We start from the raw sequence: 72,089 nt of genomic DNA on the forward strand, positions 1-72,089 counted from the left end.
ATAGCAGGTGCTCTGGCTCATGCAGAAGTGCATTAACACACACATGGTCATGTCCTGATGTCAGGAGGACGGTAGTGGAATACTCCAAATCTTGGTGGGCCTCTTTAAGGCGATTGACCGAAATGCATTCAGCTTTACCCCTCTTATCTGTAATAAAAGTCTTTTTCCCTGTTCCAAAACACAGAACAGCTGCCCATATACCAACTCTGCCATAGATGACTGCAGGTCCTCTCTTGTGAATTGTTCTGAGCCCCAGGATCCATGGGAGATGATAATGCTAACACTCATTGTCCAGGGAAGCCCTAAGAGCAGCCTTTAAGGAACAGTGGAACTGTTTGCATAGGCCATTGGACTGCAGGTGATACACCATGGTGTGATGTAGCCTGATGCTGAGGTTCTGGGCCATCACACCCCAGAGGTCAGATATGAATTGGGGACCACAGTCAGAAGAAGTGTCAGATGGGATGCCAGACCGAGCAACCCAGGTGCTGATGAAGGCTTTGATGCCAGAGGGGTGACCTCTGGCCACCTGGTGGTACGGTTCACTACGGTAAAGAGGTGCGTGAAACCGCGCGGGTGGGGGGGGGGGTAAGAGGACCAACAATCTCCACATTGACATGGTCAAACCATCATTCTGGGACCTCAAAAGATGCCAATGGCGTCTGAACTTCATGGTTAACTTTTGTCCGCTGGCACTCCACACATGCTGCAGTTCAATCCCGCACACCCTTTCTGAGGCGGTGCTCAACAAACCTTAGTTTAACCAGTTTCTGTGAGGCCTTCTGGCTCAGATGTCCGAGGCTATGTATGGAGTCGAAAACAGTCTCCCCAGTCTGCAGGCGTGATGGGGTGAAGGCGACCAGTTGAGACATCGCACAGGAGAGAAACCCCAGCTCCCCTGAACTTAATGTCAGCCAACTGCAGGCCCGTGAGCCTGGACCTCCGGGTCAGTAACTTGGTCAGCTGCCATGCCATGCCAGCGTAGTCAATCCCATGTGTACAGCCTCAATGGCTGGTTGTGTGAGGCAATCAGCCACGGCATCACCCACTCCCCGGTGGTAAATAGCCAACACCACAGATGCCTCAGACTATGCTATGGGTGTTGTGCACGAACCGTGTGGCATGTGGCAACCACTCACCTTCTACAGCCGGCTGCTCTGCCCCCACCCTCCCACCCCAAAGGAAACCGTTTGACCGTGAGCTTCTCTGTCTCTATCTGGCTGTCTGCTATTTTTGTTTTCTTCTCAATTTCACAGTGGTCATTGACCACAAACCCCTCGTGCAAGCAATGGGCAAAATATCAGACCCTTGGTCTGTGTGGCAGCAACACCACCTGGCCTACATATCCGAGCTGACAACTGATGTACAGCATATCGAGGGGAGAAATAATGCTGTGGCAGATTGTCTCTCACAGCATGTGCAGAAACTCAAAGGCTGTTTTGGGAATGTCCTCCAATCACACAGGTACCTGATAGTAGCTGTAACTAGACTGACTTTGGAAAGAATTAACTTTCCAGCTAAACACGCTGCAAAGCTTTGGATATGTGGGACCGGGTAACAATTGGGGGTGGTAGCTTCATTAAGACGTTGGTAATCACCACATGGCCGGCAACCACCATCAGACTTAGGGACCATATGGAGGGGTCTTTCGACCGATGTTGGCAAACTCATCCTCCACACATTTTCTGGGTCCAGTCTAGACACACGGGCACGGACTGGGGATCAGCTGTGGGAATGTGGTGATTAGCCCCTCTTTTGTGACTGTAGTGGAGAACATGGGCTTGGTGAGGTCTGGGAATTCACCCAGCAGTCAAGTAAACTCATATGCATTGGTGCATGTGCTTGACAGAGTCGTTGTGGGGAACTTACTGAGGGAGCAGGTTAATGATTTAAAGTCCTTGACATCCACGAGCCAGCAGCTCTTAAGATCAACTAATAGTCCTTGGGCACACAGGAAATCTGCACCTTGCAGAGGTCTAGGCACTTTAGCCGGGATGAAATCCCATGTGTAACATCACCCACTGCAGCAGAGTGTCACTTGTCGTGTCCTGTATGTCTGGATCCTGCTGCCTCCAACAAGTTCCATTGCTCTTTACCTTCTCACCAATAGGCGATACTGGTGTCACACTCACTGGAGCACCCATGTTACACAGAAAGCGCCGCCCTGGAAGGGTGTCCATGATGAACAGTAGATGTCCCTGGCAGCTGGAACCCACGGTGATCACAGACCTCTGACGGCTTGATGCCCTGGCGCTGATAAAGCAGCAAAGCTGTCGGCTTTATCCTCAGATACTAGCATAAGGTCTATACAGCAGAAATAGTACTATTAAATAGATTTATCCTTGAACTCCCACCATTATTCAAGCTCACCAAACATATTTCTTCCTGTAGGATTTCCACCATCACCCCATTCACACTTGTGTCACTACAACCCCACTTAGTACAATGAGCATTAACATCCCCACACAATATGAGCTTTTTTTCTCAGTTCTTTTTTTTGTAACTTATTTTTTATTGAAGTTCATCATCAAACAAACACTTCCATAAGATGTATTTCAGGTACCATACATATATATCACAAATCTCCACTTAGTATTTATCTGAGGTATACACCTATAGAAAAGAGAGGAAAGAAAGATTTGACTTCTAACCATAACCTTTCACAAGGGCTATAAAAAATTATTCTCTGTAATTTACTATTACTTCCCCAAATTTCAACCACAATTGACTCATAAACAGCTACAATTTTTAAAACTCTCTGTGCTGTCCCATTTTTAACACAGTAAGCTGTCCTCCTCCATTACCCATTTTATGATTGCATCTTAAAGTACATCAATATAACTTTGTATCTTACAACATAAATAAGGTTTCAAGATTTCCTATACATATATAACATCAGGCTTATTTGGTAAATCTTCAACAAATTTTTAAAATTCCTGACCATTGGCTAACAAATTTCTAGCATGCCATTGTAAGATTAGAAAAAACATTATCAGCTCTCCTTTGAAGTCTGTTTAGTTACTTCAGAGTTAATCTTATCTCTAGATGTTTTCTACAGCTTTTAATATAATTTTATTTTTTTTCTCTGTCCTACTTTTAGTTAGTGCTGTACGATATATCACATCTGCCAAGAAAGTGAGAAACTTTGGTTTATCAATAACCAATGAATCCTTCGTTATAAAATCATGCACTTTACACACTTTTTAAAGAACCTGTATTCTGGATATTAATAGGTCCCATTGACACAGTCTTCTGTGCTTTCTTCTAAGGCTCTGCATATGAAATGCCCATTTCCATCTGAAAACACTGTACTTTCACAGCTTCCTTATACACAGGACACCCTGCATAAGCAGAGATGATCCTCTCCATAATTGCTACATTGCATAATGCCTTTTCACAATTACCATAATCACATTCTCCACCATATTTACCACACTGCTTTTTACCCCTACACACAGCTGCTATATGACCATATTTCTGGCACTGAAAACATCTCAGTGGGGGTAGCACAAAGACTCGAACAATATAACTCGTATAACCTGAATTAACTGCAATGTTTTTCCATCAAATTTGATCACCACTGATAAGCTATCCACATGAAACCCTTTGAAACGTTTAGTATCCACAACTTTTCCCCTGACTAAACTATTTTTAACTTGGTCAATGGATACATCTTGAGGCAATCCTGTTATGATTTCCCAAAGTCACTGTCATTGAATATAATTCCTACTGTTACTTTCCTTCCTCCCACAGTTTTAAGCCCTAAAGCTTTCTCACTTTGCTTACTGTCTTTACAAAATATGATGAATGCCCCATCTTTTAAGGATCTCACACCCACAATATCTTCTAACGTTTGTTTTTTGAAATCCTTGGTTAATCTAATCAGATTGATATCAGAAATAGTTTCACATTCAAAACTCTGCAAAACCTTAAACTCTACCAGCCTTCTTTTATTTAAATCCTGTCTACTACCTTCTTCACTGGACAATCCTCAACTCACAGTTGATATTTTCATTTCCTAGAGACCTACTATTTTCCCTCCTCCATAAACTCCTATCACTCAATACCACCTTCTTTTCACTACCTCTGACATCTTCGTTACATCCTACCATTTCTACCCTAACCCTGCCTGAGAGCAACTCCCAACAGTCCTTTACTCCACAAAAGCCACAAGGTATCTTTAAGGAATCCAGACTGGTTTTAAGCAGTTTTAGTTAAGCTAGTTTTTATTTTAATTAACCAGCTTTATTGGTCCCTTGGTATTATGTCCAGTGAATCCACGGCATGTCACTGGTTGTGAGAAGAAATTATTTAAATGACAAAGCAGCATGAAATTACTGTTAATGATAATTAAAATCTGAAGAAATGAGACTCCATGCTTGTAAAAGTTAATTTGCAGGTCAGAGAGGCTGCTTGGCAGTAATTAAGAATTATCACACTATTTAAATGCACTTAGACTTCAATGGACAAATCTTAACTTTTTCTGATGTACTTAGTGTATTTATAGTCAGCATATAACACAACTGAAAACTCTTCTAGCTATTTCAGAGCTGGGTCTCTCAGCAAGACACTCGCAAGACAGTTTCAACAACAGTTCCTTGATTTTTATGTAAGACTGCTCAAGTGTGCTTGTTAGAAAGGAGGTGCTGATGCCCCCGACTGGTATTTTAACCATAGAATGCTGGTATGCATAGCAGAGTAAAACATAGTAAGTGCAGCTTTAGTTAATACTAAGAAAGAACAAAAGAAGGCAGCCACTCTTGCATTTGACAGCCATCCTGCCAGTCACAACAGTGATGAAGTTGGATCATTCCAGACAAAAGCTGAGCTTTGCAAAAACTGACAGTGCCCAGAATAATTTCTAGACAGCAATTGTGAAACTTCAGGAGTTCATTTTAATGAGGAATAGTCTTCAATGTTTTTTTAAGTCAGGTAGTCACCAAAGAAGGAGATGCTATGTAGTCATGTAGAATTCACGTAATGTCATTTTTCATTAATTATCATTGATTATTTTCATGGCTGTATCAAAACTTATATTACTATGGTTTATTTTGGAATGTAGAATTTAGTAGAAAGTCTACAGGAACACACAATTTCCCAATCCCATGAAGACTGGCTCCATTCTGTTACACACAAATTGTGGAGTGAATTGTCTGGTGGAATCTTCTGCCCTCTGCAGGTCCATGGAATTGACAGGAACACTCTCAGGGGTAGTTACAGAATGAAACAGGGAAAGGATAGAGTGAAGTGTAAACACAAGAGAATCTGCAGATATGGGAAATCCAGAGAACACACACAAGTTGCTGGAGGAACTCAGCAGGTCCATTAGCCTCTGTGGAGATGAGTAAACAGTTGAGACCCTTCATCAGTGCCATTACTTCAATGAAATGTGTTAGGGATCATTCTGGAGTTATGATTACATAATCATAAGGGTTAATCACATTATGGATATCATAATTATGGATTAACTAAAATAAGTACCAGCCTTCAAGAAATAAAACTGTGCATAATCTAATGGGACATTTAGATTCTGTCCCAATGAGACTACATATGGGAAGACAATAGATGAATATTCCTACTGTTAGCACATTGTTAAAGGGGTATCCCAGCCACTTCATGCACAGTGCCAGGACAGATACGTTTTGTCTCTTAACTTTATGGGTTAGTTGTATATTCATGGAGTCATCCTTCAACATTGTGACAAAAGGGGTATATGTTGGGTGTCTGACCTTTGGAACAGACACCAGTATTGAATGTTCAAAGAGCTTCTACTGGTTGGAATGTACTACAATTTTACAAAGTATAAAGTCCAAAGTAAATTTATTATCAAAATACATATATTTCACCATATACAATACTGAGATTCATTTCTTCTTGTGGGCATACACAGTAAATCCAAGAAACACAATAGAATCAATGAAAGACCACACCCAATAGGATGGACAAACAACCAATTTGCAAAAGGCAACAAACTTGCAAATGCAAAAGAGAAAATAATAGTAATCATAAGAAATAAATAAGCAATAAATATTGAGAACATGAGATGAAGAGTCCTTGAAAGTGAGTCTATAGGTCATGGGAACAATTCAGTGATGGGATGAGTGTAGTTGAGTGAAGTTATCCTCTCTGGTTCAAGAGCCTGATGGCTGAGGGGTAATAACTGTTCCTGAACCTGGTGGATAATGAGATCAGTGTGAGAATTGCAGACTCTTCCACGGATGAGGTAGATAGTGGCCACTGGTGTAAGCTGGGAGTTGTTACGGTTCTTTTGTTGTTTATATAGAATCTCTGCATGGCCTTGAGATTTTCAAATTGTCCTGAATACTCCTTCTCTAGATTAAAGAGTCACGGGCCAGGGATTCCCTGGAATCAGTAGGAATGTTGGATTTATGGCTTTGAGCATAATCTTTTCCTCTGTTCACCTGTTAGTTTCTTCCAGAGTGTTGGGAGTTTGCTGTCAGGTTTATGATCAACATAACCTGTCTGATGCAGCCAATTGAGTGTAACTAGGACCTCATTGTTGTTAATGTTGGGAACAGTGCCAGTGGTACTTTCCCACTTCTTTGAGGTACATGTGAGGTAATTCAGGTGTCATAAGCACATAGGATGACATGCAAAATCATGAAACATTCCATATTTTCTGGGCTCCATGGTAGCATAGAGCTTAGCGCGATGCTATTATTGCTTGGGACACTCTGAAGTTTCAAAGTTCAATTCCAGTACCATTCTATAAGGCATATCTTTATGTCCTCCCCATGGAATGCAATGGGTTTTTTTTCCAGGTCCTCTGATTTCTTCCCACAATCTAAAGTCATACCTCGTAGGTTAATTGGTAATTGTAAATTGTCCCGTGATTAGGTTAGGGTTAATCAAGTTCGCCAGGATTGCTGGAACAACTTGGCTTGAACGATCAGAAGGGCCAACTCCCCACTATATTTCAAACATAAAATCATTAAATAGGAGGAGATGGAACACTGGTGTCTGTGGACTATAATGGGACCAGAGTCTGGATCTTCAAAGAGCCATTTAGTCACTTGTGCTGGAGAATAAAAGCAGGTGGTGAATGTATTATCAATGTTCATACTTGCCAGGAGGTGGCTTCTGGAATACAGTAAGTCCACTAGATGCTGATGACCTGATACCTGCCCTTGTATATTTCTGAGACCTGGATATGCTGGTATTTCAAGACACTGGACAAATGCCAGGAACATTAATGTCACAAAATTCTCCATTCACTGGAAGAAGAAGGAAACCAATGTCAATATCTTCTTCCAAGCCAACATCCACAGTCCTGGACTCTGTTATCGGATGAGGTTATGGGTAGATATGAGTCCTAGGAAACTGCTCGGTGTTATGGGATTGCACAGCGATACACTACAGAAACAAACCATCAAGACTGCGATGCCCACTCAACCATCATTTATGCTCATTTTAAATTAAGCCCATTTTTTGTTCTCCCCACATTCTCATAGGTTCCCCCCCCCCCCCCCAGATTCTGCTACTTACCTGTGCATTGTGAGCAATTTACAGTGGACAATTAACATACCAACCTGTAGGTCTTTAAGATGTGGGAAGAAACAGAAACCAAAGTCACTGGGAGAACATGCAAACTCCACACTGACAGCACCTGAACTTGGCAAGTAATCAGAATCCATAGAATAATGAGGCAACATCTTTACTGCTTGTGCCACTATGTCACCCCTGTAGAAAAGAAATACTCGGAATGGGATTACAGACCTTGAGTCCATGCATCAGAAGCACATAGATATCCTGTGAAAATGGCAGAAGAAATGCACCACCTCACAAACTACCTACCTGCCACCCCATTAGCCAACTCCTGTAACCTCATTGACGAATCCTGGTTCCTTCCTGCATTGTCCTTATCAGTTACCAAAGAACCCTCAAGCTAAAAGGTTACCCATTAAGATGTTAAAGATATGGGACAAAATGCTTAGAGCAGAGCAATGGGTTTAGAAGTAGATTGATCTAGAAGAACCAGCATCAAAAAGTCTACTTTACTGTGAAGATCCATGAGAGATCTTATGGAAACATAACATTATGAAAGGGATAGATAAGATCGAGGCTTAAAATTGTTTCCATTGGTAGGTGAGACTAGAACTAGGGGACACAGCCTCAAGGTTCGGGAAAGTAGATTTTGACAGAGGTGAGGGGGAGCTGCTTTTCCCAGAGAGTGGTGAATCTGTGGAATTCTCTGCCCAGTGAAGCAGTGGAGGCTACCTCAGTAAATATATTTAAGACAAGCTCAGATAGATTATTGCATAGTAGAGAAATTAAGGGTTATGGGGAAAAGGAAAGTAGGTGGAGATGAGTCCATGGCCAGATCAGCGATGATCTTATTGAATGGCGGAGCTTGCTTGACAAGCCAGATGGCCTACTTCTTTCTGCTCCTATTTCCCATGTTCTTATGTTTGCAATTTTGCAAAGACATTCAAATAATTGCATTATCATTTGCATTAATCTGAGAAAGATAAAAAGAAAATGTTAAAAATCAACAAAGTAAAAAGTAGCAGAAAATGCAAGTACTAGTTGAGTGTTATTCATCTAACATAATTATTATTCACTACAACATGCCAATGAATATTTATTTATGCAAATCTAATTAATAGTGTTTCATGAGTTGAATTGCAGAAATGACTATCAGGAAGAACATCCATTATTGTTTCAGTAATTTATCAATTGACCCAAGGTGTTCTTTCAAAAGGACAAATGGATTATTTCTGAATATTAAATATGTTTCTGGAGATGTTTCAATACCCTGGACATCCCACGAAAATAAGCTCCCCCATCCTCACCTATGTTACCAAGTGAAAATCAAACTTGCCCTAGTTATTGCGGAGCATTAAATTATTTTGTGTTTATTAATTTAGAGATTTACTGTAGGTGGTGTTTCCTAATTCTGCCTGTTTACTTTAACTTACCCCCTACATACAGGATGCCCTCCAAGTTAGAAGCACTGAGTTATGCACTTCCTTCCTTATCAACGGGCTCCCATAATATTATTAAATTCAAACATTTTGTTTCTATGAAAGGCAAAAGTAATTTCCTTTCTCTTTCTTCACTTTCAGTAATTGTTTTTTCTTATCAATCTTCTGTGCTTCTGATGCCATTCATGACAATACTGTGGATGTATAGTCATCATATCTAGTGATTTTCTTGTATTTTCTGACTTACAGATAACATTGACTTACGGATGTCTGTAAAGACCAGAAGATAAAGGAGCAGAATTAGGTCATTTGTCCCATCTAGTCTACTACACAATTCAATCAAAGGTGATTTTTTTTTCATATCTAGCGATACCTAACAGTGCTAATCCCTAGAGAAAATGAATTTTATTATTTCAGGGCTGTTGTGGGAACAAACCAAATAGTGTTAGTTAACATACATCTGTGTTTCACTCAATCTTTAACAACCCTGAAAAATGCAATATATATTGCATTCACTCAGTATTACAGTTTATTCTAGCAGCTTTTTCTCAGATCCACACAATACCTGAATAGCTAATACAATAAAGTAGCGTTTGGTAAATGTATTGAACTCAAGTGCCTATATGCTGACTATATTGAAGTGGAGAGAGAAATGCGGCTAGTTTAATGCTCGAATGAAGGTCATAAATGTAATTACAGTCAGAAATAAAAAAGGCCAGTTTCTGCCAGACCTGCATTACTCATTCAATTGGCAGTACATATTTCAGGATAATATATATTTCTTTACATTTTGTCCTAATCAGCTATAAAATGCATGTGATCAGTACTGTAAATACATTTTAATAACCCACCCGTACAAATATCAAGTAATAAATCAGTAGCTGGATTAACCTGAACAGGTAAAACACAAAGTTGTCATGTTCCATGTGAAATGACAATCGATAAACTAGCTTATTGATTCAAACTTTGTCATTTGTACCTATAATTAATATATAGTGTGGTAACAACCTAGCTATTGGGATTTTCAATCCATCTTATGATAGACAGATGCTGCTCAGGGAGATACAGCTTTCCTTCTATCTTCATTAATTCTAACCTTGGAGGCTCGAAGATCTGAAACTAGTCACATTGCTGATATAAGGAGAATGACAGCTTTTTTCCCCCAGAGGTAAGATCTCCAACATAAAAATAATTGTTTCGGGTGCTACCTGTAAACATCCTAGAAACTTGGTTCTGCATTTCTTATAATTGAAGCTTCAGCAACAGTAAATGTCAGATGTGAGATTTGAATCAAATGTATCATATAAATAATTCCAATTTCATCCCCTTAGTGTTGTTATTTTGTGAGCTTTATCGTGATATTATTGGTTAATTTTAAATCGCATTTTTTTAATCTGATTGCATCTTTGTCTAATTGACAGCTGAAGTTATGTTGCCAATCACTTTAGAAGACTCATCAGTTTGAAGCCACTGACCCCAAAAAAATTGCATTGGATTGAAAATTAATTTTCTTGCATTTCAATTTCTTATAAACACCAGATCAACCTGATTTGTGTAATCATGTCTGTTTTCAGAATGGTGAAAAATCTGTTATCTATAAATGTCAGGGGTCTCCGGAATTATATGATAAATGTATGAGACAAATATTTGTGTTGTGAGCACTCTGAATACTCAATTATTATTTTCCATTCCATAACTCTTCTATTTAAAGGTGAGTTAAATGCCACTGCACTAATGTATGACCATGGGGATTCCGCTGGTCCTCTATGAATTTTATGTCTGTCACTGCGATTCACACTGTCTTTGAAATTTTGCTTTTCTACTTCTTTTTTCTCGTCCAAATCAATATATCTAGGGTAGGGTATCTTGCTATTTCACCTGAACCTTATCTTTTCAGGCTTGTAAATCTCTGCATTGGATTTTTCGTATCAGACCGTGATGCAGCCAGTTAGAATGCCTCCCACAGTACATCTGTAACAGTTTATCAAAAGCTTTGCAGAATCTTTGATGTCATGCCAGATCTCATTAAACTTTTCAGAAAGTTAATGATGCTAGCACACCTTCTTCATAGTTGTGACTGGGATGTGAGAATTGACATTGATGACAATGGGCGCGAAGGAACAGGAAGCGTCAACATCTGCCTGCAACCAGAGCTCTTTGTCAGCAGCTCGTTCAGGAGCATGTCAGGTGATCAATCCTTGTTCCCCGGTATTAACTGTCCACAGTCTCTCTCAGCTCTTGTAGTGTTCAGCCAGTTACATCTGTTCAAGGAGAATCCTGCCAAATTTTCATATCCATATCCTTTCTGCAAAAATTACCTAAATGGGCAGATTGAGGGCTTGTAAGCATATTGGAGAGTTCTGTATTTGGTGAATAAACAAGTGAAAAATAGCCCTGGGATCAGAAATGTCAGCTTTAGAAATGCCAGATCAGAAACGCCAACTTTAAAGACCAGCTTAAATTTAAAAAAAAAGCTACTTTCAAGATAATTTCATCTCTGTTGTGTTGGAACAAGCAATCTTTATCGGGGTGAAGAGCAGGTTGTTCACCGGTTGTGTGTCCACTGATTTAAGATATCGGCAAGCTGCTGTCTATTGTGGGGTGCCACTCCTCTCTCTTACAGCTTTGATCAAAGGTGTAACAGGACTTGGGCCTCTCCAACAGTTCTGGCATTGAAAGATTTGAGAAAGTACATAAATTATCAAAGTATATATACTATATACAACTTTGAGAACCATCTCCTTCCAGGCAGCCATAAAACAAAGAAATACAATAGAACCCATTAAAAAAAGACCATCAAACACCCAGTGTGCAGAAAAAAGAGCCAACCATGCAGACAATAAAAAACAAATAGCCTTCAGAACTGAAGTCTACAGGAGTGAGTCCACAGCCATTAAGTCAGTCACAGCCAATCCAAGCACCCTTTAGTGCAGGCCACGGCCTCAGTTCAGCGCAGGGATCAGTAAACCTTGCCATGCAATGAGCTGAACACCAGCCTATCCCCCACCTCATCCCCAACACCCTGATCTTTTCAATCTGGCCTGATGCTTAAACCAGACAAACAGCGGGTCGTACCTCACTCTTGGACCCAGGCCCTGCCACGTCGATACACCCTCGGGCCCGGGGCCAGCTGCCTCAATTCGGCCCATACTGGACCTTTGCAATCTGACCCGGTGCTTAAATTGGTCAAAGCTGGGCTGTTCCCTGCTCTTCAGCCCAAGCCCCACTGCCTCAATTCGGCCCATACACACTGTGCCGCAACCATCCTGCACTTCTGAGACTTCAGTTCACACTGCAAGAATGCACGGTCGTCAGGTGGTTTAAAAGCTCAACTCCAAAAGGGGAATTACAGAATGGATGCTGATCCATCCTGTCTACCATTCCCTAATTAGCGAGGGTGATGAGGTGTGTGGGAAAGACAGTGGTGTATGCTCAGTAACCCGTGTTCTCTTTCAGAAGGGTGGCATGGCTCCACCCTCACTTCACCTTCAAACACAAATGCTGCCATCAAACCAGAGCTGGCGAAGCCACACCTGGCACCTCAGCTGAACATCGGCAGCCTTTCGCTGCTCAAGCTGAAGCCACGGTGAGTGCATTTGGAATGAACAGAGGTGTAGGTAAAGAGATTGATTAAGGCATACACCATAGGCTGACAAAACTTCCTGAAATACCTTGAGCTGTTTTTTTTTTCTGAGAGCCTAGTGACTCCACAATAACAACTTGGACTGCAGTGGTGGCCTTTTGATAGAAGTAACCGGCGGAACACTACAAGAGCTGAGAGAGACCGTGGACAGTTAATACCGGGGAACAAAGATTGATCATCTGACATGCTCCTGAACGAACTGCTGACAAAGAGCTCTGGTTACAGGCAGATGCTGGAGGCTTCCTGTTCCTTTTCACCCAATGTCATCAACGTTGATTCCCTCATCCCACAGATAATTGCCGCCATTGACAGCTAATTGTGTCATCCTCATCCAAGGCAACGTCAGGCTACATCCACACTAGACCGGATAGTTTTGAAAACGCCGGTTTTGCATAAAAACAATAGGCGTCCACACTATGCGTTTTAAAAAATATCTCTATCCACATTGAAACGGAGATTTCGGCGAATCTCCTCCTACTGGCCATGCGCAGGACACATCTACCGAAAACAAGCGACATGTTTGGTGTCGAATCCCGCCGTGAAAGTGCGCGTTTGTGTAGTTACAGACTAGAAAAACTTAAAACGACAGACAGCTGTTGGCTCTTGCACAGGAGAACTTATAAGTAAAAAAAACAAATACTGGAGCATACGGAGGCAACCGACAGGGAGTTCACGGACAGTATGACCCGGCTGACGACGAACATTGAAAATCTGACTAACTCTATTGCATTAATAAAGCATCTTGGTAAATGTATAAATGTTTTAATGTCTGCATCAGTGTTATCTTGTATTTCCATACAATGTTACATTAGGCTGTTAAACATCTATTGTCAGAGAAGTACTTGCATAAGTAGGTAAACCACCTTCATACGAGCAAGGACAGAAAACGGCAATGTGAGTATACTTATTTATTCAGTAAGTTATGGGTCAAAGTATTTGGTGAGTACATTTGTAACTCTTCTGACTTCAGTCTCGCTGCTGTCTGTTCTGAAATTGTTAGGTTGCGTTCAAGAAAACAATGAAATAGCGTGCTGCCGTCTGATAGAATTTTCAGAAGTCTCCGGTTACCCCATCCACACTGATCTGCCCAAGCAGCGTTTTCAAAAATACCCACCCTGGAAAGCATTTCTGAAAAGCGCCGGTTTCGTGGGATGAAAACACCGTTTTAGTGTGGACGGAGGGTAAAAACGAAGAGAAAAAGCTTCAGTTACAGATTTTCCCAGTGTAGTGCGGACGTAGCCTCAGGCAGCTTACAGAAATACACCATTATACACCACCAGATACACTGCTTTAGAAATGTTAGCGTCTGCTTCAAAAACAGCTTTCCCAGCCATGTATCTGGTATTTGGTCTTAGCAAGGTGCTGTAAGAAGTGTGGATTCATTGTGAAGGGCTGAATCATGTACACAGAGCAACTACTTCTGATGAAAAACAGAAGCACTCCAAACCCACCATCAAGCATACATTATCACTAATCCTATTTTCATTCTTCCCACGTCACATCAACTCGACCCAAATGCAACCACTCACCTACACAGGGTCAATGGGCAACCTCCACCCAGATAAAAACAGGGCGGGATTGAACCCAGGTCACACGAGCTATGAGGAACCAGCTCTGTTAGCTGTGCCACTGTATCGTCTGTCCTTCTCTCACCACAGATACCACTGGACCTGCTGAATTTTACCAGCATTTTCTGCCTGATTATGTGTGGGACAAAGAGGATGGTAGTTACAAAACTGAAGTATCAATGTAGCTGTTAGGAGTGCAGACACAGACCTGTATTGAATTGAATTGAATGGACTTCATTTCTCACATCCTTCACATACATGAGGAGTAAAAATCTCCACGTTATTCTCTGTCTAAATGTGCGATGTGCTATTTATAGTAATTTGTAATAAATAGTATGTACAACAGGACAGTCAATATAACATAGAAATACAATTGCATCAGCATGGATTAAGCAGTCTGATGGCCTGGTGGACAAAGATGTCCCAGAGCCTGTTGGTCCTGGCTTTCGTGCTGTGGTACTATTTCCCGGATGGTAGCAGCTGGAGCAGTTTGTGGTTGGGGTGACTCAATTTCCTGATGATCCTTCGAGCCCTTTTTATGCACATGTCTCTGTAAATATCCTGAATAGTAGTAAGTTCACATCTACAGATGCGCTGGGCTGTCCGTACCGCTCTCTGCAGAGTCCTGCGATTGAGGGAAGTACAGTTCCCATACCAGGCAGTGATGCAGCCAGTCAGGATGCTCTCAATTGTGCCCCTGTAGAAAGGATCTGGGGGTCCATACCAGACTTCCTCAACCATCTGAGGTGAAAGAGGTGCTGTTGTGCTTGTTTCAGCACACAGCTGATACGTACTGACCACGTGAGAGCCTCGGTGATGTGCATTCCCAAGAAACTTGAAGCTATTCACCCCCTCAGTCCCAGATGCATTGATGTCAATAGGGGTTAGCCTATTTCCATTCCTCCTGTAATCCTCTGTTTATGCGACATTGAGGGAGAGGTTGTTTTCTTGACACCACTGTGTCAGGGCGATGACTTCTCTCTAGGCTGCCTCGTTATTATTTGAGATTCGGCCAATCGATGTAGTGTCGTCAGCAAATTTAATTAGCAGATTGGAGCTGTGGTTGCAGTGCTGGGGTCACACACACCATGAGGACTTTTGGCATTCATGAAGGTAGGGGCTTTTAAAGAGACAAGCCTGTGGACTCGAAGACAGCCCACTCAGATGTGGCAGATCTGTTTCAGTCCTGCTCACCTGACCTAGAACATCTGGCGTGCAAATGTCATCCAGATTTTCCTCCAAGGAACCTCTGTGCCGTTATACTGATTGCAGTGTACGTCCCACCCTAGGCAAGCTGGCACTGGAAGAATTGAATATTGTGATTAACAAGCATGAAATAGGGCACCACAGTGCCCTTCCCCATCATCACCTGACGTGCACCTGAGCTGCCTTGAAGAAGCCTCTGCTGAACCACCACCCAGCATGACACCTGTAACACCAACATATTTGACCACTTTTGCACCACCTACAATCACACCCACTCTTTGGGAAATCTGCCTGCCTGCACACTGCACCTCCCACCTCCCACTGCTCCACCCTGTCCACTTTCCCCTAGGTTAGTGGAGGTGACGAGGAGGGCGGAAGAGACCGAGGAACGCAGCAGCAGCTGGTAGGAGCACAAAGGTATGCTTATGGAAAGGAGAAGAATGTATACAGGATTGCCTTGAATCAGTTGTGTGGACCATATTCAGGGATTCATCGGATCTGAGTAAATATGCCACAGTCATTACCAATTTGTGCTAACAAAAACAAACCAAGCCAGGAGCTCTGGATGATTCATAGTCTACCGAGGGCTAGATCCGTGACATTCAGGACTGGCAATCCAACAACCTGCAGGTAAGATCTCCAGAAGGCTATCATAGAATAAAAAGGCAATTCTGGATGAAGCTAGAGATACAAATGGATGCTAGACAGCTGTGGCAGCGTTGACACATCATCACTCCCTGTGAGGTGAGAATGACTAATACATGTGAATTGCAATGACTCACCACTCCCTGATTAGTTTAATGCCTTTTTGTGTACCTGTTGGGAGGGAGAATAATGACACACCTGTGCAGGTCCCCACACCATCTGCTGACCCTGTGATCTCAGTCTGAGAGCTTGACATTCTCCAGGAAGGTGAACGCATCAGGACTTGACAGTGTACATGGCTGAGTGCTAAAACCTGTGCTGACAAACTGGCTGATGTGTTCAGAGCAATCTTCAACCTTTCACTTCTGGGGCTTAAGTCTCTTACCTGCTTCGGGATGGCACTGATTGTGATGGGGCCCAAGAACAGCAGAGTGACCTGCCTCAATGACTACAGTCCGGTAGAAGTTACGTGCAACATAATGAATTGCTATGAGAAGTTAGTTATTGCTCAAGTCAGCTCCGGCTTCAGTAAGATCCTGCACCTGCTTCAATTAACCTATCAGCACAATAATGGTATAGCAGGTGCTTTCTCACTGGCTCTCCGCTCTGCCCTGGCCCATCTGGACAACCAGAACATTTATATATTAGTCATGTATATAAAACTGCTATTCGTTGACTATAGCTCAGTGTTCAACAACATCAGCCCCTCAAAACTTGCTCAGCTCCAAGACCTGGGCTCCTGTACCTCCCTCTGCAATTGGATCCTCAACTGTCTCACTGGGAAATGACAATACATGTGGATCAGATACATTATTTCTTCATTGTCCATCACCACAGGCTCACCTCCGGGCTTAGCCCCTTCTCTGCTATCTCTATAATGTATGCCTAAACATAGCTCGAACACTATCTCCAAATCTGCCAATGACACCACTGTTGTTGGCAGAATCATGGATGGTGTGAAGGAGGTGTACAGGAATCAGATAGGACATGTTGAATGGTAGCATAACAGCAATCTTGCACTCAATGTCAGCAAAGCCAAGGACTGATTGTGGACTTTAGCAAGGGGAATCCAGTGATCAGTGATCAGCAGTCCTCATTAAAAGGCCTGCAGTGGGAAGCAACGTCAAGTTCCTGGGAGCCAGCATCTCAGAGGATCCATTCTGGCAACAACACTTAGTCACAACTATGGAGAGGTCACATCCCACTGACGACTATTGCCATGGGTAATACATGGGTATGAATCTGGTTTTCAGCCTTATCAGGATCAGTGATCCTGGTCCAATGATCTCCACTGGTTCCTCTGGTATCTGAATTGGCTTTCCTTGGTTCTGGTCCTCTTTTGGTAATTGCAAGTCAGGCCATCTGCAAAAAACAAAAACAAAGATTTAGTGTGTGGTTGGACTGTCATCTCTGAGGAGCAGATATGGTGTGCTACGTGACAGGAAACAGGAATGAATTTTCAGAAGCAAGTGAATGTTAAAGTTCTCAGCAGGGGACTGAATTCTTTGCAGCTACTATCAGAAAAAAAAAGGCAAAATGTTCTCAGCTTCTGTCATAAATACAGAAGCAATTGAGCGCATTGGAATGCGCGGAAGAGTTAATGGATGTGCCTTTTTGTGATTGGGCAAGAAGCATTTGGAGCAGGGAGGAAATACTCACATGTTAAGTTGAGTTAGGGAACATGGGCCATAAAAACTCAGGGAAAGGAAGAGTATTATATCGGTATCTGAGTTTGGTCATTGAAGCTTTCATGCATTTATCATGTTGTGGGAGTGATGTGGAGGCGTACATATTGGCCAGCAGCTGCCTGCAGGCAAGCTGCATGTATCCTCCTACTTCTTCTGTCCCTGGGGAACAGGAACAGCTCCTATTCTCTCACCTGTTCCATAAAGATCTGCGCCATTGTTGGATTGAGTCCAAGAGCTTGTGACTGTGATATCCTACTGATGAAACCATATACATTTTGTGTAGGTTTATCAGGACAGTAAAAGGACACTTTGCTTTAATTTGTGCAAACAGGTTATAAATAAATGCTGGTCTGTCAAAGAGTTCAACTCTTATGATCACTACAGTTCTTCAAATACTGAAGAGATCTGGAAAAATCTGTTGACATTAATTAGATCAGCTAAATATAAAATGTAGCAAGTAGAAAGCGAATAGTGGAAAAGCATTGCAAATCAGTCAGTGTTTTTAAAGATACTGTAAATGGAATCTGTTTTCAATGCATACTTTTGCTATTTTTTATGTCTTCATGCACATTAAGTTTTGGGTTAAGATGGTCAGTAATCAAGGTTTTGCAAGAAGCTTAGCCTCATCAAATAGATGCAGGTTTGAGTCCTATTATTAATAATGTAGGAATGAAAAATGATTATCTGCCTTCAATCTTTGTTACACAGTCATGGATTTTTCATAACCTGGGTTTATTTCTAAGTATCAAGTAAGAACGACTGTAATTTGTTACAGTTGCATTTCAAGTAATATAGTGACCCAGCTTTTAAACCACTTGACTAGCATATAAATGGTCACTGCCTATGAAATGCATGCAAATTTGACTTTCCCCCCTATAAACATCGAGAATATGTATCTAATTTGCATTCAAATAGACTTGAATGCAATTAAATGAACAGAGGCAGTGGAATTGGGATTTTAAAAATGTATACATGAATATGTTTTGCATTATAATTTGCATATGTGTGGATTTGATTATACAATAATTTGAGCAATTATTGACAATAATTTGATTCAGAACACCCTCTACCAAAAAAAGTAATAATTAAGTGAAACATATAATTAAAAAATGGACTTTTCCAATTTATAACAAAGAATTGTAATGCATCCTGTGAGAATACTGGAAACTGTTATTATAACTTACCTATGTCGTGTGTAATGGTAATATCATTACACAAGTGAAAGTGCATTGATAATCGTTTCAGTATGACTTATACACCATTAAAAAATGTGTTGCAATTATGTATACCTTTCATGACCTCACAGTCATCCCAAGACATTGAAGTATTTTTGAAATTCAGATGTTTTAACATGGGAATTTCTCAACTAATATACATACGGTAAGATCTCACAAAAAGCAATGTGATAATAACAAATTAATCTGTTTGTTTTAGTGATGCTGTTTTGGGAGATAAATATGCTCAAGACACAAAGGATAATTTCTCTGTTGTTGAATGCAATGAAATCTTTTACATCCCATCTGAGAGAGGAGATGGTGTTCAGTTAAACATTTTCATAAGATAGCAACTTGGTATACCTCTCCCTCAGTACTGTACTGGAATATCAACCTAGTGTCAGCTCAAGTGTCTTGTGTTGATCCTTTTAAAATTACACTAAGATCACTCTAACCACTCTCACGTAGCCCTCCATTTTTCTTTCATCCATGTGCCAATTTAAGAGTCCCTTACGTGTCCCTAATGAGTTTGCCTTTACTACCACCCCTGGCAGTGCATTCCATGCACCCTCCACTCTGTATGTACTCTTATCTCTGATATCCCCACTAACATCTAATATCCTTACAATTATTCCTCCTCATATTAGCCATTTCTGCCCTGGGAAAAAAAGGTTTCTGGCTGTCCACTTCAACTATGCCTATTATCATCTTAAACACTTTATCAATCACGTTTTTAAAAAATCTTTTTTATTGATTTCCAAATAAAGAATATACAAATCGGAAGGAGTTTAACAAGTAGATAATATAAAAGACATATAAACAGCAATAGTAAAAACAGAAAGTATATAATGTCAAAATCAAATAGATAAAATATTACGCTGTTATATATACAATGGTCAAAAAACCTACAACTCCTCATAGCAATCATAAAAAAAAGATTGGAAATTTTATTGATAAGGAAAAAAAAACCCCACTAACTAAATTGGAACAAAAAAAAAGAGAAAGAGAAAAAAAAAGAAAAAGAAAGATTGGGCAGTCCAATTGAGGATAAAATTATAAAAAAAGAGAGAAAAAAAAATTTCATCCTCCTTCGCTCCAAAGAGAAAGCCCTAGCTTGTCCAACCTATCCACGTAAGACATGCACGCTAATCCAGGCAGCAGCCTGGTAAATCTCCTTTGCACCCTCTTTAAAACTTTTTCCATCCTTTCTGCAATGACGAGATCAGAAATGAACACAACTCTGAGTGTGCTTTCAGTAGCGTTTTCCAGAGGTGATAATTCCTTGGTGTTATTATTTCCGAGGACCCAGCACATAAGTGCAATTATGAAAAAAGCACAACAGCGCATCTATTTCCTTAGAAGTTTGCAAAGATTTGGCACATCTAAAACTTTGACAAACTTCTATACATGTGTGATGGACAGTATATTGATTGATTGCATCACAGCTTAGTATGGAAACACCAATGTCCTTGAATGGAAAATCCTACAGGAAGTACTCATTCCATCACGGGGCAAATCGCTCCTAACCACTGAGCACATCTGCATGGGACACTGTTGCAGCAAAGTAGCATCCATGATTAAGGATGCTCACCAAGTAGGACATGCACTCTTCTTGCTGCTGCCATCAGGAAGAAGGTACAGGAGCCTCAGAACGCACTCCACCAGGTTCAGGAACAGTTAATACCCTTCAACCATCAAGCTCTTGAACCAGAGGGGGATAAATTCACTCTGCTTCACTTGCCCCATCACTGGGCAACCTATGGCCACAACCTATGGGCTCACTTTCAAGGACTCTTCATCTCATGTTTTTTATATTTATCGCATATTTGTTATTACTTTGCTTTTGTATTTGCACAGTTTGTTGTCTTTTGCACATTGGTTGTTTGTCCGTCCTGCTGGATGCAGTCTTTCATTGATTCTATTGTGTTTCTTGGATTTACTGTGTATGCCCACAAGAAAAAAAACAAATCTCAGGGTTGTATATGGTAACATGTATGTACTTTGATAATAAACTTAATTTGAACTTTGAACCTGGACTTTGAACATTACTTTGCAACACCTGAGCACAAACCCCTGAATACTTAAGGTGGTGTAGTAGTGCAGTGGTTAGCACAACACTTTACAGTACAGACACCCCAGGTTTAATTCCCATCACTGCCTGTAAGGAGTTTCTCCTGGGTTTCCTCTGGGTGCTCCAGTTGCCTCCAACATTCCAAAGATGTACCAGTTAATAGGTTAAATTGGTCATTGTAAATTGTCCCGTGATTAGGTTAGAGTTAACTCAGGAGCTGCTGGGTAGAGTGGCTTAAAGGGTCAGAAGGGCCTATTTTGCGCTGTATCTCAATAAAAAGAATGAAGTCTAAAGGCTGATTTATACTTGTGCATTGTATCGATGTCGTAGATGTGATACCATAGGCCGTACCTATGCTGTACCCTACGCTGTAGGGTGATGTGCACCTTTCCAGAAAAGTTACTCACGCATCACGGTGACGCAGACCGCAACAACTGTGATTGGTCCGCTTTGGTAGCATCGCATTTCCTCCTACACATTTCCAGTTGCTTCTTCTCCGCCATGTCTGTAGGCTGTGCGTACACTGATGCAAAATAGATGAACCAAATTGTCAAATCTACCTGATGACATGCAAAAATGTTTGAAATGCATTTCCTCGTCCATGTTTCTCACGAAGAAACTCAACACAGTGGCATAGAAACCCCACCGCCAACTAGCGTTTTGGCGCACACCAACGCATGCTCACTATGGCATTGAGCGACACAGAAGTGAATATCAGGGTTAGATAGATAGATAGATAGATACTTTATTCATCCCCATGGGGAAATTCAACATTTTTTCCAATGTCCCATACACTTATTGTAGCAAAACTAATTACATACAATACTTAACTCAGTAAAAATATGATATGCATCTAAAATCACCCTCTCAAAAAGTATTAATAATAGCTTTTAAAAAGTTCTTAAGTAGTTTACTTAATACATTGATTCCTAACTCCGGCACTTTAACATATCTTACTCCTGGCGGTTGAACTGTAAAGCCGAATGGCATTGGGGAGTATTGATTTCTTCATCCTGTCTGAGGAGCATTGCATCGATAGCAGCCTGTCGCTGAAACTGTTTCTCTGTCTCTGGATGGTGCTATGTAGAGGGTTACGGCGCAGGCTGCGGCGTAGCCCATACGCACAAGTATAAATCAGCCTTAACGCTCCATACACCTTCTTAACCACCTCTGAACTTGTGCATGGGCTTTGAAGGATGTATGGAAGTAGACCCCATTCCTCCACGCTGCTGAGAATCCTATTGTTAACCCTGTAATTTGCTTTCAAGTGTGACCTTCCAAAGTGTACCACTTCACACTTTTTAAGAGTGAATTCCATCTGTGATTTCTTGGCTTATCTCTGCATCCTGTCAATGTCTTATTGAAATCGATGGGAAATTTCTACGCTCTCCACAACTCCACCAACCTTTGTGAAAGCTCTACCACTTCCTCTTCCTTAAGCTCTACATGTTCCAGTCTATTAGTTTGTTCTACACTAACCTCATATTTATCAAGGTCTCTCTCACAGGTGAATACTGAAGTGAATTATTCATTAAGGACCTCCCCTACTTCCTCTGACTCCAAGCATGTGTTTCCTATTGTATTCCTATTTGGTCTAGTCATTCCTCTGTTCCTCATGAACGTGTAGAACACCTTTGGGTTTTTCTTAATCCTATTCATAAAGGCCTTCTCATGCTCACTTCTAGTTCTTGTAAGTCCATTCTTCAGCTCCTTCCTGGCTAACTTGTAACTTTCTAAACCCCTGTCTGATCTTTCTTCCTAAGCCTTAAGGATGGTTCTATTAATTCATCTGTTAATCGTGTGCTTCAGCAGGGAAAATGCCTAACAGTCTCTTGAGGACCAATTCCAGCCTGTGTGTGATTTTTGATCCCTATTTGCCCCAGACCCCAGCTCTGCTTCCCTAACTGTCTCTGGAACTTTCAAATAAAACAAAAATGAAATTTTGCAATACAGACCATGATCCAAAATCAGGCAGCAATTGCCATATTATCTTGACCTTACTGTGCATCCCTGGGGTTCCTCCTTTGGGTCACTGACAAACAAAGCTGGTTTCATGGAATAAATTGAATAAAAAAAATGTAAAAAACATGTCCTTCACATATCAATGAATTGAAATTGGGTTTAATGCACTGGTTTGATTGACAGTTCTAATGTACATGCTTATGCAGAGTGTTTATAAGATAGCTCAATGTCACCGAATCAAAATGCCAGATGCTGGAAATCTGAAATAAAACAGAAAATACTGAGACTACTCAGCAGCCTGGACAGCATCTGTGAAGAAATGATTAATTAATATGATCTTTCCTCCTCATTTTAATTATTTTCTATTTTAAGTTAAAATGTTGCGGAGGTCTTAACCAAACAAGATGGAGTGTGAAGCACACGGAGAAAAGCTCTGTTTGAGACGAGGCAGTTAGCAGCAGAGAGGTGTAAAGCTTTGAGAGAGGGAGAGGTGAATGCACCACTGGCAAAAGACGAGTAATCAAATCTTAGGTTGAACAAATACGGTAGCTCTAACTGGAGGAGCCCAGATGAGTTGTGAAGCATGATCATGGAGGATATGAAAACAAGGATAAACATTTAAATTTCCTAAATGAGCTCATTAACAGAAACATTTGCACAACAATTGATGTAAATGTGTCATAAGTAGTTAAAATACAGATTTCTGAGTGAGCTTTTATAATCTGCATACCTCTTCAGCAGCTCTTCATTCTCAGGTGACTTTACTGCATGCTTGACGAATATTTTACTTAAAAGAACCATGACAACTCAAATTTGTATTTGGGAGACTGAAGGAAGGCAGCAAGGAACCGTGATGCAGAGCTCCAAACCTTCAGCTTGAGTCTGAAAAGATGAAGCATTGTTTCCTGTGTGTAGCCAGCATGTCCACTTATGTTGTTTTGAGGTAGATAGCACTGCCTCCATGAGCAAGCTCACTCAATATCAGAGTTGCAGAGAGTGTTCAATGATCTCACCAGGGCTGGGGAAGTAACATATCAAACATATCATACACTTGATTTAGGCAAGGCAAAGCCATTTTCTGACTCAGGTGACTTTACAAATTCCCCCTCAAACATTTTGGGATTGATATCATACACAGGGGTCCTACAGAATAATCAAACCTGATGTATTTATCCTCACAAAAGCATATCTTATAGTGTCAGATACATCCATCGCGATGGCTGAGTTCAGCCTGTCCCACTAGCTCACTGGTCAGGGTTGCACAAATACATAGGGGTGAGTCCTTAACATTGACTCCAGCCCCATGAAGTCTGATGACATTAAGCAAACTATAGGCAGATAAATCTCTTCCCTCCCTCTGTTAACGGGTCAGTACTCCTCATGGTGAATAATATTAGAAAGGATCACAAAAGGTAGTATAGGTCAGGATGTATTTTGGATGGGGCTTTCCATCACCAAGGCTGCTTAGTAGCACCCCCAAGCCGAGTGCGAACAGAAGGACGTAGCTGTCAGACTGGTAGGGAGCAAATCACCATGAGGAATATATAGTACCTACTTGATCTCATTCTTACCTGTCTGTCTTTTACACATGCTTCTGTCCATGATGGCATTGATAGAAGTGACCACTGCACAGCTCTTGTAGAGGCAAAGTCTCATCTTTTTCTGAGCATATGGTCCATCATGTTGTCTGGCACTTTAATCATGCTGGCTGAGACAGACTCAGAACAAAATAAAGACAGAACTGCTATGAATTCTCAACAGTGTTGTGTTTGTGCACAACTACATATCAATTAAGTAAATGCACACATGTAGAAGATGGCCTTAACTGATGTATTCGCATTGCAGCGAGAGAGAGATCGAACAATGTGCATGCAAGAGGTCACAGTACATGTGCAGGCAACAGATCAATATGTAGTGCTGGGGGGAGGGTCATTGTTCTAAAAGAAATAGATCCATAAATTATACTTTTTCCCCCTTTAGATTAATGCAACATAAAGCTGCATATGTACAAAACATTCAATTTCCCTTTCATAAATCCATATTCCAAATAAATGTGCATTCACAATAACAGTTCATAACTAAACAGTTCTAAAGGTTTAGTCTTTTGGTGGCACTCTGTTTCTTTAACGATAGTGCCTCTAGGCTTGTTGAGTGTCATCAGGCTTGGCAGGTGTCTTGTCTAAGACAACGTTCTCGGTTTCCACTGACACGTTGCTGTCAGTAACATGATCATCACTAAGAGAAAAGTCCAGTGGCTGTAAAGTGTCCGTCTTGTTGGATGCAATTGACTCAGGTGCCTTCTTCAGTTGACCATCCAGTAGCTGGCCTACATGACGTCTCCATGTCTGATCTCCAACATCCACTGTGGACATTTCTTGTAGCTATCCTACTTGGTGTCCGCTTGTCTCCTTGGTAATCACACACTAGGACTTCTGGTCCAATTCTGAAGTTCCTTGCTGGTTCACTTAGCAACTGGTTGAACTGTTTATTCTGTATTTCCTTCCAGAGGCCTGGTTTCAGGAGTTTATGCGAGGATCTCAGCTTCCCCTTCATGAGCAGCAATGCTGATCTGTGAATTGTCGTTGTGTGATGAGAGTTCCAATACACATAAAGGAAGTTGTCCATCTTGTGCTGTAGAGAAATGTTCTCCTTGTCCATTGCTTTAATTGACTTTTTGAGGTTTGGATAACCCATTCGTTTCAGCTAACTTATTTGCTGCTGGGTAGTGAGGAGCTGACTGGAAATATCTGATGCCATTTTTCTTCAAGAACAGTTGGATTTTCTTCCGACATGAACTGTGGTCCATCGTCACTCACAATTTGCTTGGGTAAGTCATTGCTGGTGAAGGTAATCCTTAGAACGGAGACAGTCTTTTCAGAGCTGGTTGACTTCATGGTATAACCTCCGGCCACTTCAAATGAGCATCCATAGCAATCCAGAACACGTAGTCCACGAATGACCCAGCAAAGTCAGTATGTACTCTTTGCAATGGTGACGATGGCCACTTCCATGGGTGTAACAATGCCTATGGGGGTGTATTTTGAACTTTTTGTCATCCTGAACAGCTTTTGGACAAGTCTTCAATCTGGTTATCTATTCCCGGCTACCACACATAGCTCTGGGTGATTAGCAGGCCATCCTTGCATGTTGATTTCATAGACTCTTGACAATATTGGGACATTCCTTGTTTCTCTTTGTATTTTAGAATTTGTTACCAAGAACTAGTCCACTAATCAAGACAAGTCGAGTCAAGTCAAGTCACTTTTATTGTCATTTTAACCATAACTGCTGGTACAGTACACAGTAAAGATGAAACAACGTTCCTCCAGGACCATGGTGCTACATGAAACAACACAAAACTACACTAGACTGCAGACCTACACGGGACTACATAAAGTGCACAAAACAGTGCAAGACAGTACAATAATTAATAAACAAGACAATAGACACAGTAAAGGGCAAATTACAATGTAATAATAAATGATGTAAATGTAAACAAAGTAAACAAGAATTGAGAAAGAAATGAGCAAAAATTGCAAAGGGAGTGGAGTGTGTGTGTGTGTGTGTGTGTGTGTGTGTGTGTGTGTGTGTGTGTGTGTGTGTGTGTGTGTGTGTGTGTGTGTGTGTGTGTGTGTGTCTACACTCTGGGAATTGAGGAGTCTAATGGCTTGGGGGTAGAAACTGTTACACAGTGCAGTGTGGAAAACTTCTGCTGGGTCACAATATGAAGACTTCTCTTCTTTAGTTGCCAGTAGTGGAAGGTGTGACAAGACATCAGCATTGCTGTTTTTGTTTGATACCCTTGAAACCTATGTTATAAGAATGGGCTCCTAGGAAGAGTGCCCAAAGTTGTAACCAGGTAGCAGTCATCACTGGAATTGCCTTCCTGGGATTGAAAAGGACACAAGGGGCTGGGGATCTGTCACTTGCATAAATTTTTGTCCATAGAGGTAGTGAAGAAGCTTCTTTATTTCCCATACTAGACTAAGGGCCTCTCAGTCGATCCGTGCAGAGTTGCATTCTGTGCTCATTAGTGATCTTGAAGCAAATCAATCAGACGTTCAGATCCATCTTTCATGACGTGTGACACAGTAGCTCCAGTGGCATAAGGGACACATCGCACACCAGTCTGATGGGCAGGGATGCGTCATAATGGGTGAGCAGTTCATCGGATGTTATTAGTCTCTGTTTCCTTGAATGCTCCTTCACATCTTTCTGACCATTCCCACTTTGCTCCTGTCTGGACAGTGCATTCACTGTAGCAAGGTTTGGGAAAAAAAGATGGTAGTAGTTTACGAGGCCCAAGAATGACCTGAGTTGTGACACATTTTCTGGTTTGGGTGGCTTTAGCATTGTTTCAACCTTCCATTGTGACTTATGTAAGCCCTGCTTGTCAATACATGTCCACAATATTAGATTTCCTTTTTGAAAAACTCACATTTTTCTCTCTTTGCACACAGACCATACTAACTCAGCCTGGTAAACAATTTATCAAGTTTCTGGAGGTGCTCTTCATCATATTTGTCAGTCAGGATGATGTCCTCAAGGTAACATTACGTTCCTGGGATATCTTGGATCACTTGGTCCATTGCTCTTTGCCAAATTGCTGGAGCTGATGTAATGCCAAAGGTAAGACTATTATACTGGAACAGTCCCTTGTGAGTGTTGATTGTGAGGAACTTCCTGCCTGACTCCTCAATCTCCATTTCCAGATAGGCTTGTGACAAGTCAGTCTTTGGAAACCTTTCCCCACCTGCCAAAGATGCAAAAATGTCTTCTTTTCGGGACAGGGGATATTGCACAGTATGTAGCACCAGGTTGATGCTCATCTTGAAATTTCTGCACATGTGAACAGCTCCAGTCTTTCCTTCCTTGATCACTGGAACAATGGACATGGCTCAATCACTCCACTCAACCTCAGAGAGAAATGCAGATGCCTCCAAGCTCTGCGCTTCAGCATCCACTTTAGGATGTAGTGCAGATGGCACTGGATGTGCTTTACGGAATCTTGGTGTTGCAATTCTAGCCTTCATGCCTCTGTTTGCCAATCCCCTTCTCAAACACATTCTCATTAAGCAGCTGCGACAGTCTTAATGTTACCATTTGGTCTGCCATTGCCTGTTGGTGCCACACTGAGAGCTTTGACTGAGTGCCGGTCTAGTTGGACTTTTCTCAACCATTCACATCTGAAAAGTGCTGGCCCTCCACTTTTCAATACACAAAGCTCTAACTGTTGTGTTTGGCCTCCCTACATCACAGTTACTTTCAGTTTGCCTTTGGGAGGCACTTTTTCTCCTGTGTAGGTCTTTAACATCACTGAGGTCTTCTCTAATGGTATCTGAGAAAATAGTCCGTAGCAGCCAGTGTATGGAATTATGGACAAAACTGACCCTGTATCCAGCTCCATTTTCAGTTTTACACCAGACACATCTATTGTGATCCAGATGATTTTGTGATCTGCTTCAGTTATAGTATGCAGTTCTAGGCATGACAGTTCAGCCTTTTCAGACTTTATGTAGTCTGATTCTGTTTTAAATTAGGTAACTTTATGCATTTGCTTAGCCTTGTGTTTGTAACTTCTCACTTGGTTGTGTGTTTCATTTGCCTTGTACACTCTCTCTCTGTGACGCTTCCTGCAGACTTTTTCTTTGAACCAACAGTCATTTGCATCATGGGAGGAGTTGCCACATCGATAATAGGCTTGGCTTTTTGTACCATTCAGGGTCAGTTTATGCATTTCACATTCTAACCTCCTTTTCTGTAGTTCTGCTGTATTCTTTGCTGCAGTCTCTAATGATATTGCAACTGTCAATGCCCGTTCTAAGGCTCCATCCACACCAGACCGGATACTTTTGAAAACACCGGTTTCGCGTAAAAATGATAGGCGTCCACACCATGTGTTGTTAAAAATATCTCTGTCCACATTGAAACAGAGATTTCGGCGAATCTCCTCCTACTGGGCATGCGCAGGACACATCTACCGAAAACAAGCGACATGTTTGGTGTCGAATCTCGCCATGAAAGTGCGCGTTTGTGTAGTTACAGACTAGAAAAACTTAAACGACGGACAGCTGTTGGCTCTCACACAGGAGGACTTAAAACTAAAAAAAATACTGCAGCGTATGGAGGCAACCAACAGGGAGTTCACGGACAGTATGACCCAGCTGATGACGAACATTGAAAAACTGACTAACTCTGTTGCATTAATAAAGCACCTTGGTAAATGTATAAATGATTTAATGTCTGCATCAGTGTTATCTTGTATTTCCATGCAATGTTACATTAGGCTGTTACACATCTACTGTCAGAAAAGTACTTGCATAAATAGGTAAACCACCTTCATACCAGCAAGGACAGAAAACAGGGCAATGTGAGTATACTTATTTATTCAGTAAGTTATGGGTCAAAGTATTTGGTGAGTACATTTCTAACTCTTCAGGCTTCAGTTTCGTTGCTGTCTGTTCTGAAATTGTTAGGTTGCCTTCAAGAAAACAATGAAATGGTGTGCTGCCGTCTGACAGCGTTTTCAGATTTCTCCAGTTACCCTGTCCACATTGATCTGCCCGAGCAGCGTTTTCAAAATTACACACTTTGGAGAGTGTTTCTGAAAAGCTCTGGTTTCAGGGGACGAAAAAGCCGTTTTAGTGTGGACGGAAGGTAAAAAAAAGAGAAAAAGCTTCAGTTACGTATTTATCCAGTGTAGTGTGGACGTAGCATAAGGTTAGGTCTCTTTTGAACAATAGCCTCTTTTGAGTTTATATGCCACATACAAGCCTGTCCCTTAATGCATCAGAAAGTCCACCTCTAAAGTCACAGTACTGGAATGTATTCTGAAATGCTTTTCTCTTTTGACTGGTTCCTTTTGTAAAATCTAAATCTCTCAGCCTTTACCAGTGGTTTAGGGATCAAGTAATTTTTGTAAAATTGTAACAATTTTGTCGAACATCTTACTTGCTGGCTTTTAAAGGGTATATGTGCATTCTTGGGCCCATTAAGCTAAGAAGTGTGGGGGCTTTCTTTTGCTCCTCCACATTGTTCATGTTACAATATCGTTCTTCTCTCTCAATAAATGACCCCCAGCCTTCATTAGGACTATCAAATTCATCAACTTTCCCAACTGAAGTCACCGCCATATTAGTTTCACTTTAACTTCAGCATGTCTTTCACTGTTACTAAGCACTGTACTCACGCCTTTGTTAGCATCCATGACAGCCTTCTCTGTACTGTTTAACTCGCGCTGTTTTGTCCCGTAATCGTACCATAAATGTCAGTGCAGTTCATGATATTTTCTGACATTCAGGTTCATACTCGTCGTCAATTTGTTGTGACTGCACAACTACATATCTATTAATAAAAGCATAGATGAGGGAGCTGGCTTTAACTGGTGTATTCACATCGCAGTGAGGGAGAGAGAGCAAACAATGAACACGTGTAGAGAACAGGGCACGCACAGACAACAAATCAATACGAAGAGCTAATGGGGTGGGAGGTCATTGCTCTAAGAGAAATAGATTCATACATTTCGAACAGGTCAGACAGCAATTGTGGAGAGAAAAGCAAGAGTTATTATTTACCTAAGAGCAGATACATCAGCTTAAAACTGAACATCTCTAATGGGCAATGGACCATCAACAGCAGCAGAAATGCACAACTTCACAATGAGTCACCTGCTGGGCGCACATTCCCCTCACTCTATCATTGCCACCAAACAAGGAAACAATTCAAGACCAGTGAGGAATGCTGAGGGACAACCTGGGAGCAACACCAGTCATACTTAAAATGAAGCACTGATGTAGTAAAGCTGCAACATGGGACTACTCCCATAGCAAGAAACAAAAATAGTGTGCAATAAACTGAGCTAATTAATCTCATGGCTAACAAAGCTGATCAAAGTCTGTCAGTGGTACCTCATCTAACTCTGAATCATAACAGCTAATGAGTGGAAGAGGTTTCAAGGATATCCTCATTCATAATAATGGCTGGGTCCAGTGTGTGAAAATGAAAGAGAAAGGTAAGTGCTTACAATCTCAATCTGCTGAATTTGCTGGGTGGATAATTCATTTGGGTTTCCTCCAATGATCCTGCTATTGCCAAAGCAAATCTTTAGTTAATATTACATGATATCATAAATGGCTGAGAGCATTGTTTACAGCAAAGACAATGGGACCAGACAATATCCCAGCTACAACAGCTATGCTTCAGAACAAGCCATAGTTCAAGTTAAGTTGTTTTGGTACTGCTACAAGGTACCTAAATGATAATGTTTAAAAATTGTGCAGGACCTTTCTGTCTGTAAAAAGCAGGACGAATCAAATTCAACTCTTCACTGTATAATCTCATTTCATTCATCAGCAAAGTGATGGGAAGTTTTATGACAGTGGCATGAGTGGTACTTTCTCACCAATAACCTGATCATCAATGTCTAGTTTGGACATTGCCAAGACAGCTCAGCTTTTGATCTTATTACAATAGAGGTCCAGACATGAACCTTGGAACTGAATTCCAGAAATGAAAGGATAATCACTGTACTCGATATCAAGTCAATTCGAATTAGTGTGGCTTCAAGGTACCATGATGTTACTAAAGTTAACGGGTATGAAAAGGGGCAACACTCTATAGTTTGAAGATATACCTTGCATCTGGGAAGTTGGTTATGGTTGCTGGATCTTAATTATCTCAGCTATCGAACATCACTGCAGAAGTTCCTCAGGTCAGTATCCTAAACCTAAACATCTTCAGCTGCTTCATCAATGACCTCCTGTCCATCATAAGATGGTAGGAGTGTCATGAGGTGAATCATTTGTTACAAATTACTTAACATCTGACCTGCCCTTGTAGACAGTGTTTATTTGATTGCTCCAACAGCTTTTCACCAGGCTATGGATGGTGAAAAGCTTGCTGATGGTAATGCCATTAAATCTGCCCCAACAGCAGGGAGCATACTTGAAGGAATTTATTAGGATGTTTTGGGGAACTTTGTTCTGCATGATGATGGGCAGGGAGATGAAGGCCATTTCATTCCTACTTTCCCATATCCTGGTTCATATTATTCTGGTTACATTCTCCCCAATGTACCAGCTTGAACCTACTTACTCTTGCTTTTACATCAGCTCATAAAGTTTCACCTAAAGCAGGACTATGTACAAAGGGAGGCATTCAAAGGCCTGGAACATAGGAAATGCTCTAGTCTCTTTCCAGTAGAGGGTGCCAAAGTGGTAAACTTTAGTTCAGAGTTAAAGGACCCATAACTTATGGGTGTGCCAGAAGTGACAAGTTGTCCATGAATTACACCACAAATAAAAATTAATTTACAATGAATTTTACAACTTAAATGCAGATTTCTAAAATTATCTGAAATAAATTTCATTCACTATTTCTTAACTAGGAAATTACTTTCAAAGGTCTATATCAGGGTTTCTCAGCTGGTGTTCAGCGGAACCCTAGGGTTCTGTGAGAAGTCACTAGGGGTTCCGTGAGAGATTGTGATTAAAAAATAAATAAATATAATCTTTTTTAACCATGCAAAGTGTGATGCTAGCTTCCAGTGGTGGGCAGTGACTGAGTAGCCCTATCAGAGGGCTCTTCAACGCTGTATGGCAGTGTGCAGTCGGATCGGGTTTAGTTGGTTGAGTTCATTCTCAGTTTTTGATGGAAAATAGGGGAGGCAGTTGATAATTGATGAGCACTGTATTGCCCGGAGGGTAGGACGATAAGCTGTTGAGGAGCATGAAGTGCGTTTTCTGAGCATTGAATGGAATTGCCCAGCTTGGGATGTGATGTCAGCCTCTTCCTCCCAAATTACCTCCCCCAACTTCCCCTTACACGCCGCTGACTCACTTATGGGAGTGAACAAACTACCAGTGTAGTAGAAACCTGAAGGGAAATTTCCATTTTAAAGACAGTGTGGCAGTTTTTGAAGAGGAAGTGTGAGATGGAAAAGGAGGATTCTAGGCCTTGGCCTGTGGACGTTTTTGGTAAGGTTAATGTACAAGAATTATGACATTCTGATGTATTTCACTGCACTAGTGTAACAACAGACACAAAAAAAATCTGTCTTTACAACAAAAGCTATTTATGAATGGGTTTTACTTGGACTGGTGATCTAAGTTGTCCTAATGGCAAACAACTTACAAATACAGCAATGGCTCCAGCAAAATTGAAAGGACAAGAATATTAACTACAAATCACAGCCATGTGATATGTGAAAGTGCGGATTATTTTAAATGAATGCTGGAGTCTCAAAACAGACTAAAACTTTTGAAAGTAAAGTCGCAGTCAGTAAAGAGATTTGGGAAGCAAGTTATTTAGTAACTTTAAGTCCATTTCAGTTGAGAATGTGTGAAAACTTGGACAAAGAGCACAACAGTCTCCTGCTACTGACAGTAATCTGGTGGCTAAGCAGAGGAAGAGTCCGCAACTGGGTGTTTGAGCCAAAAAGTGAATTGCAGGAGTACTTTCAAGCAACTAGTAGGCTAGATTTGAAGATGAAGAATGGCTGCAGAAGATAGTCTATTTAACAGATATTTTTCTTTATATGAACCAGTTGAACAAGACTCTGCAAAGCCCTGGAGAAAATGTTTTGACTTCACGTGATGAGATTCTTGGATTTAAAAGGAAACTGAACCTTTGGAAAAATCATTTTGCAAAAGGATATCTTGAAATGTTTCCACTGCTGCTTGGTCTTGAGAATGAGGAAGGATATCAGAAAATCTTGAGTTATTGAAAACTACGTGGAAGAACTGCAGAACAAAATTGAACAGCATTTTTCCTCCCGTCCAACACGAGTGTATGACTGGGTGAGGGACCCTTTCTTTGGATCTCCTGCTTAGCCTGAGAACTTGCCTTTGAGAGAAAAGGAAGAACTTTGTGAGCTGCTCTCCGATCATGCACTTAGGATGAGATTTACTGACCTGCCCCTGGGCAACTTCTAGATTTCTGTGAAAGAAAAGTATCTTGACAGTCATAGGAAAACAATGAACACTTTGCTGCTTTCAACTTCTTACATGTGTGAGCAAGCTTTTTCTTGTTTAACAAGCATCAAGGGTAAGGATAGAAGTCGTCTCATTTCAGTTGAGGGTGAAATCTGTGTGCGCTTATCTCAAGTTCAATCCAGAACTGAGAAATTATGTTTGCCTTAGGAGTTTTTAAAATTTATGAAAGGGAAAGAAAGAGGTTAATTCCAAAAAAGGTAAGCCAAGCATAACTACCTGTTTTTTTCCAGAAAGATTGGCTAAAAATTCATTCTCTACTCAAAAAAACATTAACAATTATTTTTGGATTATTATATCTACAACTTGCTGATCATGCTAATGTACCATGAGCTGTAGATATAATAATTTTTATGCAGAGGTTCCCTGAGACCTGAAAATTATTTTTAGGATTCCTCCAGGGCAAAAGAGTTGAGAAAGTCTGGTCTAGATACTAGAGTGGATCCAGTAATTGGGTAACTGGCAATGGCAATTACAGCAGTACTTGTAGTCAATATTCTTTTGAGTGGCTCAAGTATGTTTAATTGTAGGCAGTATTAAATGAATATGTTTTGTCAAATGCAATACATTGAGACAATAACCTCAATTGTAATTATCTCTTGCTTCTAGCCATATTTATTCTTTATAGACTCCTGTATTCATATTAACTTATATAATTCTAGCATTTATTAAAGCTGAAAAATTATTTTTCTGAATATAAATTTTAGTTGATGTGGTGCATTATAGTTAACCTAATCTTTGACTTTGAAGTAGATGTTGATGTGAAATATTAAAATTAATTGGGAACTGACAAATCCAGAGTGCAGCTCTTAATTTCCTGATTGCTTGGCATGTTAGGATTTGGGTAAAGAAGATTATGAAATATATTGAATTAGCATAAATAACTTCCGAAGGTATATAATATATTTTGCCTATGATTTGTCCATGAAAATTGTGACAACTATATTCCAATGTTGTTATTTTTAATCAATAATAGCACAAATCAGCTTAACTTCCAAGGGTATATCCTTTACATAATGGAATATTACCAAAAATGGCCATCTGAATATATAAAGAGCTCTACTTTCATTTTCAAATATTTCATAAACCTATTGTAACCTTCTTCTCTTTACTGATTATAATTCAGAATATAAAACTCAGACCTAATAATATCCAAAATTGCAGACATTCTTTGATTGTCATTAGACAGGTAAATGGCACTAATTAATGATGTGTGAAGTAGAAGGGAGTATAAAAATTGGTGCCGATAGAGGGAGAAAAATTGGAATAGGGATCACTTTAGGGAGTTCCACATATTCTTTGGAGAAGAAACCATTATTTGGAGAGGCATGCATTTATTTGTTTATGTTTTGTAATGAGCAGACAAGCAGGTGGGAGGGAGTGTTCTGGAATCAGTAGAAGTGGAAGGCAAGATAACATTGTGAGGTTGAGTGAAGAAAGAAAGAATGTGAAAAGGAACTGCTGATCAGGTGTCTCAGTGTGTACAACATGAGGAGAGAGAACAAACATATTTTGGTCTGGAGCATAGGTGGTTGAGTATGAAAGTAAGGCTGGCTATTCAGACTCAATCAAAAGAACATGGCATACAGTGTATAAATATACAACATGATGGTGCCTTGAGTATCTACAATTATGATTTGCATAACATTCTGAGCTAGTTACCTATATTTTTTTCAGAGTGGATCTACAGTATATGTCAGGGGTTGGTTAAAATGCTTCATTCTTGCTTTCAGCAGCTGAACATCACATAGGGTGCTCAACTAAATGAAAAATCATCCTCGAAGTCTTAACACATCTCAGTCATTTTTCAAAGAAATTTGGATTTTAAAACCAATTGTAGCAATTGTGTTTAACAAACAGCTGAGAGATGCAATTGTTGCAGCTGTGACAAAAATAACATAATCTCTAAAACCTAAGAGATAGAGAGTGAAAACAATAAATATATACCCAATGACTTCCCTTATTCTGTTTTTAAAACTGATGACTGACAGAAACAATGAGGAAGATAAGCAAAGGAAGGACAATAGATTAATAATTGGAGGGCACTGATTGTTTGAAATAAAAATAGGAGTAAGGGGGAAGGAATGAGGGGGAACACCAGCGAGAAGAGGATATGGGATGAATATGTCATGTGCAGGAGCAGAGGTAGAGTTTGACAGAGGGATGGGTGGAAATACTGCCTGGATAACAGGACAAGAGTTCAGAACTCCTGAGTCAAGTCAGAAGTTATGGAGTAATATAACATGGAAGCAGGACCTTCCTCCCACTGTGTTCATGCTGGTCATTAAGCACCTACTGTATCTCTACTAATCCCATTCCCCAGCACTTCTATAACAGGTACACTAGGGACCCTCTGTTCCTTAGTCCTTCCCAAAGTTCTACCACATTGTGTATGTCCTACTCTTACTAGTCCTCTTAATATGTATCATATTATATTTTATGATTAAATTCTCCCTGTATTGCTTTGTCCAACTACCAGCTCCTGTGTGGATTGCCTCACAGCTATTTGTTCTTTTAGCTTAAGTGGAGGAAATGAAGAACTTTGAGTAAGCTTTTCATTATCACCTTTTGGAGGGATGACACGGATGTGGATGGGGAAGAGGATAAAATGCCACGTGCGGAATCAAGGCAGTGATTACGATAGGATAGGATAGAGTATATGGAGGGTGTGGATGGCTATTAGCTTGTGCATTTTGTGTGTTTATGTGTGTGTGAGAGTGTGTGTGCAATAGCAATAATGTACAATATATCCTCTCCATCTACCCCTGCCTTATCTCATCATGGCAATCACATTTGATGCAATCTGGTTGCCAGAGAGAGTTGCCTCCAAGGACAACGTTGTGTCCTTAGCACAGTCAGTTTGGCGTGGTCCTATTTTAGTGCATGATTTTTGGTATAAACCATCTGATGTGAATTCTAATGAAGATATATCATCCAGAAACATTAACTCCATGTTTCTCTCTTTGCAGATGCTGTCTGACCTGATGAATAACCAGTTATTCCCATTTTTATTTTATTCAGGTTTAAATGTCTTTTTGCCTAATTTCAAGATCTTTTAACTGAAAAAACAAATGTACACTTACACTTCCATTGTGCTAGATTAGTGCTATGGCTGAAAACACAAGGCATTAATTTGGTGTAAAGCACTTTGGAATTACCTGTGGACATGTACAGGATTTAAAATAATCACAGATTTTAAGTACATTTCACTTAAAATTATTCCTCCTCTGCCAAAAGTTCTGTTTCATACCCAATGAGTACACAGAGGCTTAATTTGGAAGGTGCAGATGTCCTTTGTAAATTTGTGCCAGAGCAGACTGTTCAGTCAGCAGTACTGCTGGAATGTGTCTGTTTAGAATTCATTGTTTCTTTTATCAAGAATTATTTGCAGACAGCACAGAGAACACATTTTAAGACCCCATTTGAGTCTTAAAACTACATTTTAAACCACCAAGAGAAACAGTATGCTTGTTCTATGTGTGGAAAAGGGAAAGACCAGAAAAGAAAGATAAAACAGAATATTGGATTACATATTCCCTGATTTATGTTTGCATTCTCAGAAAAAATATATGAAGTTAAGAAATATTTTCTTATATCATTCACATTTTGAGAAAGGTGAAACTAAATAGCTTCCCAGTACTCTGTTCACAGGTAGAGATGGCAGATTCTAAAATCTCTTTGATTGGTGTCATCTAAACATTAACTGTTGCTCACTGTGGTGGGTGGTGTGGACACACATTCAACATTAGGTGTTTACCACCTACCAAGACATGTAATTGAATTGGAAATTGCCCTGAATCAAGCCTGCTGCATTCACCATAACCAAGATAATCTGTGGCTTAAAGGAAATGGTGTAGACTGAAAGAAGAAATATAATAATTCTTACCTGGGTGTTGTGTTGGTCAGCTTGGTAAAATATGAAGGTGGAGCAACAAATTTGGAATTTCCTCCCACCGGGAATGCTCTAAGAAGTTTAGTTTCTTGTTCAATGAATATTTAACCTAAGTTTAATCACCCTTTAGCAGGTAACAATACATTCTCTGGAGTGGTGCCTCCAAAACCGCACAGAGTGTCCTAGAATTTGCATTAGGCTGCTGCCATCAATTCCATTTGCAGGCCTACTGTCACATAATTCAATAGCACCTGAAGTCTGAGGTCTCCATGCTATACAGCGGATATTGTGTGAGTGTGCGGCCAGCAATGAGCAATACTACGCCTGGCTTGGAGAGAAAGCGAGGAGATCAGGGGTACTATATTGAGACCAGGATCTTTGTTGGAATTGTAATCTGTTAACTGGATGGGGTTGCAGAGTTGCAAAAGAGGTGGTGGGTGGATGGAAATGAGGGCTTACATCATGAGCTGGTGGGGAGTGTTCAACGAACAGGTGGGACCGTTCAAGGACATCTTCAATCTCTCACTGCTGCGGATGGAGGTTCCCACCTGCTTCAGGAGGATGACAATTATACCAGTGCCTAAGAAAGAGCAGAGTGAGCTGCCTCAATGATCATTGCCCCGTGGCACTCACATCTACTGTGAATAAATTCTTTGAGATGTTGATCATGGCTAGAATCCACCCTAGTCTAAGCAAGAACCAGAACCCAGTGCAATTTGTCTCCAGAGAATGCTATCTTACCAGCTTTTTATTCAGCCTTGGATCACCTGGACAATAGTAATATCAATATCAGGCTGGTATTTATTGATTACAACTCAGTGTTCAACACAATCATACCCTCAGTTCTAACCAACAAGCTTCAAACCCGGGGCCTCTGCACCTCCCTCTGCAATTGGATCCTTGACTTGCTCACTGGGAGATCAGAGTCTGTGCAGATCAGAAATAAAATTTCCTCCTCACAGACGATTAACACTGGTGCACCCCACACATACGTGCTTAGCCCACTGCTCTATTTTCTCTATACCCACAACTGTGTGGCTAGGCACAGCTCAAACATTATCTATAAATTTTCTGATAATATAACTATTATTAGTAGAATTTAGGACATGTTAGCAGGTGAAAAGGTGGTGTACAGAAGCAAGGTGGATCAGCTGGTTGAGTGGTGTTGCAACAATAACCTTGCACTCAACATCAGTAAGATCAAGGAAATGAATGTGGACATCAGGAAGGAGAAGTTAGGGGAACACACACCAGTCCTCATCAAAGGATCAGCAGTGGAAAGGGTGAGCAATTTCAAGTTTCTGTGTGTTAACATCTCTGAAGATCAATCCTGGCCCAACATATTGATGCAATTGCAAGAAGGCATGACAGCAGCTATATTTCATTAGGAGTTTGAGGACAATTGGTATGTCACCAAAGACACTCACAAATTTCTACAGATGTATCATGGAGAGCATTCTAACTGGTTGCATCACTATCTGGGATGGAGGGACCACTGCACCGGATCGGAAAAAGCTGCAGAAATATTGTAAACTCAGCCACCTCCATCACGGGCACTAGCCTCCACAGCTTCGAAGACATCTTCAAAGGGCGATGCCTCAAAAAGATGGCATCCATCATTAAGGATCTCCATCACCCAGGATAAGGCCTCTTCTCATTGCTACCATCAAGGAGGAGCCTATAGACACACAGTCTCCTTTCAGGAACAGCCTCTTCCCCTCCACTATCAGCTTTCTGAATGGACGCTGAACCCATATACACTACCTCACCACCTACATGCTTCAAATCAGCCAGCATTATCCCTGTACCAAAGAACTCTACACATCTTCAGCACTAAATGACTTCAGTCCAGTGGCACTGATGCCAATCATTATGAAGTGCTTTGAACGACTGATAATGGCACGTATCAAAGCACCATTCCTACCACATTGGACACTCATCAATATATTTACTGACAGAACTACTCTGCAACAGATGCTAAAGCATCTCTTGTGCACCTGGCCATGATGTACTTAAAAACAAGGATACTTATGTCAGAACATTGTTTCATTCAACACTATTGTCCCCCAGATCTTGTGAACAAACTACTACTCCTCTGTCTAAATGCACCACTGTGCAACTGGGTGTTGGACTTCTTAACCAACAGATCTCAGATAGTCAAGATGTACAACCATTTCTCCCTTAATATGGGTGCCCTCCACAGCTATGTACTGAGCCTATTGTTATACACTCTACTCATACATGACTAACTCAAGTAATCATTTTTCCAAGCTTGCTGATGACACGACAGTGGTAGGGCTCAACACCAACAATGATGAAGCATCCTACAGTGAGGAGGTGAAAGAGCTCAAGGCCCTTATAACCATATAACAATTACAACACGGAAACAGGCCATCTCAGCCCTTCTAGTATGTGCCGAACGCTTACTCTCACCTAGTCCCACCTACTTGCACTCAGCCCATAACCCTCCATTCCTTTCCCGTCCATAAACCTATCCAATTTTTTTGTAAATGACAAAATCGAACCTGCCTCTACCACTTCTACCGGAAGCTTGTTTCACACAGCTGCCACGCTCTGAGTAAAGAATGCCAGACAAATAACCTATTCTTTAATACTAACATGACAAAAGAGATGGTTATTGAAATCAGAAGAACTTGGACCACTCACACCCCTCTTTACATCAGCGGCAAAGCAGTCAAAACTGCAAAATCCTGGTGGTGCCCATCTTGCATAACCTCTCATGGTTCTAGAAGACATACTATGCAGGCAGGAAAGCCAACCAATGCATCCAATTTCTGAGGAGGCTGGAGAGCTCATCCATTCTCAGGTCATTCTGCAGATGCGCAGTAGACAGTATCCTGACAAGCCGCATCACTGCTTGGTACAAAAACTGCACTGTGGGGGACAAGAAGACTCTACAACGGATAGTCAAACTGTCTGGCACATCATCAGCTCCACCCACAAACACTAAGGCTACGTTCACACTAGATCGGATAATTCCTTAACCGAAGCTTTTTCTCTTCGTTTTGACCTTCCGTCCACACTGAAACAACATTTTCCTACCCCGAAAACGGAGCTTTTCTAAAATGCCCTCCAGAGTGTGTAAATTTGAAAACGCCGATTGGGCAGAGTAGTGTGGACGGGGTAACCGGAGATTTTTTAAAATGCTGTAATGACGTGCCGGAACAGATGGCGGCATTTCATTGTTTTCTTGAACGCAACCCCCCACACAACCTAACAATTTCAGAACAGACAGCAACGAGAATGAAGCCAGAAGAGTTAGAAATGTACTCACCAAATACTTTGACCCATAACTTACTGAATAAATAAGTATACTCACTTTGCCTTGTTTTCTGTCCTTGCTTGTATGAAGGTGGTTTACCTATTTCTCTGATAATAGATGTGTAACAGCCTAATGTAACATTGTATGGAAATACAAGATAACACTGATGCAGACATGTTTTATACATTTACTAAGGTGCTTTATTAATGCAACAGTGTTAGTCAGTTTTTCAATGTTCGTCATCAGCTGGGTCATACTGTCCATGAACTCCTTGTCGGTTGCCTCCGTACACTCCAGTATTTGTTTTTTTTTAGTTTTAAGTCCTCCTGCATAAGAGCCAACAGCTGTCCGTCATTTGGCAATTTCCTTTTAAGTTTTTCTAGTCTGTAACAGCACAAATGCGCACCTTCACAGCGAGATTTGACACCAAACATGTTGCTTGTTTTCTGTAGAGGTGTCCTGCGCATGCCCTGTAGGAGGAGATTCACCCAAATACCCGTTTTAATGTGGACGCAGGTATTTTCAAAAACGCTCGGTGTGGACACCTATCGTTTTTACGCAAAACCGGCGTTTTCAAAATTATCCAGTCTAGTGTGGACATAGCCTAACACTACTTTATTATTTCCTGTCATTCACCTTATGCACACTCCAGCGTCACTTTATTGACATACAATCAATCTATGTATATAAACTATCTTTTATATTTACATTTATAGAGTTTTAATGATTATTGCATTATTAATCTTCCATGTTATTTTGTGCTGCATCTGATCTGGAATAACAACTATTTCATTCTCCTTTACATTTGTGTATAGGAAATGACATTAAACAATCTTGAATCCTGATTTTCTTTCTTCTCTTTTTATTTTAATTACTTGCTTAATTTATTTTTATATATACATCTTCCTGTAATTTATAGTTGTTTTATTAATATGTACTGCTGCCGCAAAACAACAAATTTCACCACATATAACCGTGATATTAACGTTGATTCTGATTCCAAAGGTGAAAGTAGAATCAATGGGTTCGAAGGGAGACCAATAGGTTGGGAAGGAATTTGGTTTTTGAGAGGGAGAGAGAGGAGTGTGTCAGCAGGAAGGACATTTGCAGAACTGGACAAGAAGATGGTGAAGAACCATGGGAGATGCTGACTATTACATGAGGCAAAGAATATGACAGCAACTAGGGCAGCAGAGGGAGACAGAGAAGATTCACCAGGAAAGAGTGAATAGGCTAAATTTATTTTCCTTGGAATACAAGAAGCTTACAACGTTCTGTGTGAATAGGTAGGAGGGATAGTAAGAAACCTTGCTCCACTAAATGTCAGAAACCAGAAGATGTAGTTAGCAGTGAAGATCAAAGGGATTGAATGGATCTGAGGTAAAGATTTTTCACCCAGGTGGTGCCTGAGATGATGCTGTCACAAAATAAGAAGCATCTGGACAAACATCAAGGTGTAGAAGGTGATCGACCAAGTGCTTGTAAATTGGAATGGTATAGCTGGATAATTGATGGCTGGCGGAGTCATGATGATGTGTGACTCCATACCTCTAAAGTGGTGTATTGCAAGGGAGAACAGTGAGTCAGGAGGTATAGTGGTGGTTCTGGAGGCAGATGTGTTTGTCTGGAGGGACGATGGATGGGTTCGAATAGGTGGGGGTGGGAGAGAGTGTTCTGGGTTCATAGACCGAATAAATGTAAAGTAAGTGCACAACCTAGCTCACTGGACCCCAAACTGTGCAGACCCAGGAGTCCTGGGAATGCCCCACAATATTTACTGTAATTCGTCAAAAGATGTATTGTATAGGAATGATGCCATCTCTTGTATAACGATGATAGCCATTGAAGAGGAGGGAATTGTGACTGAAAGCACTTTGTTGAATTTTGGTATGGTGTGATCTGATATTTAAATATTCAAATCATATTTTTGCTCTGGAGAAAAAAACATTTTCAGGTGTGTAGATTTAGAATTTGCAGTTTTTGAGAACATAGAAGGGAGTGAAAATGAATGGGAGAATTGACTGAGCTTCCATTACTCTAATTTTATACTTGCACTCAGAACTCATCATAATATTTACTGAATTAGCAGATATTAAGTTTACAAGTCAGATGGCACATCGAGTTTTAACTTGAAATCTTCGACGATTTATTTTCTGCACTTCAATATTTCACTGTGCTAGTAACAAAGTGATCACGTGGTATTGATTGGCACTTTGAAGAGCAGAGAAAGTAGGAAATTTAATGATTGTTTTAATAAACAGTCAGGCCAAGGTGAAAATGATTACATTCTGGACATTGATTGAAAGATACTCTGATTTCTCAAACTTGCTGTCTTGACTCCTATTTTTTGTAATTTGTCTGACAGGAAATTGAGTAGATACTTTACAGAAAATATTTCCCTTTCGCTGAACTCCAGTGAATGCTTTAAAATATAATTGAGAGGTTCTGTCAGTCCTCTGACAGAGATTAAGTGATTTGAGGTTGCAATAACCAGTTATTCTTGATCTTTGATTCACTTGCCTTTTATCATTGGAGGTTATACAATGGCAGATTTTCTATTAGAATTTCTTCCCCAGTAAGTGTATTATATAATAAGGGCTTTGGCCCTCCATTCACAATGATATTTATCTATTGATCTATTCAACCACATCTTCCCTCCACCTTTGGTATGTTCCTCCCCATGAAAAAATATTATTTTCTCTTAACTTTTTAAAAATTTTCCCTTTGTTTGGCCTTTGTTCATTCTGTCCAAGTGATGCAGATTCAAACAGATATGGTGGCAGAAGGTTTTTTTCAGAGAAATATCATTCTTCATTCCCACTAACCTATCTGTTGAAGGGAGAAAATTGAAACACAATGGATTAACTGTGATCATAAAATAGCACCAGTATATACAGAAATTAAAATTATTGAGGTGGCAGACACAGTGAGGAATCGATGAATGGAAACTCACTGGTAAAAGATGAGGAACAACATACTTTATAATAAGACCTTAGATATAACAGGGCTACAGGCCTGAGATATCATAGCCACGTACAAGAAAGCATCTAGGGATAACAAGTCTAGGTCCAAGGTGATTCCTGTAGTACAAAGGTAGCTCCAAAGTGTCATCCAAGGATGTCTTCCTGGTAGTCTGGGACCCCCATTTACTCCCATAATTAGATCTATCATGAAACTGCTGGAGAAAGAATATCTTCACATGAGTTCTTCAGACAGCTAATGACACCAGAAACGACTGATCACACACTCAACTGTACCTGATTGACCCAGGTTTGATAACTGAATGTACACTGTGTGAAGATATTAAATCCTATTTCCAAATTCCCCTTAATACTGATTCCAATGCTTTGCCTAGCATCCTTGGTCACTCTACAGCAACGTTTTAAAACCACTCCTACCATTATTTTGACTTTATTTCTTCACTCTGTCTCTCATTACTCAACCCTATCCCAGCCTCAGTGCATCTGCTAGAAAAACCTTCAAATATCCATTTAGAGTAATAGTCATAGAGAACTACAGAACAGAAACAGACTCTACGTCCCATCTAGTCCATGCTGAAATCATTTAATCTGCCTGCTCCCATCGATCTGCACTGGAATCATAGCCCTCCATTTCCCTACTATCCATGTACCTATCCAAACTTCTCTTAAACATTGAAGTTGAGCTTACATAGACCACTTTTGCTGGCAGCTTATTCTACACACTCACAACCCTCTGAGTGATGAAGTTTCCCTTCATGTTCCCCTTAAACTTCTCACCTTTCACCCTTAAGCCACGACCTCTGGTTGTAGTCCCACCCAACCTCAGTGGAAAAAGCCTGTTTGCATTTATCCCATCTATACCCCTCATAATTTTGTACACCTCTATCAAATTTCCTCTTAATCTTCTATGTTCTAAAGAATACAGTCCTAACCTATTCAGTCTTTGCTTTTACTGCAACTCAGGCCTGCCAGACCCAGCAGCATCCTTGTACATTTTCTCTGCACTCTTTCAACCTTGTTTACATCTCTCCTGCACGTCGGTGAACAAAACAGCACACAATGCTCCAAGTTAAGCCTCACCAACATCTTATACAACTTCAACATAACATCCTATTTTTGGTACCAATACATTGATTTATGAAGGCTAAAGTGCCAAAAGCTTTACGTATGACCCTATCTACCTGCAATGCAATGAAATATGTACCTGTATTCCCAGACCCCCTTGTTCTTTCTTCCTTTTTAAATCTTTTTATTAATTTTTTAAACAAACATAAATGAAACATGAGTACAAAGTGTTTGAGAGTACATAATTAATAGTTTAAGTAGACATTCAAATATATAATAATCAATATATATAGCCTCCCAAACTCATAGTATTTATGAACAAAAGAAACAAAAAGAAAAAAAAAACCAAAAAAAGAGAAAAAATCCCACTAACCAACATGGGCCATTGCATAATGTTAAATACATACAGTAGTGCCAATAACTCCGAACCTCCATCCAAACAATTAAGGATAATCAAAGTGAGGTTTAGGAAAAGACAATTTAACTCATATGAAAATGTTGAATAAATGGTCTCCAAGTTTCTTCAAATTTAACTGAAGGATCAAAAACAACACTTCTAATTTTTTCTAAGCTCAAACAAGGGATAGTTTGAGAAAACCACTGAAATATAGTTGGAGGATTAATTTCTTTCCAATTCAATAAAATAGATCTTCTAGCCATTAATGTAACAAATGCAATCATTCGTCGAGATGAAGAGGATAAACGACTATTATCCACCATTGGTAAACCAAAAATTGCAGTAAAAGGATGCGGTTGGAAATTGATATTCAGAACTCTTGAAATAATACTGAAAATATCTTTCCAGTAATTTTGTAAACAAGGGCAAGACCAAAACATATGGGTCAATGAAGCAACATCAGAATGACATCTGTCACAGGTTGGATTAACATGAGAGTAAAATCGAGCAAGTTTATCCTTAGACATATGAGCTCTATGTACAACCTTAAATTGTATTAGGGCATGTTTAGCACAAATAGAGGACAAATTGACTAATAGTAAAATTTTCTCTCACTGCTCAGTGGATATAAAACAATGAAGTTCTTCTTCCCATTCCTTCTTAATTTTTTCTGATACTTCTGGCTGTATTTTCATGATCATATTATAAATAACAGCTACTAAACCCTTTTGACAAGGATTCAGAGCTAAAATTCTTTCCGTAATGTCCAATGGACATAGTTTCGGAAAAGACTGTAACTCATTATACAAGAAATTTCTAACTTGCAAATATCTAAAAAAATGGGTTTTAGGTAAATTATATTTATTAGATAGCTGTTCAAAGGACATAACGCTATCATCCATAAACAAATCACGAAAACATGTTATACCTTTTGATTTCCATAAAAGAAAAGCTTGATCCATAAGAGAGGGCCGAAAAGAATAGTTAGATATTATAGGGCATGATAAAATAAAATTACAGACCCCCTTGTTCAACCATTCTTCTCAGTGCCCTACTGTGTAAGACCTACACTGGTTGATCCCACCCAGTGCAAAACTTTGCACTTGTCTCCATTCAATTCTTTCTGCCATTTTCAGCCTATTTTTTCCCACTTGATGCCGATCCCTCTGCAAGCCATGATAGTCTTCCTCACTGTCCACTACTCCCCCAATCTTGGTGTCATCTGCAAATTTGCTGGTCCAGTTAACCACATTATCATCCAGATCGTTGATACAGATGACAAACAACAAAGGACCTGGCACCCAATCCCTGTGGCAGACCATTAGTCACAGGCCTTTCATCAGAGAGGCAACTCTCTACTACCACTCTCTGGCTTCTCCCACAAAACCAATGTCTAATCCAACTTACAACCTCATCTTTGAATACTGAGCAGCTGAACCCTCTTGACTGGCCTCCCATGCGGGACCTTGTCAAGTGCCTTACTATTCGGAATTAGAACCAGAATCAGGTTTGATATCACCAGCGTATGGCGTGAAATTTGTTAATTTTACGGCAGCTGTACATTGAATTCCATGATAAGTAAGTGTAGAGAGAAAACTGAATTACATTAAGTAGATATATGTCTTTTAAATAGCTAAGTTAAAATAAGTTGTGCAAAAAAAAACAAATAAAAAGTGGTGAGGTAGTGTTCATGGGTTCAATGTCCATTCAGAAATCTGATGGCAGAGGAGAAGAAGCTGTTCCTGAATCACTGAGTGTGTGCCTTCACATTTCTGTATCTCTCTTCTGACAGTAACAGTGAGAAGAGGGCATGTCCTGGGTGGCAGGGGTCCTTAATGATGGACACCTCTAGAATTGACTTTTCCAAAGCTCTCCCAGGTAACCTGCGATATTCTGCCATTATTAAAATTGAGGTAATTGCCTTTGCCCTAGCTCTCACAGTCCCGTTCACCATTAGCCCCATTCTTCCTGACCTACCCTGCCTGCAATTAAGCATACAGTACTTCGATTTTCAAATTCTTGTTCATTTTTCAGATTTCATACAATGCTTTTCCTTCCTATTTCTTCAGTCTTCCTGAGGCCTACAACCTTACAAGGTATCTGCCTTCCTCCAACGCTTGCCTCTTAAACATCTCTGATTTTAATCCCTCTACTTTGGCAACTACACCTTCAGCTGCTAAGACTTTAAGCTCTGTAAATTCTCTTCCTAAACCTTGCCATATCTCTAGCTTTATTTAGCTTTATTTCCTTCTTTAAGATAATCCATAAAATCTATTTGTTTTCCCAAGCTTTTGATCATTTGTCCCATTATTGTACTGTGTGGCTTACTGTCAAATTTTATATGTTGACGTTTCTGTGGATCACCTTGGGATTTTTGCCTGCATTTGGATTTAGAAATAAACACTTTTGTACTTATGTAGGGGTTCAAGCAACAAAGATTAAGGAATTAGTCACACTGTTAGCAGTTTTAAGTGCATTTTATTGTTGTAAGAAATGGAGGCAAGTCATTACCAAAAGATTGTTATACTGTAGTCCTCCGAATTGTTCAATGGCTGGACCCAGTCCTGGAGAACTAAGGTTTAAGGTCACAGTTTGCTCTCCAAAATGCTTTATTTCTAAATGTAATCTTTCACAACATATATAATGCTAAAATAATATGTTTTAAATATTAATTTTTAACAATTATTTTTGACCTAGCAATAACGTTAAACTGAAAACATCAGTGAAGGATTATGGAATCAAGCATGAAATCAAAGAGTTATGGCTACATTTAGCCCTGTGCTGATGAAAGGACTCAACAGCCAAAGAAATATAGATACTGTCATGTCGTATGATTCATGGTAAATAACTTGCACTTAGCTAGCTTCTGCAATTGACAAAGTGGCAATAATCCTGATGAAGGGTCTCGGCCCTGAATGTTAACCATATATTCATTTCTATAGATGCTGCCTGACCTGCTGAGTTCCATCAGCATTTTGAAATGGCCACCCATTTCAATTCTACTTCCCATTTCTGTTGGAGAAGCAACCCTTATAATCCATCTGGTTGGCCTCCAACCTGTTGGCATGAACATCAGTTGCTTGAATTTCCAGTAATTGCCCCCCACTTCACCATTCCCCCCTTCCCATTTCTCTCTCTCTCACTTTATCTACTTACCTGCTTATCACCTCCCTCTGGTGCTCTTCCCCTTTCTTCTATGGTCTTCTACTCTCTCCTACCAGATTCCGTCTTCTCTAGTCCTTTATCTCGTTCACCAATCAACTTCCTAGTTTTTTTATTTTACCCCTCCCCTCCCCTTCCTGATTTCACCTATCACTTACCACCTTGTATTTCTTCCACCCTTCCCCCACCTTCTTGCTCTGACCTAATCTTTTTATCCAGTCCTGATGAAGGGCCTCAGCCCCAAGCGTTGATTTTTTACTCATTTCCATAGATGCTGCCTGGCCTGCTGAGTTCCTCCAGCATCTTCTGTGTGTTGCTTTGATTTCCAGCACCTGCAGATTTTCTCGTGGTTATGCAATAGCATGATAATCTGTTTTTCAGAAATCTTAAGTAATGGTTAAAAACATTGCCTCTGATGCCTGTTTTATTCAACTGAACAACATTGAACTGGCCTACCATATGAAGGAGCTACCCAACAAGTCTGGATGAAGATCCCTTATCTTGCAGATGCTCTGGATATTGGAATCAGGTGGCAACATGTCAGGAGTACAGGTGATGCATTTTAGATTCCAGCCACCCTCTGTATGAAGGGAAATCTTCCTCAGATCCCCTCTATATTTCCTATTGATTATGCTAAACCTATCCTTTTGGTTTTTGACTCCTCTGCTACGTTCAGAAGTTTCTTGCTATCGATCCTATATACGCCCGTGTAAATAATCCATCTGGTCCTCTCTCATCCTTCCCTGCTCATGAGAAAACAAACCAAGCCAATCAGTCTTTCAAAGCTGAAATGCTTTATTCCAGGCAATATCCTGGTGAATCTCCTCTCCACCCCAGCGTGGACACCAGAACTGCACGCAGCACTCCCACTGTGACATACTACAGTGTCTCTGTTCTTGTATTCTGTACCCCAGCTAATGAAAGCAAGTACCCTGCCTGCCTTCATAACCACCTTATTTGCTTTTGCTGTCCCTTCAGGGGTCCATTTCTCAATACTCCTTGACTTTATTGGTCTTCTCAAAATGTATCACCTCCCACTGAGTAGGATTAAATTCCATCTCCTGTTGCCTATATTATCACCTCATCAACACTGCCCTGTTACCTAAGACTATCCTTCTCACTATCTGTCACAACCATGGACTCTGCTGCAGGTGGGCATCTGAACGGATCTGCAATTACGCCCATGAGAATGCACCTTCCAGCCAATTAATGCTCCATTGTGGTTGTATTTAACCCTTCCTTTCATTTCAGTCTTGCCATGTCTTGACCAAAGCACAGCAGCTGCAACTTAACCCTTATTCCAGAAGGAAGTCTACAGTTTAGCGTGGCACTATAAATGAGCAGAATTTGTTTAGCGTTAAGTTACTGCTTCTGAGCCACAGTGTTGGCATTAGCTTTCAGCTTGAGAGTGCTGTGCATTTAATATTACAGTAATATTTGAGTAATATTGTAAATATATTGTTTGATTAAGCATCCTTATGGGAACATTTTGCTCCTCATCTCTCTCTGAATGTTGATTGCACACTAATTGCTCCCATTTTATTTTTAGTAGATCCTGCCATAAAACATCAAAGTTGGCCATCCCTTATTCAAGATTATAATTTCCTTGCTTTCCTTTAAGATCTGGCGAGACTGCGTCAGAAAAATGTGCTGCCTACATATCTCTCAGCCTCACAGGTGAACCATACTGCCTCCAGCCAATGACTAAGCTCCAAAATCTGTTGCTCAAGCTGGCCTCATTGGACCTCCTGATGATGAGGTAACAGTGACATCTTGGGGCATTTCAGCATAATGAAGGAGATGCTGCAGGTCTTGAAACACATAAATGTGGATAAGTTCCCAGAGCATGACCAGGTATATCCCTGGGATGTCATGAGAAGCAAGGCATAAAGTTGCTGGGTCCCTCAAACAGACTTCTAAGCCACAGGGGAAGTAATTTAGGTCGCCATACTGTGGGTAGATGTAATGAAATTAGAGGTGATGCAGAAAAGATTCACAAGGATATGGCCTGGATTGGAAAGCTTGGGTTATAATGAGAGTTTAGATAAACTGGGTTGTTTTCCTTGGAGCAAAGAGGGTGATAGAGATATATCAAATTATGAGAGGCATGGAGAAAGTTGATAAGCCAGAGTTTGATTCTATGGCAGGAGTGTCTAAAACCAGTGACAATAGGTTTAAGGTGAGAGGAGGTTTAAAGGGGATCTGAGGGGAAGTTTTTCACACAGTGGCTGGTGTTTCAAATGAGCTGCCAGAGGAGCTGGTGGAGGCAGGAACAGTGGAAACATTTAAGAAGCATCAGGACATGAGCAGAGCATGGAGGGACATGGAATTAATGCAGTCAAATGGGATTGGTACAGCATAGGTGTGCAGGGCTGAAGGGACCATTTCGATTCTGTACCACTCCACCACTTTGTGGGGTAAAAACCTCAGAAAGAGACAGCTAATTGTTTCCCTCTCAGAGATCTGATCACGGTATGTTTGGATGAACATGCAGAGAAAAAAGTTATAAGGATTCCAAATTACAGATTAATCATGTAATGACTGTTGGGATAATGTTGTAAGTAAGGGGAAATGACCAAAAGGTTATAAATGATTAGGTCTAGTGAGCACAGTAATAGGCCTTTCAGTGCACAAACTACAAATTTACACTAATCCATCATTCTCATCAAATCCACCCCAAATCCTACCACTCTCTTACACATTGGGGCCATTCACCTACCAACCAGCACACCTTTGGAAATGTACCTTATGGCCTACAGTATAATAAGGGACTACTTTATGTTTCAGTAACACATCGTTGCATGCACCATTAGGCAAATATTGATCTGTACGTGTGTGTCGAGTTCGGATGAAAGAGACAGATGATTGAAGAGTAATATGGATCACTCCACAAGTGGCAGGCGTGAGACTGAAAATGGAGTTGGACACAGGCTCAGCTTTAACAGTGATCACTGTACATGACTACAAATCACTGTTTTCTCACATACCTCTGAAAACTGGTCCCAAAGGCAAAACTGAAGTGACAGTGACCTACGGAGACAAAACACAGCAGCTGAACCTCTACGTACTGAAAAATGGAGGACCACCATTGCTGGGACGTAAATGGCTCAGGAAAATCCAGTTGGATTGGCACACCATCAAGGCACAAGTTGTGTCAGCAAAGGAGGGCAGCAAGACTACATCTGAGAGACTGTCACAAACACTTGCTGACTCTGTTCATGAAAGGAATAGGAACACTTCAGGGCATAAAGGCAAAGATTGAGATTGAGGAAAATGCATGTCCAAAATTTCACAAAGCCAGAGCAGTGCCATATGCAATCTGTCCTACAGTAGAGGCTGAGCTGAAAAATCTGGAGCAGGCTGGGGTCCTGTCAAAGGTGGATTGGAGTGAATGGGCCACACCTATTGTTCCAGTGATGAAGAAAACCTCCAGCACAAAACCAGGAAAACCAAGCAAGGTGCGCATATGTGGAGACTTTAAAGTGACTGTTAACCCAGTTCTCCGCACAGTACAGTATCTACTTCGTATTGAGGACATCTTTGCTTCCCTGTCAGGAGGGAAACATTTCACAAATATTGATTTGACCCAGGCTTATCTCCAAATGGAAATTGATGATGCATCCAAGAAATACCTGACAATAAATACACACAAAGGACTTTATTAGTACAACAGGTTGGTGTTTGGGATAGCATCAGCTGCTGCAATCTGGCAAAGGGCAATGGACCAGGTCCTGCAGGGGATTCCAGGGACTCAGTGTTACCTGGGTGACATCATTGTCACCGGCTAAGATGACGACGAGCATCTTTCTAACCTTGACAAGTGCTCACCAGGTTACAAGAATATGGGCTCAGAGCTAATCCACAGAAATGTGAGTTTTTCAAAAAGGAAATCTCATATTGTGGGCATGTGATCAACAAGGATGATTTACACATGTCTCGAGACAAGATAGAAGTGGTGCCTAAGGCACCACCACCTGAAAATGTGTCTCAGCTGAGAGCATATCTTGGACCAGTGAACTATTACCACAAGTTCTCGCCTAACCTATCCACAGTCCTACACCCACTAAATGCACTATTCCAGACAGGGACACAATAGAAGTGGACTGAGAGCTGTGAGAAGGCGTTTCAAGAAACTAAAAGACTCACAACTTTGGAAGGGGTACTCGTGCACTTTGACCCCTCCTTACCAATCTGAACAGCTTGTGATCCCTCACCCCATGGGATAGGAGCTGTGTCATTGCACAAGTTTCCAGATGGCTCAGAAAGACCAATAGCCTTTGCCTGAAGAACGCTAACTTCAGCCGAACAGATTGACAGAGAGGCCCTAAGCCTCGTGTGGGGAGTCAAGAAACTCAGTCGCTACCTGTATGGTCAAAAGTTTACCCTGTCGACTGATCATCAGCCTCTTGTGTCAATCTTCAACCCAAGGAAAGGCGTTCCAGTGATGACAGTACAAAGGCTGCAGCGATGGTCTCTGTTGTTAGGAGGTCACAGGTATGACATTGAACACAAGGGGACCAAGCAACATGGCAATGCAGATGGTTTGTCACGTTTACCACTGCCCACTTCTGAGATAACTACACTAATGGATTCAGCAGAGGTCTTTCACACAACAATAGTTGAACAATTACCTGTGACATACAGCCTGATTGAAAGGGAAACACACCCTTTTTTGACCCTATGTTGTTGAAAGTGTATGACATCATGGTAAAGGGATGGCCAGTGCATGGTAACACACTGTTTCCAGCCTTCTCAGTGAGGAAGGAGCAGTTGTCAGTGTGCCAGGGAGCTCTAATGTGTGGCTCACGAGTTGTGATTCCTCCCACGCTACGCACCAGAGTGCTGGAGGAACTGCACTAGGGGCACCCGGGTACCGTGAAGATGAAAAGTCTTGCCCGTGCCTATGTGTGGAGGCCAGGAATCGATAAACAGATTAAGGACGTGACCAAGAACTGCTCTGGATGCCAAAAGATCCAGAACACACCACCACAAGCCCCTCTCCATGATTACAGTTCTGAGGGCCATGTTCGACAGGAATGGCATACCAGAACAAATCTGCACAGACAATGGACGACAATTTGTCTCTGAAGAATTCCAAAGTTTTGTGAAGAACAATGGAATCAAGCACTTTACATCTGCCCCTTACCACAAATGGCTTAGCAGAAAGATTTGTGCAGACATTCAAGGAAGCCATCAAGGCAATTGTCAGCAAAAATCAACCACTACAACACAAGATAGACAACTTCCTTCTTACCGATCATACTGCAGTACATGCAGCCACTAACCAGACTCCAGTGATGATGTTTCTGAACAGGAACCTGAGGTCCCGCATGGATCTTCTCAAACCTGATGTACGACATGATGTGGAGAACAGACAGTTCAAACACTTGAATGCTAAGCCAACATGGAGCTTCAGTGTGGGACAGTCAGTTCTTGCACGTGATTACCGGACAGAAAAGTGGCAGCCGAGTACAATTTCTGCCACAGGCGGTCCGCTGATGTATATAGTGGAGGTGGGAGAGAACGTATGGAGACGTCATCATGCGGACCAAATCCTGGATGCTCAGGTGAAAAACACAACAACACCTTGCCCGGACTCCCCTGACATAGAAGCAAACACTCCTGATGTGACCACATCAACCTCATCTACAGATAAGCCTGTCATCAGTGCTGAGGACCCACCTGATGTACCTGTGGAGACTCATTCCCCAAAGCAAATATTTCAGGACAGATGTTATCCAGAGAGGCAGAGAAGACCCCCCCCCCCCCAGAGACTTGAGTAATAAATGGGTCTTAGACCAAGAGTTAAAAAAAGGGCGTTATAATTTGATATTATCGCATTACTTTGTTATAATTTGATATTATTAAGTTACTAAGTAAACAAGTGGTAGGCATTTGTATGTTAAGGGTAAACATATTTGTTTAGCATAGTGCCCCAGTAAAAAAAGAACAGTTAATACTCTATTAAAATAAAAGGAGAGGAGTGTATCATATCGCCTACAGTATAATAAGGGACTACTTTATGCTTTAGTAACACGTTGTTGTATGCACTATTATGTGCGTATTGAGCATGTGTTATTAGGCACGTATTGATCTGTATGTGTGTGTCAAGTTCGGTTTCTGCCAGTAAAGAACCATGAAACTTAGCTCCCGTCTCCAGTGTTTCTATTAATAGCATTGTTGTGTAACCAGGCCATGTACACAACAGGAAATAAAATAAGACCAAAGAAGGACTGTGGAAATCTGAAGGAGAGTTGAAGCACTGGTTGTACCACAATGGTACAGTTACTTCAACTACTCTGAGGGAAAAGTAGTTTTCTTCTGATGAAATGCGTCCTATCACTTGTGTGAAGGATGTGTAATAGCCTGGCACAGGGCTAGTCTGACGACGCTGAAGCCTTTTAAGATTGAAAATAATAAGCAACAATGCAAGACACATTCAGAAACTGTTTCACTAAGGAAAACAATGAATTGCCGCCAGGCTACTTGGCCTGCAGATATCTGCCTGAGAGGATAACACACTTCAACACTTGATTACTTTCCCTCATGTAGGACTGAAACAGATGGTGTGAGAAAAGAGATAGCCTTGAGACTTGACGGAAAAGACCTTGTGGTGGCATTCATCTGTTCATTTTGACACATTCTAGGCAGCAGAATGAACCCATATGATTTAAAGAAAGTGACCCTGTCTTTTAGAATGGAACCAGAAATAATTTGCACTATGTCAATGCCTCATTAGGTAAAATCCATGGCCGAGAATTACAGTCTGACAAACTCCCAGAAAGATCAATGCAGTTTGAGGGCTGACTGATTCATTTCTCGGTATCTTAGAGACCCCAGCTGCATCATGCAGCTTTGGCAATAGCTCAGAATTCAATTCATTCTGCCAGCACTTGCTACAGCTAGAACAACATCGCACATGGCAAATATTGAGAAAAATAACATTGGAGAAAAGATATATTTCGAATCCTTTTTGCAGAGGTGACTAAACTAATAGTGCCTATGAATTTTATTTATGTAGACTTCTAGCAGGTATTTGGTAAATTCTCTCATAAGTATTGCTAGCAAAAATTAATTCTTATGCAACTGAAGGCAAGCTATTGATCTGCTTAGGAAATTGGCTGAGCAGCAGGTGCCAAACAGTAGGGATAATGAGCAGGCATTCAGACTGGCAGCATGCAATCCCCAAGGATTGTGTTGGAGCCACATCTATTCACCATGTTTATAAACAACTTAGATAATGGGATAGAAAGCCAGTGGTTCTTGTTTGCTGATGATACAAAGATTGGTGGCAACCTAAGTATTGCAGATGGAAGTATTAATTTACAAGTTTAGAAATGAAGCAAATGAACAGCATGATGGAAAACAGATAACTATCCAGGAATGATGTAAGGCCTTCCACTTTAGACCTAAAAAGATAGAGTGACAAACTTTCTACAGCTAGTGGCTAAGCTGTGGAGGTTCATGAAAAGTAGAGATCCTTGTACTTTGATCAGTAATTATCATGGACTGATGTACAAAACAATCAAAACAACCAGTGATATGTCTAGAAGACAAGATTTATCAAAATGATGCCTTCGTGCTAAGGTGATATGACAAAGAGAAACTGCACAAAATAGAGTTGTACTCTTTGCAATTTCAATGTCTATAAGGTGATTTGAATCAAGCTTTAAAGAGATTAAGGGGAATCAGTGAGATTGGTAGCAGAAAATGAGGGGCAGCACAGCAGCACTGTGGTATTACAGCTCAGGGCATTCTGGAGTTTGGAGTTCAATTCCAACAGCATCTGTAAGGAGTCTGCACATTCTCCCCGCGAAATGCTTGTGTTTCCTCCGGGTGCTCTGGTTTCCTCCCACAGTCCAAAGACGTACAGGTTAGTAGGTTAAGTGGTCATTGTAAAGTGTCCTGTGATTAGGCTGGTGTTAAATAGGTGGGTTGCTGGTCAGTGCAACTTATTGGGCTGGAAGAGCCCGTTCTGCACTCTGTCTCTAAATAAATAATAAATAAAGTAAAATGCTTTCTGTTCGTTGGGGAGTGTAAGACAGCCAGACTGGAAGGTTTGTGTTAAAATGGAGAGATCAGATAGCCTGGGTTTGTTTCCCTGGAGCAAAAGAGGTTGAAGTACAGAATAAGATTAAGAGAGACACAGATACGGTAGTTAGCTAGACTCTGTTATGCATGATAGAACTGTCAAAATTAATATGGCATTATTTTAAGATTAGAGGTAAGAGGTTTAAAGGGCATCTGTGGGATGCATTTTTCACAAACAGATGAGGTGTTAACTGGAAGGAACTGCCAGCAGAGATGGTAGAGGCAGAAACAGTAACAATACTTGAGAGGCTTCCAGACAGATATTTGAATGAACAAGCTCTGGAGGGATATAGAATTAATATAGGCAAGCAGAATTAGTATATGCAGGCATGTTGGCTGGAGTAGAAGTAGCAGGTCATCAGGCCCATTTCTATGCTATACAAGTCCACAGCTCTATGACAAGAAGCCATAATTTTATCGGGCATGATTTGCACAGAATAAAATTAAGAAACACTTCATGTGCAGAAAAAAGGATGGTGAAAATTGGAACTAACCAGTGCAAGCAGGAAGGAACATAAATCAAGAGCATCTGAAGATGCTGGAAATCTAGAGCAGCATAATAAAGTGCTGGAGGAACTCAGCAGGTTGGCGGGATCTGTGGAATGGAATAAACAAGTTTGTGTAAACAAAATCACTTTAAAATTTGTTCTGTGTTCTCTTCTGATTCATCTGAAGGTAATCACATACATACTGTGGTATTCGTAAACAAAGGGAGGCACTGCACACATGTTCAAGACCACAAGAAAACGTTTTATTAGATCTAGCACAAATGCAACACAGAAAGAGAAACAAAAATCTACAGTAGTTGCAGCACAGAAATCAAAATATACTTATCATCCACTAAACGTGGTGGTTCAAGAAGGCAGCTTATCACCACCTTCTCAAGGGCAACTAGGGATGAACAATTTAGGTGATGATGACACATCCCGTAAATAAATACATTTTTAAAAAAACAAGTCGATCTCTACAATGTTGGAATGGAGCTGCAGATACAACAATCTTATATACAGCTTTCTCTCTCTCTCTCTCTCTCTCTCTCTCTCTTTATTTCTGTTTAAATCTGACTCAAAATATTCTTAACTCTTCCAATGTACTTGTTTCTATTTTTTCCAACTCTTAGCACTAGCACTGGCCATGAACTAACCTAAGACAAAGCTCCTTTAAGAATTCTTTTCCATCCCTTGGTGGTACCAGATGCACCCCTTTATCTCTTGCAACCTTCAGGCCAGACACATAATTTAGGACAGCAGGGACAATGCAGGTTAATGGATGTAAATTTCTGTGATTACATTGAATGGTGGAACAGGCACAAAGGTTTGATGATGTACTACTGTTTCAATATTCCTGTAAAATAGGTTCATTGAGACTTCAAAATATTCAGCTGTGTTGTTTAAATCATGTCACTAAGATGAAATCTCACCCAGGACGAATGAGCATCAATAAATCACAGGCACGTGTCTTCATTTTCACAGTCTCTATATGTCCTAGAGCTTCAATGTACTGTATGTCAAGATTTTGCTCAGATCTTGGTTCCGTCTAAACTGGAAGGTGGAATGAACTTCATCAATTGGACAGCGATCCTTATGGTCAGAGCCGCTCTTGAGTTTCCCACCTTTGGTGAAAGAGACGTAACTGCTCCTTAAGGGTAGAGAGATTCTCTCATACATTGGCAAACTGAGATGTCAGCTGCCACGGGGTGAAAAGGGTAAACTGATTTAAAGGGAAAAGCTGTGTGGCCCCGAATAGCACTAGCCTGTGTTGAGCTCAAATTCTGAATACTTCAGATGCAATTGGTGACAGAGAAGCAAAGACACCTTGCAAGTTTCTCCTAGGAGATCTGCTGGTCAAGATGGTCCCAAGCTGTGGTCTCCTTTAAGGTTGTGGCTCAGACTTGATTGTTGATTTTAAGTATGTAGAGATGGTTCTGGGGACGTAACTTCACACATTTCTTGACCACTGACACCTAGAACTTCCACCATACTGTTAGTGTCTTCCACAGTGATGCAAAATACTTATTCAGTTCATCTGCCATTTCTTTGTCCCTTATTAAAAACTCTCCAGCATCATTTTCCAGCAATCCAATATCCACTCTCACCTTTTTTTTAAACTTCACTTTTACACTACATTTCTTTTAAAGTATTGGCTAGTTTACTTTTATATTCCATCTTTACCTTCTTAATGACTTTTTTAGCACCTTCTGTTGATGTTTAAAAGTTTCCCATTTTTCTAATTTCTTGCTCACTTTTTGCTGTATTATATGCCCTCTCTTTGGCTTTTATGTTGACTTTGATGTCCCTTGTTAGCCACAGTTGTGTCATACTCCCTTTAGAATACTTCTTCCTCTTTGGGATATATATATCCTGTGCCTGCTGAATTGCTTCTAGAAATTCCAGCCATTGTTGCTCTGCCATCATCCCTGCCAGTGTTCTTTTTGAATCAACTCGAGCCAGCTCCTCTCCCATGCCTCTGTAATTTCCTTTACTCCACTGTAATACTAATAGATCTGACTTTAGCTTCTGCTTCTCAAAACCATATTATGACCACTTTCCCCTAAGGGTTATTTTTCCTTAACATAGAAACATAGAAAATCTACAGCACAATACAGGCCCTTCAGCTCACAAAGTTGTGCCGAACATGTCCCTACCTTAGAAATTACCTAGGGTTACCCATAGCCCTCTATTTTTCTAATCTCTATTTACCTATCCAAAAGTCTCTTAAAAGAACCTATTGTCTCCGCTTCCACCATCGTTGCCGGCAGCCCATTCCACACACTTACCACTCTCTGCATAAAAACTTACCCCTGGCATCTCCTCTGTACCTACTCCCCAACCTTAAACCTGTGTCCTCTTTCCCAGCGCAACTGTTTCAGCCCTGGGAAAAAACCTCTGACTATCCACACGATCAATGCCTAGCGTCATCTTATACACCTCTATCACGTCACCTCTCATCCTCCATCGCTCCAAGGAGAAAAGGCCAAGTTCTCTAATCAAACCTAGTTTATTGCACAACACCTAATCCAGAATAGCTGATCCCCTAGTTGCTCAACCATGAGCTCTAAAAAGCCATCTCATAGGTATTCTAGAAATTCTCACTCTTGGAAACCTGCACCAATTAAATTTTCCCAATCTATCTACATATTGAAATCCCCCACTATTGTAACATTGCCCTTTTTGCATATACGAGAGGTGATTGATAAGTTTGTGGCCTAAGGTAGAAGGAGATGAGTTATTAACTTTAAACTTTCTGCATAATCACTCAAAGAGTTGAACTGCACGTGTATGTAATGAGAGCTGTATAACTCATCTCCTTAGGCCACGAACTTATCAATCATCCCTACTGTGGACCACTTCTGGAGGTCCAAGATGCCGACTTCTACAAAGAAGGGATCCATATGCTCCACGACCGCTGGACTAAGTGTGTAAATGTAGGCGGGGACTATGTTGAAAAATAAATGTGCTAGGTTTTCTAAAATTGACTCCTTCTACCTTAGGCCACAAACTTATCAATCACCCCTCGTATTTTTATCTCACATTGTTATTTGTAGACCACATCCTTACTACTGCTTGGGGGTCTGTGTAGAACTCCCATCAGGATCTTTTTACCCTTGCGGTTCCTTAGCTCTATCCACAATGATCCAACACCTTCCAACCCTATGACACCCCTTTCTAATGATTTAATTTCATTTTTTACCAACAGAGCCAAACTGCCCCCCTCAGTCTTCCTGCCTATCCTTTCGATACAATGTGTATCCTTGGACATTTAGCTCCCAACTATAATCTTCTTTCAGCCTGATTCAGCGATACTTACAACATCATACTTGCCAATCTGTAACTGTGCTACAAGTTCATTGACCCTATTCCATATACTGCATGCATTCAAATATAACACATTTAGTCCTGTATTCAACTTTTTCAATTTTGTCCTCCTTTTATATTGCAAATCCTGTTGACTCAGATTTTGCCCTATCATCAGCCTCTCCTTGCTAGCAGTTTCACTGCACATTACCTCTAAATCTAAACCAACTACCTCATCTTCAGCACTATTATTTTGCCTCCCATCCCCTAGCCAAATTAGTTTAAGTCCACCCGAACAACACTAGCCAACCTGCCCGCATGGATATTGGTCTCCCTTAGGTTCAGGTAGGCCAGCTGATGGTGTAGTGGTATTAGCGCTGGACTTTGGAGCGAAGGTTCCTGAGTTTGAATCCAGCTGGCTCCAAAAACCTGGAGAGGGATGGGCTCGGTCAGGTTCCAGATGCCCAAGACACGCCGTACGATGAGCAATCACCAAAAAGATCGGTGCAAAAAGCTTGTCATGCATTCCACCAGGAGTTAAGGACAAACACACACACAGGTTCAGGTGTAAGTTGTCCCTCTTATATCAGCCATACCTTCCCCAGAAGAAATCCCAATGATCCATAAATCAAAACCACTGACCCCTGCACCAGTTCCTCAGCCATGCATCCATCTGCCAAATCATTCTATTCCTACTCTCTCTGGCAGCAATCCAGAGACTGCACTGGAGGTCCTGTTTCACAGCTTTCTACCTAGCTCCCTAAAATCTCTCTTCAGAACATCTCCACCTTTCCTACCTATGTCACTGGTGCCAATATGTACCAAGACTCCTGGCTGCTCACCCTGACCATTGAGAATGCCATGGACATAATTTAACACATCCCTGATACTGGCACCAGGGAAGCAACATACCATCTGGGTATCTCTATCGTGCCCACTAAACCTCGTCTCTGTTCCTCTGACTAAATAACCTCCTACCAACATCATAGTCCTCTTCACCTCTCTCTTCTTCTGAGTCACAGCACCAGAGACTTGGTCAACATGGCTCCCCAGGGTTGGTTGACCTCCTCAATAGTATCTTAAGTTAAATGCTTATTATTGAGGGGAATGGCTGTAGGTGTACTCTGCACTGACTGTGCATTTCCTCTTCTCCTGACAGATATGTGATAAATAAATTAATATGAAGTTAAATCTGAGTCTCAGTCTGAATCACAAGTTCATCTTGAAGAAAATTACTGAGCATACACTATGGATCTTCATCCTGCACCATGCTGTCCTCTGTTGCTGTTGCTCCAACACTGTTACCCTCCCTCCTCCTCCAGCTCAAATGGTGGGTCCTCCACAGCCAAACTGTTTATCACAAAACATCTTTGAGTTGCTAAAGACTGAAAGAGAATCCAGCTACGTAGTACTGAGTGCCTGGTTCCTTTAAATAGAGTACCTGAAAAATCTTTCCTGTGTCTTAGCATACTTAGCTGCCAGCTAAGTTTAACACATGGTAGATCAAAGGCTGGGTAATGCAAAGCAGGAGTGGTATGTTTGAAGATCTTGTCCAAATTCCCATTGGATCAAGGAATGTTGGATCAGTATTTGAGATGAATAGTTACTGGCAGTGACATTGAAGAGATGATTACAAAGACCACATAATGAGAGCTTGTTAATTGAGGAAAATGCTTAGTGGCAAGAGAAATCCACGGGCTGCCTCTGCAGAGAAAGAATAATCATAAACATGGCACTGAATCAAGTTTGGTTCTTGTTCTTTGTACCACACGCATGAAATTTCTCACAGGGAGCTTTCTGCAAACCAAATTATTTCACCAGTGTGAATGAGGTTACTTTTCATGAGGATGAATTGATGTACAAACATGATTCCATTTAATTTAATTATGTCACACTCAACAATCCTGTATCAAAGACCCCCTTTTATATCACAAACAGCTGTTAAATTGCTGTTGTTCTGTGACACTCAGTTATATTCCTCTATGATTCCCAGTCAGTAATTATTCCCCTAAAACACAGCAGTGAGACCAAAACACATAGGAGAAGATTAGGTCCATTGAGTCTGCTCTGCCATTCCATCACAGCTCATTTGTTATTCCTCTCAGCCCCCCTCCCAGATTCCCGGCTATGAGTAAATAGCCCCATTGCCTTGTGGGCAGCCTTGGGAGGGACAAGGGCTCCTGGAGTAAACCCTGACAGAAAATCCGGAGTGGTGCCCCTAAGAAGGCTGGATGCCACTGAACATCCTTCCGGCAGCTCCTGCAGCCAAGCTGGTGTCAAGTGCATGGGCTTGCTTTCCTTTGGACTACACCAGTGAGGCCCAGAGAGGGGTCTTGACTACTGGTCTCCATGCCATCTGCCCAGCCTTGTGCCCCGGAGAGCTCACTAACTCCATCGTCCTTCAAGACAGGTGGATGCCATCAGCATCATCAACACCATTCTCCTGATTTCTTCTCCTAATCTTTGATGCCCTTTCTAATAAGAACCGAATAAGACGATAAGGCATAAAACATAGGACACATAGAATTCAGTGAAACTTTCTGATAAGGCTCAGTCAGAACAAGTAGTCCAACGTCCCCTGAAAATTTACATTTTAGAAGACAATAGACAATAGACAATAGGTGCAGAAGTAGACCATTCGGCCCTTCGAGCCTGCACCGCCATTTTGAGATCATGGCTGATCATCTACCATCAATACCCGGTTCCTGCCTTGTCCCCATATCCCTTGATTCCCCTATCCATAAGATACCTATCTAGCTCCTTCTTGAAAGCATCCAGAGAATTGGCCTCCACTGCCTTCCGAGGCAGTGCATTCCAGACCCCCACAACTCTCTGGGAGAAGTTTTTCCTTAACTCTGTCCTTAATGAACTACCCCTTATTCTCAAACCATGCCCTCTGGTACTGGACTCTCCCAGCATCTGGAACATATTTCCTGCCTCTATCTTGTCCAATCCCATAATAATCTTATATGTTGCAATCAGATCCCCTCTCAATCTCCTTAATTCCAGCATGTACAAGCCCAGTCTCTCTAACCTCTCTGCGTAAGACAGTCCGGACATCCCAGGAATTAACCTCGTGAATCTACGCTGCACTTCCTCTATAGCCAGGATGTCCTTCCTTAACCCTGGAGACCAAAACTGTACACAATACTCCAGGTGTGGTCTCACCAGGGCTCTGTACAAATGCAAAAGGATTTCCTTGCTCTTGTACTCAATTCCCTTTGTAATAAAGGCCAACATTCCATTAGCCTTCTTCACTGCCTGCTGCACTTGCTCATTCACCTTCAGTGACTGATGAACAAGGACTCCGAGATCTCTTTGTATTTCTCCCTTACCCAACTCTACACCATTCAGATAATAATCTGCCTTCCTGTTCTTACTCCCAAAGTGGATAACCTCACACTTATTCACATTAAACGTCATCTGCCAAGTATCTGCCCATTCACTCAGCCTATCCAAGTCACCCTGAATTCTCCTAACATCCTCATCACATGTCACACTGCCACCCAGCTTAGTATCATCAGCAAACTTGCTGATGTTATTCTCAATGCCTTCATCTAAATCGTTGATGTAAATCGTAAACAGCTGTGGTCCCAATACCGAGCCCTGTGGCACCCCAGTAGTCACCACCTGCCAGTCCGAGAAACACCCATTCACCGTTACCCTTTGCTTTCTATCTGCCAACCAGTTTTTTATCCATGTCAATATCTTCCCCCCAATGCCATGAGCTCTGATTTTACCCACCAGTCTCCTATGTGGGACCTTATCAAATGCCTTCTGAAAATCGAGGTACACTACATCCACTGGATCTTTGTGTGGTGTATTATTTGTCCTCATTGAGTTTGGTGAGCTCCTTTCTGATGTATGATACAATTTCACAAGTGTATGCTGGAGATCAAGGCCCTGGGCACTCACATCTTTGTAGCCTCATGAATGTTCCAGGTGGCTGCTGTTCACTTCTTCCACATCCCTCAGTTTGTCATTTACTGTTACATTATGCACATCACCCAAAAATCCACACTAAAGGAGAGAAACCTCATCAACTTTTTCTTTCACCCACTAAATAATACCATTTTGGGAATGGTAATTTGCCTGCTAATCAGGCTTTCCAAAGATCAGGTGTTGCTACCTGGTTTCAGGGAATAGCATTCTTATTTACAATCAATGATTCATCTTCGAAGTATTGGAGATGACAATTCCAAGGCCTTCATCAGTGGTCAACTCAAATTAGCCAAAATGATTGCAGACTAACACCAGACAATTCCCAGTGTAGATATATTGTTTTAACTGTTCTGTAAGAGTAGTCAGTTCTGTTTTCAGCCCATTCAGATTTGAGCTAAGATGAGAGGCTTTGTTCTTCAACTTAGGAATGTGGTTTCAGCCAATCAGAATGATGGGATTGGGAGAAAGTTCTGGAGGACACAGGTCAGAGGGTTTTTTTTTGTGATGGACACTGGTATGGGTCAAAGTCTTTTTGGTGGGATCTGGGAAAAGACAGGAGGGAAGATGGCTGAGAATGCCATTCCTGATGTACAAGGTGCTTTGTGCAGATGAATGGCTTCAAGGATGAGGAGCCAATACTCCCATGGGAGAGCCTGCTTGTTTGAGATGGATTTTGAGCAACATTCCGAAGGTGGTGTGTGCTTTCATGTGGACTGAGGGTCCAGCAGAGTTACAGACAACTTCAAGATGAGCTTCCACTTACGTACACCTTTGACTGTTTAATTATAATGGGCCCTTTTTTTTCTTTCTTTTCTTTAATAAGTCTCTGGTTAAGTTAACATTCATAATGATATGTAGAAGCATATCTGTGGAGAGCCAAAGTTATTGTAGGCTGGGAGTGTTCTTTGGAGTCAAGTCCACAGCCAATGGGGAAGAAGAATATGAGGCTTGGGCTGAACAGACATCTCAGTTACTGGATGAATGGCAGTGCTCAGATAATATGAAACTGAGACTGGAAGAGAGCTTAAAGGGGCTGGTGGCCGATATAGTAAGGTTCTACAAGACAGAAAATCCATTAGCTATGTCAGCTAATTATCTGCAAGTGCTGGGAGTGCAGCCGATCTTAGGATGAAAGTTAGGCACGTGTTTCAGGAGGAAGTTGAGAAGTTGTCTGCTTACATTTTCAGTTGGAAGAACTGCTGCACTGTTTGTGCCACAATGAGGGCAACTGTCTGAGAAAAATTGCTTGAGGATGGAGCAAGTTGTGAAGGGCGCGTTGTCACATGATGTGATTGCTCTCCATACTCCAATGACCCACAAGATGGACGCTCCTCCATCTTTTACCACGTTACTCAGAGAAATTAGAGAGGAGGAAAGCACGATGGAGGAGTGGGAGCCTCCGTCAGTAGGGCAAAGTCCTCGGTAATAGCTAATGCGACCCCTGATACCACAGACGTGGGGGTTTTGCAGGATGTTGTAAACGATCTGAGGGCTAAGGTATTATGGATGATATCAATTGGTACTGTCACCGAGCATGACAAGGCCAATAGGAGGCAGACTCACTGGTGAGACTGCTACTGAGCGGGGTCTCTTGACCAGGGAAATGACCGGTAATTTCTGTTACAGCTTTGGAGAAGACGGACATTGTGAAGGACAGGAAAATATTGGAACAATAAATCAGCAGCTAATTAAACAGAGAAGAAAAGAGGGAAAACTACGGAGGTACCAAGTAAAAGAACAGGCTGACGCTTCGGAGAGGTTAAGTTCCAATCCATGTATCAAGGGAAATAGCAAAGTACAAAACACTATTCTTGAAGGTTTAATGGGACCAAGCTCTGCTGTGTCTATACGGATTGAAGGTGTTTATGCTAGAGCCATACTTGACACAGGTTGTCAAGTTACTTTGCTTTATAGATCCTTCCACAACCAGTACTTGATGCATTTACCATTGACGTCACTCAGTGCCCTAGAGATTTGGGGGCTTAGTACTGAGGTGTACCATACCATGGTTACTTGTTGGTGAAGCTGGAATTTTCAGAAGTAGATGTTCGAATACCTGAGTCTATTGACACATCAGTGTTGGTCTGCCTGAATCTGGTTGAAAAATGGTGTGTGCCAAAACGCTAGTTGGTGGTGGGGTTTCTATGCCACTGTGAGTTTCTTCGTAAGAGATATGGATGAGGAAATGCATTTCAAACATTTTCGCATGTCAGCAGGTAGATTTGATTATTTGGTTCATGTATTTCTCATTGGTGCACGCACAGCCTACTGACATGGCAGAGAAGAAGCAACCGGAAATGCATAGGAGGAAATGTGATGCTACCACGCGGACCAGTCACAGTTGTTCAGGTCTGAGTTGCCGCGACGCGTGAGTAACTTTTCTGGAGAGGTGCACATCACCCTACAGCATAGGGTAAGGCATAGGTACTGCGTAGGGTACGCGATACCTACGGTATCGATGCGACGCACAAGTATAAATCAGCCTTTAGAATGCATCCATGACGGCTTTCTTGAGCAGCATGTTAGTGAACCTACAAGGGAAAATATTATCTTAGATCTAGCCCTGTGCAATGAGACAGGTAAGATTAACGATCTTGTAGTCAGGGATCCTCATGGAAAGAGTGATCATAGTATGATTGAATTTCGCATACAGATTGAGGATGAAATAGTTAGATCTAAAACTAGTGTATTAGGCTTGAGCAAGGGAGACTACAATGGGATGAGGGAGGAGTTGGCTAATGTGGATTGGGAGCAAGGCTATTTGGTAGGACAGTTGAGAAGCAGTGGAATACTTTCAAAGAGATTTTTCACAGTGCTCAACAAAAGTATATTCCAGTCAGTGTAAGAACAGTAAGTGTGGGGAGAGCCAGCCTTGGATAGCTAAGGAAATAAAAGATAGTATCAAATTAAAAGCTCATGTGTACAAAGTCACAAAGAGTAGCGGAGGATTGGGAAAGCCTTAAAAAGCAACAGAGAACAACTAAGCAAAAAATAAGGAAAGGGAAGATAGGGTATGAAAGTAAATTAGCACAAAATATAAAAACAGATAGCAAAAGTTTTTATAAATATATAAAGCAGAAGAGGGTGGAGGACACATTTAATATGCCAAAGAAGGATGTTATGGACAAAATGGGAGATGAAGACCTCGATAAAATCACTGTAACTAAAGAGATAGTGATGAGCAAAGTACACATGGGCATGAAGGTAGATAAGTCCCTTGGTTCTGATGGGATGCATCCCAGGGTGCTGAGAGAACTGGCGGAGGTTATAGTAGACGCGTTTGTAATCATTTATCAAAACTCTCTAGACTCTGAGCAGGTCCCAGCAGATTGGAAGACAGCAAATGTCACGCCACTTAAAAAAATATAACGTAGGCAAAAGACAGGCAACTATACGTGATGCACCATCAATAACTCTCGGAGATGGGAGGTAAACAATAGGCTTTTATTAGCAGCAAAAGGGACCTCGACATCTTGGAGACTGAGGGAGGAGCAGTGCCTCCAATCGCCTTTATACAGGGGTCTGTGGGAGGAGCCACAGGAGCAGTCAGCAGAGGGGCGTGTCCAGACAGGTATACATAGTTTACCACAATAGGCCAGTTAGCTAACATCTGTAGTCGGGAAAATGCTTGAAGCTGTCATTAAGAAAGAAAAAGCGAGACACTTAGAAAGGAGTGCTTCCATTAGACAGGCACAGCATGGATTCCGAAAGGGCAGGTCCTGTTTGACAAACTTACTGGAGTTCTTTGAGGGCATAATGAGTGCAGTGGATAGAGGGGAACAGGTGGATGTCGTATATTTGGATTTCCAGAAGGCGTTCGATAAGGTGCCGCACAAGAGACTTATAAATAAGATACAGATGCATGGAGTTGGAGGAAGTGTATTGGCATGGATAGTGGATTGGTTAACCAACAGAAGGCAGAGAGTTGGTATAAATGGGTGTTTCTCCGGTTGGCAGTCAGTGGTGAGTGGGGTGCCGCAGGTGTCTGTGCTGGGCCCCTGTTTACTATTTACATTGATGATTTGGAAGAGAGGACTGACTGTAGTGTAGCAAAATTTGCTGATGACACTAAACTGAGTGGAAAAGTAAATTGTACAGAGGATGTGGGGAGTCTGCAGAGGGATATAGATAGGTTAAGTGAGTGGACCAAGATCTGGTAGATGGAACACCACATTGGTAAATGTGAGATCATCCACTCTGGAAGGAATAATAGAAGAGCAGATTATTATTTAAATGGTGAAAGATTGCAGTATGCTGTTGTGCAGAGGGACTTGGGAATGCTTGTTCATGAATCGCAAAAAGTTGGCTTGCAGACACAACAGGTTATTAAGAAGGCAAAAGGAATATTGGCCTTCATTGCTAGAGGGAGCAGGGAGGTCATGCTGCAAGGTACTGGTACTGCAGGGTACTGGTGAGGCCTCACCTAGAATACTGTGTGCAGTTCTGGTCTCCATACTTGTGGAAGGATATGCTGGCTTTGGAGGCAGTGCAGAGGAGGTTCACCAGGTTGATTCCAGGGATGAAGGGGTTAACCTATGAGGAGAGATTGAATCATCTGGGACTATACTGTCTGGAATTCAGAAGAATGAGAGGGGATCTTATAGAAACATACAAAATTTTGAAAAGGATAGATAAGATAGAAGTAGGAAAGTTGTTTCCATTGGTAGGTGAGACTAGAACTTGGGGACATTGCCTCAAGATTCAGGGGAGAAGATTTAGGATGGAGATGAGGAGAAACTGTTTTTCCCAGAGAATGGTGAATCTGTGGAATTCTCTGCCCAGGGAAGCATTTGAGGCTTCCTCACTAAATATATTTAAGATACAGTTAGATAGGTTTGCACATAGTAAGGGAATTAAGAGTTATGGGAAGAAGGCAGGTAGATGGCACTAGGTTTACAGATAGATCATCCATGATCTTATTGAATGGCAGGGCAGGCTCGATGGGCCAGATGGCCTACTCCTGCTCCTATTTCTTATGTTGTTATGTTTTGAGAAAGTGCACATTCCACCTAAGCAGGATGATGAGCTGAAACAAGGAACTGTGTGGTACATTCGGTCTAAACCTGTCATGCTACACCCTGGAAAGTATACAGTCTCCAGGCGACTCCCTTCCCCATAGATGCTGCCTGGCTTGCTGAGTTCCTCCAGCACTGGTGTGTGTTGCCTAGAATAGGAGGGTTGTCTTGTGAAGCAACGATTGACTGGCAGCTGATGAAGTTTAGAAGAGTGAGAGGACACTTGATTGAGGCATAGCTGTATAAGGTCCTGACAAAGTGAATTTGGAGAAATGCTTCACTTAGTGGGAAATTGTAGAACCTGTTTAAATATAAGGGTTGCCCTTTTAAGAAAGAGATGAGGTCTTCTTTCTCTTTCAAATGTGATTCTCAGAGTCTGAATCAGGTTTATTATCACCGGCATGTGTCATGAAATTTGTTAACTTAGCAGCAGCAGTTCAATGCAATACATAATATAGAAGAAGAGAGAAAAAAATAATAGTAATAAATTAATAAATCAATTACAGTATACATATATTGGATAGATTAAAAATCATGCAAAAAAACTAGAAATAATATATATTAATGAAGTGAGGTAGTGTTCATGGGTTCAATGTCCATTTAGGAATCGGTTGGCAGAGGGGAAGAAGCTGTTTCTGAAGCGCTGAGTGTGTGCCTTCAGGCTTCTGTACCTCCTACCAGATGGTAACAGTGAGAAAAGGGCATGTCTTGGTTGCTGGAGGTCCTTAATAATGGGCGCTTCCTTTCTGAGACTCCGCTTCTTGAAGATGTCCTGTGTACTTTGTAGGCTAGTATCCAAGATGGAGACGACTAAATTTACAACCCTCTGCAGCTTCTTTCAGTCTTCTGCAGTAGCGCACCCCCCCACCCCCCCATACCAGACAGTGATGCAGCCTGTCAGAATGCTCTCCACGGTACATCTATAGGTTTTTGAGCGCATTTGTTGACATGACAAATCTTTTCAAACTCCAAATGAAGTGTAGTCGCTGTCTTGCCTTCTTTATAACTGCATCGATATATTGGGACCAGGTTAGGTTCTCAGGTACTTGAAACTTCTCATTCTTTTCACTTCTTATGAGAATTGGTATGTGCTCCTTCGTCTTACCCTTCCTGAAATCCACAGTCAGTTCTTTCATTTTATTGACGTTGAGTCCCAGGTAGTTACTGGGGCACCACTCCACTAATTGGCATATCTCACTCCTGTACGCCCTTTCATCTCCATCTGAGATTCTACCAACAATGGTTGTATCATCAGGAAATTTATAGATGGTATTTGAGCTATGCCTAGCCACACAGTCATATGTGTATAGGGAGTAGAGCAGTGGGCTAAGCACACACCCATGAGGTGCGCCAGTATTGATCATTAGTGAGGACGATATGTTATCACCAGTCACAAAAAAAATGGATCTGGCTCTTCCCTGTTTTCTGGTCTGATCACTTTTACAATGGCTTTCACTTTCCCTTCAACATCTTCACAGTTTATAAATATTGGCATTCACTTTTAAAACAAGATGATTTGTTGGATAAGATTGCATTAATTTTGAGATTCACAGTATTGTAATGTAGTTATTTGAGAATCTCCATTCAGGATAAAGATTGTTTTCTCAGTATTAGTGACAGTGAGAATACTGGAGGATTACAAGCCCAGGTTATATGAAGAGCTCAAAGAAACCAGCGTCTGTAAATGAAAACCAGTCCTTGGGGAATTACTGAGAACATTAAGTGATAAATGTCTGGGTGTTGATGACCTGCACCCTGGGGATCAGGCAGGTAGCCATGGAGACTCTGAATGCAATGTTATTTTTCTTTCAAATTTTCATAAATTCTCAAATGTTGCTGCACACTGGTGGGTAGAAAGGATAACTCCACTATTTAAAAAAGAGGCAAGGTGAGTACTGTAGATCAGTCGGCTTGATCTCAGTTATAGTGAAAATGATGGAATTTATGATTAAGGAAGCAGTAAAAAGGCACTTGGAAAATCATAATAAAAGTAGGAAGAGTCAACTTGAATTTATGACAGGGAAATTAGAGGTGTGGATTCACACATCACAGGAACATGCCCTTTGGTGCCCCAATTCTGTGCAGACCACAAAGGACACACTCATACTTCTTAATTCATTCCCTTCTCCCACCTATCCACCTTCCCCATCACCTGGTCTCACCTATCATTTGCCTTCTCCCTCTTCTCCCACCTTCTTACACTGGCTTTTTCCCCCTTCATTTCCAGTACCGGTGAGGGGTCTTGGCTGAAAACATCGATTGTTTATTTCTCTCCGTGAAAATTGCCTGACCTGCTAAGTTCTTCCTGCATGTTGTGAATGTGCTGCTGCAAGAGATTTCCAGCTTCTGCAGAATCTCTTCTGTTCACCAGGAACAATTTTCTGTGGCTATGTAACCTATTCACTGTTTATTCTGCTTTTAGATTCCTCATGCAAACCTTCAACCTTTCTCTAATTTCTGCTCTATGCCAGTGAGCCAGGCATTATTCAGGTTTTGTTACGCTACCATATTCATGAGCATGTCAGCCTAGGATCCAA

The sequence above is a fragment of the Hemitrygon akajei genome, chromosome 12 (genome assembly GCF_048418815.1).
Source record: "Hemitrygon akajei chromosome 12, sHemAka1.3, whole genome shotgun sequence".
Lineage (NCBI taxonomy): Eukaryota > Metazoa > Chordata > Chondrichthyes > Myliobatiformes > Dasyatidae > Hemitrygon > Hemitrygon akajei.